Source organism: Euprymna scolopes, chromosome 39 (genome assembly GCF_053919585.1).
Source record: "Euprymna scolopes isolate OS-2025 chromosome 39, ASM5391958v1, whole genome shotgun sequence".
Classification (NCBI taxonomy): domain Eukaryota; kingdom Metazoa; phylum Mollusca; class Cephalopoda; order Sepiida; family Sepiolidae; genus Euprymna; species Euprymna scolopes.
Genome location: NC_136520.1, coordinates 1,258,886 through 1,330,974, shown reverse-complemented (window position 1 = coordinate 1,330,974; position 72,089 = coordinate 1,258,886). Strand labels below are relative to the sequence as shown.

Sequence of the window (72,089 nt, the reverse complement as noted above, 5' to 3'; positions counted from 1 at the left end):
CGTTCTGAACATCTAATATTACAATTTATTGATTGAGCACTAATCTTTTTAAAAATGTAATCTTTATATAACTCAAAACTAGAGACATTATGTAACAAAATCACACTCAAACAATAAAACAAAAGCCGATGAAAACCTAATAAAGATTTATAAAAAAGAAATGAAATTTGGTAAAGAAAAAGAAATTGGCACTGCTTGTTGATAAAGGTTAAGAAAAAACTATGTATAAAGAAGGTGATAATATAATCAATTACTTACAAGACTTTCCTCCCTCTCCAAGAAGAGTTCAGATGGATACCCGCTGGTTGATGGTTCCTAAAAAGGATTGGTGAAAGGAATTACTCTTACCGGCTTTGCTTTGCATGCTCTTGCAAAGTGGTTTTTCTTGTGGCAATTCTTGCATTCTTTTCCTCGGGCTGGACAAGTTGGCTCTTACTCCTTGTAGATGTTACAGGGTGTTCCTCAAGCTGATGTCATGTGATGGCTGGTCACGTGCATAAATTATTATGTCGTCTGATAGGATTTTCACTACTGAGATGTCTCTCAGAAGGTCTGATATAGCTTTTTGAAATAGTTCAGAGGCTGCATTCACGCCAAAACTTAGATGCTTGTAACGAAATAAACTTGCATGTGTGGCAAATGTCGTTATATATCTGCTGGACTCTTCCAGTTCTAGTTGATGATAAGCATTTGAAAGATCTAGTTTGCTGAAAACTGTACACCCATTTAAGTCTGCTATTAAGTCGTCTACGGTTGGCATTGGATGTTTTATCTGTTGAATAGCTTCATGATACCCACTGGTGGATGGTTCCTAAAAAGGATTGGTGAAAGGAATTACTCTTACCGGCTTTGCTTTGCATGCTCTTGCAAAGTGGTTTTTCTTGTGGCAATTCTTGCATTCTTTTCCTCGGGCTGGACAAGTCGGGTGTGTAGAAGAGTATCCATAATAGTGACACGTTTGCTCTCCGACATCTTTTTTTTTCCACCACGTGGTCGATTCTTCGAGGTGTCATGGTGACTGTTTTGCCACACAACAACTGTCTTTACTGACACATGTCAGAAATTCAAAGGGGAGATAAGACGTATGTCAGCACTTCAAAGGGAAGACAACTAAAAATAAATTCACTTTTTTAACGCACTACGGCCATCGTATTTTTCAAATGGAGGAAAGGTATACAACTCCGTTCTGAACATCTAATATTACAATTTATTGATTGAGCACTAATCTTTTTAAAAATGTAATCTTTATATAACTTAAAACTAGAGACATTATGTAACAAAATCACACTCAAACAACAAAACGAAAGCCGATGAAAACCTAATAAAGATTTATAAAAAAGAAATGAAATTTGGTAAAGAAAAAGAAATTGGCACTGTTTGTTGATAAAGGTTAAGAACAAACTATGTATAAAGAAGGTGATAATATAATCAATTACTTACAGGATTTTCTTCACTTTCCAATGAGAGTTCAGCTTGGTACCCGCTGGTCGATGGTTCCTAAAATACGTGGAAAAGAGGTAAAAAAAAAAAAACTTTTCAGGGGACACTCTATTCTCACTGAAAATGTGTCTGAAGAAAGTCAGTTTCCGTACAGAACAAAGGCATTTTTCTTTGTTCAGCTTGGGTCCTACTTTTTTTAGACGTTACAGGGTGTTCCTCAAGCTGATGTCATGTGATGGCTGGTCACGTGCATAAATTATTATGTCGTCTGATAGGCTTTTCACTCCTGGGATGTCTCTCAGAAGGTCTGATATAGCTTCTTGAAATAGTTCAGAGGCTGCATTCACGACAAAACTTTGACGCTTGTAACAAAATAAAGGTCTTGTTTGCTGAAAACTGTACACGCATTTCAGTCTGCTATTAAGTCGTCTACGGTTGGCATTGGATGTTTTATCTGTTGAATAGCTTCATTTGCCTTTCTCATGTCGATGCAGTTCTAAGAAAATTTGCTCATCGAACCTAAGTTTAAGCACATCTGCTGTAGATCTAGCAGAATGGAAACTATATTGCGTGTCACTAAGAAGGTTATTTTTTCTGAGATGGTTGATTACTTCTCTATTTAACACAAATTCCAGCAACTTACTCATGAGGCACAGGAGACTTATTGGCCTGTACTGTGAGGGAGATGAGCGATCACTTGAATTCTTAAATACAGGACAAACTGATGAGATTTTTCAGGGTACCGGGAAGCAATTCTCCTTAAGACAACGTTTAAACAGTTTTGTAAGGATGGGCGCTAGTTCTGGTTGAAGTCTTTTGAGTACTATAATTAGAATACCGTCAAGGCAGGTTGCTTTATTGGAATCAAGGTTTTTGATTAGCTTGGCAACATCACGTACAGATATTTGTATATCACACAGCATGTTTTCTGATACAGGAGGAAATATTGGAGGTTGGTAGCATTTGTCGCAAAGGTATGAATTAGCTGCAAAGTTCTTGGCAAAGAGTTTGGCTTTGTCTGATGCTGATAAGATTACCTCAGATCCATTTATGAGAGTTGGGAGTGAGCACACGCTTCTGTTCAGGATTCTGTTTGCTATTTGCCAAAACTGGTAGGAACCAAGCCGCTGCTCTGCTCCTTTGGACTTGATGGACTGAGCATACACTCTTTTATGTTCTTTATTACTTTTTACAGTGGTTGCTGGCAGTCCTGAAATCGGCTTTAGTCTCAGTACATCTATTACGTTGGAAGCAATGAAAAAAGTGATTTCAGTGCGCAATGGCAGCTGCATATTCTCGAGAAAACCACGGCTGACTGTTAGGTTTTTGCTGGAATTTTTTCGAGGATATGAAACGGTCTATACCTACAATTAACCATTCCGTCAGGTCTGATACTATAGAGAACACATCCTTTTTAAACATGGAACGCAGAGGTAAATATGATATAAATGTATGGAAACTATCCCAGTCAGCCATAGAGTATCGATATACTGTACGATGGAGAGGTACATCTGGGGACTTATTACATTTCGTTTTTATCTTAACTGATACAAATCAAAAACTCATCTAATTCTTTAAGAGAATAAAAATAATGGAAAATTTGTCAGCTGGTTTGAGTTCAAGCGTAAATTTACTTATTTAACTGATGAATGAAATGTGATCATTTTTCATTTATGGTGATCCATGTTGACTAATTTTGTTGATGACAGCTAACACATGTCAGAAATTCAAAAGGGGAGATAAGATGTATGTCGGCACTTCAAAGGGAAGACAACTAAAAATAAATTAACTTTTTTAACGCACTAGGGCCATCGTATTTTTCAACCGGAGGAAAGGTATACAACTCCGTTCTGAGCATCTAATATTACAATTTATTGATGGAGCACTAATCTTTTTAAAAATCTTTATATAACTCAAAACTAGAGACATTATGTAACAAAATCACACTCAAACAACAAAACAAAAGACGATGAAAACATAATAAAGAATCATTTATAAAAAAAAAATGAAATTTGGTAAAGAAAAAGAAATTATCACTTTTTGATAAAGGTTAAGAACAAACTATGTATGAAGAAGGTTATAATATCAATTACTTACAGGACATTCTTTCGTCGGAATAGGGGGATCACGTGGGTAATCACTGGTGGATGGTTCTTAAGAAATGTGGAAAAGAGGTAAAAAGCAAAAAACTTTTTATTACCAACTGTTACTTACATGACTTACTTCCTTGGAACTCATTGGTGGATGGTTCAAAACTTTTAGCGTAGAGTTGTCCCTTAGCACCTTTCTTCTGACTTTAGAGGATGTGCACCCTTGCAAAATTTGGGCTAGGAGCTCTCTGTCTTTATCTTCAAAATCGCACGTGGAGGCTAGAGTCCATAGTCGTGCATGGTATGAGTCTAAGCTTCCATCCAGGTTTTGTATGGCCCGTTGAAACTTGAAAATTTCGTATGACGTGTTCTTTTGCGGCATAAAATGATTTGTTAGTGACCTTTTTGTAGTTTCATATTCGCATGAAACTACAGAGCCGTCGTCCAAAATGTTGGTTGTGCCTATGCCATTTTGTTGGTCTGTGAAGTCATGGAATATATCGAAAACTTTGTCTCCTGCATAGTGGAGAAGTGTCGCTTTCTTTTTTTTATCATCGTGAATGTCCATAGCGACAAATAAATTCTCCAACCTGTCTATCCATTTTTTCCAATGAACGGCGGTTGTGGTTTGGTCCGCATGTACGCTAAAACTGGGAAAAACTGGTAAACCACTGCTGGCCATTTTTTTTTTTTTTTTGTATTAATTCCGAAAAAATTTTTTTGTATTAAATTCCGACAGGTTGTCACCGCAAACTTGTGTGCATTATGAGACCAATCCGACTGCTGCCGGGGAGTCATCCTCCTCGCTGTGCTTTGTAGTAGGTCTCACAACGACGATCCATGGAGGTGGCCCTGGATGAAGAGCAGTGTTGTGGTCTTTGCTGTCACACTCCTTGCATTTAACCTTAGCTCTGCAGAACCTGGATGTATGTGTTGTAGATGAGCAACATTTGAAGCAAATGCCATTTTCTCTTATGAAAGTTTCATGTTCTTTCAAGAATTTCTCTTGAAAGATGCAGCATTTTAACAATGGGTGGAAGGCCTTTTGCGGTGTCAATATTGCATGGGTATGTGCTCGTTCTTATTTTATCGACTCTCAAAGTTGGAAACTGTGGGAGACACTTCAGTTTTGTTCACAGATATTGTTCTGTGTTTGCGTTCTTGTGGGGGAGGCCCTGTCCACCGATGGGTTAATCCTGAAACTTGGATCATTTTTGATCCTAGCTTGCTGTGTGACAAAGTTCACAAACACTTTGAACGGAGGGAACATGACTTGGTGGCGCTCTTTGTACTTGGAGCCAACAGATAACCATCTATCTTGAAGCGAGTATGGCAATTTGGCACTGAAGTGATGGAGTCCTTGTGCAGTATCCAGAGAATTGAGTCCAGGAAGGTCTCCATCTTCCTTAGCCGACAGGAGTTCAGTAGCTAGATTGCCAAATTCTCTTAGTCTCACAGAATCACTGTTAGACAGCCCTGGAAAATCGTCCACTGATTTAAAGAGCGCATCCTCTATCATCTCAGGGACACCATAGCATTCTTCGAGTCGGTCCCATATTCTCCTAAGTTCCTTCTCTGGATGATTCGAGTGGGCTGATCTTAATCTTCTTGCATGTTCTCCTGACTCTTTACCGAGCCACTTTACAAGGAGGTCTATTTCCTCACTACATGTGAGACTGGGTTGTTTCACGGCACTTTGGAAAGACCGTTTCCAAGTTTGGTAGTCTTCAGGTCTGTCATTGAAGAGTAGCAGTCCAGTAGTAATCAATTCACGCCGGGTAAGGTACCTCACAAGGTTTGACATATATTGGGATTGATAAGCATCCCTTTTATCAGTGAAGTTCCAGTTGTCGGATGGTTTGGTGCCTTCCACATGTCAGGTGGGTGGGTGAAGGCTGATAACAGGGGTGATCGCATGGGTCCCTCTGAGCTCCTCAGTCTGAAAGGGAGATGATTGGTGGCAAGTTTATACTGGTCATATTTGTATTCTCGAAGTGGTTGGGGTCCAACAATTTACTCTTTAAACTGCTTTGCCTAGTCAGCTAGGTAGTCCTTGACTCTTGTGTTAGGGTCAGCAGGTGTACGGTCAAGGTTCAAATGGTGGCAGCTAGACTGCTCGATTAACTCATTGGCATCTTCCCTGAGAACCTCCTCCTAAAAGTCAATCAAAACTCTGAAGACAGGAAATCCCCAAAACAGGTTTATTGAAGGTATATACGGTAAAAAACTGAAATAATATAAAAAAAATAACATTAAGGTATTAAAATGTGTCTTTAAAAGGGGAAAAATAATGTTTCTTACCGGAGATGGCTTAAAACAGTGAAGGATAATGAGAGATAACAAACCGAGCCATGCAGCTAGAAATGCAACTGAGTTAGGGGGCAAAAACACCGGTCAATCTGCCGGTGTCGAGTCATGGGAAACTCTATAAGAAAAATGTCCGGCCAAGGGAGATAACTGTTTAAGGGACAAAACTGAGAGACATAACAATTGGGTTGACTTAATGAGGTAATGTTTTTGGAAATGTTGTTAAAGAGCAACCCAGTGCTTGATCATAGCAAAGAAACCCCATTTTGTTTGTGCACTCGGTATATACCCGTAATCCTAGTAATTAATTGCATTCCTTCCAAACCCCATTGTAGTGCGTTTGTCAGCATGTAAGCACATGCACGGTTTTTCAGTAGGAGGCTTACTAATAATTTGAATTGCTCTCGACGTGGCTATATTCCTAAGTTTGATATGATGTATTTAGTGATGTTATGACGTTTTTTTAGTAGGTTAAGAAATATAGTATTTATGATATGTTATTGTCCCCTAAGTTTACTATTAAAAATCCTACAAATGACAATATTATTGTTACGGCCTTCCATTCTTACCCTATTTTCTTTTGAATAAAATACATACCTACGCATACGTTCACATTATTACAGTATATTATGGCTCGAGCAATGTATGCGTTTACATTATTATCATATGTAACATAAATTATGTGTAAAAACATTAACTGCGCCTGGAATCTACAGCATGTCATTGATCAGAATTTCTGATTAGCAACATTTGCATTTGTTGCATGTAAGTGTGCAGTGGATTGGTTCTATATATGAAAATTGAATACACCACATTTGCATAAATGCACATATTATCGCTTGTGTATACCGATAAACAATTTATAATATGTCTTACAAAAAACACGAAAAAGGAAATTATCAGTGCAATAAAGACCCATGAGACGGACCATTTAACTTGTTTAGAATCTACAGTCGACTTATACACAGGTAATATCTAAAATGACACAATTTTTGGTCTTAAAATGCATATCGATTTATACACAAGATCGTCTTATACACAAGTATATATGGTATGTATAATGAGTAAGCAACATGAATGGAAACAATTTTTTAAATGCAAACAAGGCGACGGTGGAATCATGATATGGGCTGGGATTATTGATAATGTGCTTGTGGGTTCATTTAAAATGAAAGACGGAGTTAAAAGTAATTCCAAAAGTTACTGTCATTTTCTAAAGCAATATTTCTTTGAATGGCTTTCATAACACACCAAGTGATGCATCAAAGTTTAGTAAATCCTGATTGAAAGAAAATGGATTTGCTGAAGATTCTATTATGGACTGGCTTTCAAATTGCCGTGACTTGAATCTCATTAAGAACCTAGAGAGCTTCCTGAAGAGAGATATTTATTCTCATGAAAGGCAATTTAACAGTAACTGTGACCTCTTACAAGCAGTTAAAAGTTGCTGCAAAAACTTACCAATCACTAAAATTACAAATCTAACATCAAATGTTTATAATAGGCTGCTACAAGTTATTGAAAAGAAATGAGTACTTGTGCAATAAATTTTAAAAGGTTTTGTCATTTTTTTAAACAAAAATTTTTCTTTCATGTTTTTCCTGTAAGAAATGAAAGAATTTGTTTTAAAATCTTTTCATATTATGTTTTTATACACAAACAAGGCACAATGCCACTTTGATATAGAAGGCTACTATCTGGGACATAATTATTTGCAGAGATGTCTGTTTACATTACACTTGGACTTCTGCATGTTAGTACAGTCAGGGAAGCAAGAACCCGTAAGGGAATTCCAAAGAAGAAAGAAAATAATGTTTGTTTGTTTTTTTTTTGGGGGGGGGGGTATAATAAAAACGGATTAAAAGATGAAATATAAAATGAATGACATAATTTTTTGACTGAATCTTACATATCTCGTGGATCTTGATACATATTTTTGTCTTCTGTTTAAAAAGAATTTGGTAAATGAAAAAAGGTTTAACAGTCCAAGGGAGGTAATTCAGACGATTCTTCATCTCTCTTTTAAGTCCCAGATTCATAGTGAAAGTTTCTTTGATGGTTAAACTTTTCTACCACTCTTTGTATATTTTACTTTGGGACTTTCTGAATTAAAAGGTTAGATATCCTCGTGTATAGTTGACTGCACATCTGTTTGATCAGATTGTCCCATTAAATTATTGTGGCTGTCTGCTGCTCAAAGTCTCTGTCTCCTGCTCAAAGTCATGTTTAGTTGGTAGGCTGTTTGGAGCTCTAGATAAAGTGTCTGCTGTAATGAGATTTTTCCCAGCAGTATACGTAATCTCATAGGTGAATCTCATTAAGTGCATATGGAAATGCTGTATTCTTGGGGTCAGTTCATCAAGGCGTTTAGTTTTTAATAATGCTAATAATGGCTTGCGCTCTTTTTCAATTATGAACTTAAGCAGTCCAATCAAGAGGTTAGCAAAAAGTGACAGCAAGGCTTCTTTTTCAACCTGAGCATATCTTTGTTCAGTTTCAGTAAGTAATCTTGAGGCATAAAATACAGGTCTCCAGTTATTCCCTTGTTTCTAGAGCAGTTCTTTACCTAAAAACCATAGGAAGATGTATTAGCTGAAATTTTTGTTGGCTAAGATATAGTGGAGCAGTACCGGTAAAGAACTCAGATTTTTCTTTAGTGTGTTAAATGCAGTTTGCCAAGGCTCATCCCAAATCCATGCATCGTCTTTCTTTGGAAGATCTCGGAGTGGTTTTGTGAACTCTGCTAAATTTTCAGCAAATTTACCAACATGATTTGCCATTCCTAAAAGTCGTCACAGTTCAGACATATTTTGTGGTTTGGTCATGTTCATGATTGTTTAATCTTCTTTGGGTCTATTTGGATACCGTCTTCTGAAATGATTTGTCCAATAAATTTAATTTTGCTAACAGAAAATACACATTTATCATTCAACGTTATTCCTGCTGCCTCCGTTCACTCTAGCACCATTTCTAAACACTAGTCATGTTCCAGTTGGTTTCTTCCACTGACAAGAACATCATCTATATCACAGATGACTCCTGGTATTCCTGACAAATATATGTCATTTCATGGTGAAAATTTTCAGGGCCCGAACTTATTTCAAATGGTAAACGTTTGTAGCAATATCTTCCAAATGGTGTAATGGAAGTGATTAGGTTCTGAGAATCTTTATGCAACACAATTTGATGGAATCCACTGCTGCAGTCCAGTTTACTAAATACTTTGGCTCCATCAAGTTGAGTTAATAACTGGTCTGAAGAAGGTAGTGGGAAATGTTCATGCTTCATACTTTCATTAAGTTTAGTGAAGTCAACGCAAAGTCTCATTTTACCATCCTTCTTTGGAACTGCGACAATAGGAGTACACCAATCAGTAGGCATTTTGATCGGGCGGATGATATCTTCACTTTCTAATCTTTTAAGCTCATCCTGGACTTTTTGTTTCATAGGAAGTGCTAGTCATCTGGGAGTTGTAATTGAAAAAGGCTGAGCAGTCTCATCCAAATGTATTTTATAAACATGATCCAGTTTTCCTAGTCCTGTAAATACTTTTGGAAACTATTCTTTGTATTGGTGATCTCTACTTTCTATGGAGTTCATTTTGCTCAACAAGTTGCTAGTCCACCCAACAATGGTTCCATTAAATCATAACAATGTACAACTCTTGCTGTGAATTTTTTTCTCTATAACAGAGTTTAGCATCTATTTTTCCCATCACCTTTATTTTGTTCTGACCTGGTCCATATAGTCTTTTATCCATCCACTTTATTATAGGAGAATTTTTTCTAAAGATCCAGTCTGGTACTACGTGCCTGTGTCTAACCTGAAGTTGACTATTTTGCTGCAGATTGCAGTGGTGACTTTTATATTTGCTTATATTTGTTTTCCTTCTTCTTCACTGTTTTTAATATTTCCCAACGAGATCGACCCTAGGAAGTGATTTTCTTCCTCTGCAACTTCCTTTACCGATTTACTTCTATATTCAGATGCATAATGTCCTAGTTTTTTTTGTTTTTTTTTTACACTTGTTGCATTTTGCATGAATCACTGGGCAGAATTTTCCAGATCCTTTCAGGGGACACATGATTTACAGACCTTTTCATCCCTAAAATATAAGGCTACATTAACCAACCAAAAAATTTCAGGAAAACCAATGTTAATAATAAAATCTTCAGATTCATATAATACGATCATGGTGATGATAATGATGATGCAGGATAAAAGATTGTTGATTGTTATGAAACGCACCATCGTTTCTCAATGTTTTTTACCTGTGGATGTGTTTGCCGACCAGGAACTAATTTTATCAATTCATTTTATTTTGTTACAATTTTGAAATAAAAATTATAAAAATCACAAAAACTTAATCTTCTGTTTTATTTATTTACTCAAAATTTCTTAATGCATTTCTGATTTTTTATCACAATTTATATTTTTTGGCTTTTTTTTTTAAATTGACAGAATCTGAGCCTAACCCCAACCCTAACGAACAAAACAAATGTAGGAAATGTTAACTGATCTGTATGCAGAGGACAAGGAAAGAGAAAAATAAATACATTCAGTAAAACTCCGATGTCAAAAATAATTTTCGAACTTTTCAAATGTCAGTATGGCTTTGGGACTGAATTCTGGTGGAACTTACACAAACTCTGAAATAATTGTTTGTGTTCTTTGTTAACATGATAACTATTTGTATTTTATATATGAAACTTTTTAACATGATAACTATTTTTATTTTACATATGAAACTGGTTTACATTTTCTATGGATTATGGGAGATACAGTGAAATAATATTGAACATAATTTTGTACGTGATTAAATATATAAAATAATTGTTTGTGCGCTTGGTTAAAATGATAAGTATTTGTATTTTACATATGAAACTGGTTTACATTTTAACGATACAGTGAAATGATATTGAACATAATTTTGTATGTGATTAAATTTTTCCTGTTCAAATAGAAATGATAAAATAATACAAATTAAATAACCTTTTTTTTTACAACAAAAGTAAATATAAACTATGCAAGATAAATTAATTCGCATTAATATAAATGTAATATTATATTAACGTGTAGGGTAATGCCAGATAATCCTGATCGATTATTATTAGTAATATTGTTGAATGTTATGTAGAGGAAAATATTTAGAGACAATGTTTTCAAAGAAAGGAATGTTATAAACCAAAATATGTCAGGAAGTTTAGCTGACACTTAAAACAAATCCAGACAATTTGGATGAAGTGATTTTGATTCGTTGGTTACGTGGGTGGTGATGTAATGAGATAGAGAAAGAGTAACCCTTTCTCTCCAACGACGTCCAGCAAGTGATGTCACCAGATTTGTCTGCTCTGGGTCTCATTTAGTTGCTGGGGGCTAGGCTGTTTCTTTGACGAGGAGTCTGGTTGATGAGATGATCCAAGCAGACAGGTTGCTACTCTCCTCATGTTGCTTTTGAGAGAGTGCAGAATCCGTTCAGCCGTGGTCTCTCAAGTCAGCATCACTAGAAAGTAGAAATCATTTCAAGCCAAAAGAAGAAAAGAATAACAAGTCGATAACTTTTTTCTAATCTATATATATATATATAAAAGTGAAAGTGTCTGTGTGTGTGTGTGAGTGTGTGTGTGTGTGAGTGTGTCTGTGTACATTTCCCTATGCAATAACTCTGTCTATTTTAAGCTGACAGATTCGAAATTTGATATACAGGGTACTAATATCGAAAAATTGGCTAAAAACATTAATATCTTCACCTTCAAATAGGCACTTTTCTAGGGGGGGGGGCGTTTTTCTCGCCGATATTTTTTAAAGTCATCCTCTCCTTCCGATTGTCTAGCCTTAATTAAAACATAAGTAGCTTCCGATTTGTTGGTAGTTGTAACAGACATCAGGCATTTTTCCCATTATTTTCCTCCTTCGCAGTACGGGTTCGAGCCTGCCTTTTTTTTTTTTTTTTTGTCCAACATACACATCCAAACACCCGGACAACGCGAGACTAAAATGCTAGTCTATTTATATATCTATAAAAGTAAAAGTGTCTGTCTGTCTGTTTGTCTGTGTATCTGTGTGTGTACATTTCCCTACTCAATAACTCTCTCAGTTTTAAGTCTACAGACTTGAAATTTGATATACAGGGTACTGAGATTTGGGAAAATCAATGTGATCGGTTTTCGGCCAGAAAGTTTGCGATTAAGGGGTCAAAGTTCAAGGATTTGAGCTTTGAGAACTCTATCAAACTCCTCCGACATGGGTCTAAAGGTAAATTTTCAGATTAGGTCCACCTCCACCTCCACAATTTTCTTTTAAATGACGACTTTCATAAGTTTTCGACTATGCTGAATACGAATATCGCATTGAAATTTTGCAGAAATAAGTAGTTCTCGAGATATAAAAAGTTGTATTATGCATTGTGTTATTCGGCGGCCATTTTTGTTACGCGCGAGCGAGCGCGCTCCATAAACAACTCTACTGAGACTGCCGCCTACTGGAAACACATTTCTGGAATTGCCCCTCCCCCTACCACGTACCGGAAAAATCCACTGTTCTGAAAGTAATAATCCCCCCACCACCACCACTACCACAAAAAAAAAAAAAAAAAAATGGTGTCCGCAAAACTGGGGGGAAAAAAAACTAAAAAATTTTTTTGAAAACAAATAAATTTAATGACTTTTAAGGGGGTTCTTTTTCTAGTTATGAAGTTCTACTTTTCTGAAACTGAGAATACCCCCTCCCCCTCTCCCTGTTAAGTATGTGTTACCAAATAATATTTCAGTTTCGCAAGAAAATAAAAATTAAAAAGAGATAAATAAATAAAAGGATTCAACTGGCAAATAAGTAACAAACAACAATTTTTGAGTTAAAACAACATTGAATTTTTATAAAAAAAATAACGTGTGTGTGTGTGTTTTTTTTTGTTTTCGAATAAATAAATAATTTGAATGAAATACTGAAATTATAAATTCAATTAAAAAATGTTGGAATTAAAGCAACATTGGATTTTTATGAAAAAGAACGGGTTTGTATTATTGTACACATAGATCAAAAAAGATTGGAGATTTGATTGTCAAACAAGTGGACGCCACGATAATTCTCTCTGTCGCTCTCCTACTCTCTCTCTCTCTCTCTCTCTCTCTCTCTCTCTCTCTCTACCATAAGCAAGAACAACAGGAGAAATAAAAAAACGGACTGTTGCTTACACCAATGGTTGTTGTGTTTTTAATTCTTAAAAAGGGTTTATAATATAACATTTATATCTCGATAAGGACTTGTGTCTAAAATTTCAGTGTGATTATTTTCATATTCAGATTAGTTGAAAACACTCACCTTTAAAATTACCATTATTATTTTCGTGTATGCTGAAAACGAATATCACATGTAGATGATCGTTTCTCCATTCCTTAGGACCTGTCAGAGCGTTCACGAAATTCCGTTTGGAAATCCTCTCAATGCTCGCTCCAAAAAAAGAATAAACACGCTTTGGCGCCACTGGGTAAACAAATGTATTTCTCCACGACCAACAATCCACAAATTTCTCCTTGGCATTCGGGTCAAGATCAAAGTGCTGCATTTCAATTTCTTGTTTTCTGTCAGTGGAGGAGAAATCCTTCACGACTGAGGCAATTTTTATTTTTGTTCCTTTTCTCCACGTTAAAAAACGACCCTGGTGTCTAACTCTGACCCGTGGGGAGGCATTGTAAATAGGAACAATCCACAAATTTCTTTAAAATTGTGACTTAATTGGATTTTCGACTATGCTGAAGACGAAAATCTCATTTAAATTTTACAGAAAAAAGTAATTTGCGAGATAAAAAAGGCCTGTATTATAGAATTTCACATGGCCATGTGCACAAGAATATCTGACAAGGCTTGTTTACGCATGCATGCGTGCGTAAACAAGCCCGCGTAAATCAAATTCACACCCCAAAGATTTTTTGGCCTGAACAGTTACATCGCTTCATACAGAACACCACTAACACTTTTTCACATTTTCTTTTTATAAGAATTTCATTTTTTTTTTGTTCACTTCAAAAAAATCGCAGGACATTTTTTGCACATAATTTATCATAAAAAGTTCATTTTTTTGCACATTTTTATCATAAGAATTTCATTGTTGTTTTCTTTCATAAAAATAATTGGTGACAATGAGTTCTACCACAGAAACTTGTGACATGTGCTGTAACAAGTACTTTCTTACAATTTATGGGTTCATGTTACAAGAAGAAAAGAGTAGAAATTTCCTCGTGTTACCAAAAAGTGTAACATGCCCTAAATGTAAGCAACCTTGTTCATACAGGGAGGATAAATGTTTATGGCGATGCACCAATTATTGTATTGAGCCATATAGAAAAAAAAAAAAAAAAAAAGAAAGAAAATATTGCGGCTTCAGTATAAGCGATGCGAAAGGAACTTTTCTGGACCAAACACGCATGGAGTGCTGGAAGATTATTCTTTTTGTCATGGAAAATCTTGACATCTCTAGCTGTTCCGCTGTTGACTGGAGATCTTTCTGCTCTGAAGTTTGCGGTAACTGGCTGCAAAATCAAGACCCAATAGGAGGCCAAGATATTGAAGTTGAAATTAACGAAACCTTAATCGTGAGAAGCAAATACAACCGAGGTAGAACACTTAGTCAAATTTGGCTTTTTGGGGGCATCGAAAGAAAGTCCAAAAAGAGTTTCGTATTCGCTTTGACAAGCCCCAATGAACGAAGAAACGAGGAGACGCTTGGTCGGTTAATAAGAAAATTTGTTCTGCCAGGTTCAATTAGCGACTCCTGGAAAGCTTACAATAAACTCAGACAGAATTATACGCACCACATTGTTAATCATTCAAAAAATTTCGTCGATAAAGAAAACCCAAATATTCACACAGAATATTGAACGCCTGTGGCGAGACCTAAAAGAGTGGGTGAAAAGGCCTGGCATTCGAGCACAATATATGAATCAGTACTTGATACCTCTTTATCAGAAGTGAAAGTGATAAGTCGAAGTTACTACACAAGTTTTTCAGTCACGCTTCCAAAATGTATACACATGATTCAGAGGGTGCCGGGAAAACTCGTCTCGGGAAAACTCGTCTCCGGAAAACTCGTCTCGGGAAAACTCGTCCCCTTTCGCTAGGTAGGAAAACTGGCCCCTTATTGAATAAATATCGATTGAAAACACATTTTATGATCGTTCTTGAAGGAGATATTGTTTTTTAAAATAAACTATAGCCCCCCCCCTAATATTTTTAAAAAATATTTTTACTTGTTTAATTTTTTTTTTGTGTTTTTAATAAAAGCGTTTATTATGTTCATAAACGAGACCGCATATTTTTTTTTATATTAATATAAAAAGAATTTACTTATATACTGTTGTTTATAAAAGGGTAAAATCGATTTTTCTACCTCGCCGACTACGTTGTTTATTTAATTTATTTGGAATCGTTTATTTGGTAAAGAAAAAAAAAACAGAAAACAAACAAAAAACATGTCGGTCGAGTGTTACAGGAGAACGAGAAATAATGCCCGGTATATCACATCTTAGGGGGGTCTTGATAATCGCTAAAAAATAGAAAATTAAAGAAATTACTGAGGGAGATTTGGTTTTAAAAAGAAAACAATAAATTTTAATATTTTTTAAAATATAATTTAGAGAAAGAGGGGGGGGAGATAAAACCTATATCTCCCTTCGAAAAGCAACCAACAAAAAATGAAATTAAAAAGATTCTTGATAAACGATAGCGGAGTTTTCAATAAAATTGATTAATAAATTTATTTAGTGATTACTTTCTCTCTTAATGATTGATTTTAGAATTTTGAAGTAAAAATTTAAATAATTAAAAATGAGTTAACGAGAGATTGTTAGCACATTGCATCTCTCGCGCCAAAAAAAATATTTCGCTTTTAATTTATTAGTTAATTTTTGCAAAATTTGACAGGACGACAATAAATGTTGATAATTGATAAAATCATAATTTTAAATAACGCATGAGTGCATTTGGCATGACAGAAAACAAAAACATAATAACAAAAAACTATCATAATTAAAAAACAAAACCAAAAGTGTAACGAAGAATCGAATAATCGCTCCCTGTTTTTTAATTTTTGGGTTTTGTTTTTTTTATTGTTTTTATGACTCCAAAAAACATCGTTAAAATAAGAACAAAAAAAAATTGTAATTAACTTTGCATGAACATAATAAACGCTTTAAAATAAGTGAAACCACTAAGAACTTATCCAGTTAGGTAGAAAACGGACACTTGGAAAATCGATTTTATTTAAAAAAAAAAAACAAAAAAAACAAAAAAAACATTAAACAAGTAAAAATATTTTTTAAAAAAATATGGGGGGGGGCTATAGTTTATTTTAAAAAACAATATCTCCTTCAAGAACGATCATAAAATGTGTTTTCAATCGATATTTATTCAATAAGGGACCAGTTTTCCTACCTAGCGAAAGGGGACGAGTTTTCCCGAGACGAGTTTTCCGGAGACGAGTTTTCCCGAGACGAGTTTTCCCGAGACGAGTTTTCCGGAGACGAGTTTTCCCGAGACGAGTTTTCCCGAGACGAGTTTTCCGGAGACGAGTTTTCCGGAGACGAGTTTTCCGGAGACGAGTTTTCCGGAGACGAGTTTTCCCGAGACGAGTTTTCCGGAGACGAGTTTTCCCGAGACGAGTTTTCCGGAGACGAGTTTTCCCGAGACGAGTTTTCCCGAGACGAGTTTTCCCGAGACGAGTTTTCCGGAGACGAGTTTTCCCGAGACGAGTTTTCCGGAGACGAGTTTTCCCGAGACGAGTTTTCCGGAGACGAGTTTTCCCGAGACGAGTTTTCCCGAGACGAGTTTTCCGGAGACGAGTTTTCCGGAGACGAGTTTTCCCGAGACGAGTTTTCCGGAGACGAGTTTTCCGGAGACGAGTTTTCCGGAGACGAGTTTTCCCGAGACGAGTTTTCCCGAGACGAGTTTTCCCGAGACGAGTTTTCCGGAGACGAGTTTTCCGGAGACGAGTTTTCCGGAGACGAGTTTTCCCGAGACGAGTTTTCCGGAGACGAGTTTTCCCGAGACGAGTTTTCCCGAGACGAGTTTTCCCGAGACGAGTTTTCCGGAGACGAGTTTTCCCGAGACGAGTTTTCCGGAGACGAGTTTTCCGGAGACGAGTTTTCCGGAGACGAGTTTTCCCGAGACGAGTTTTCCCGAGACGAGTTTTCCCGAGACGAGTTTTCCGGAGACGAGTTTTCCGGAGACGAGTTTTCCGGAGACGAGTTTTCCGGAGACGAGTTTTCCGGAGACGAGTTTTCTGGAGACGAGTTTTCCGGAGACGAGTTTTCCCGAGACGAGTTTTCCCGAGATGAGTTTTCCCGAGACGAGTTTTCCGGAGACGAGTTTTCCCGAGACGAGTTTTCCCGAGACGAGTTTTCCCGAGACGAGTTTTCCCGAGACAAGTTTTCCCGAGACGAGTTTTCCCGAGACGAGTTTTCCGGAGACGAGTTTTCCCGAGACGAGTTTTCCCGAGACGAGTTTTCCGGAGACGAGTTTTCCCGAGACGAGTTTTCCGGAGACGAGTTTTCCCGAGACGAGTTTTCCCGAGACGAGTTTTCCCGAGACGAGTTTTCCCGAGACGAGTTTTCCCGAGACGAGTTTTCCCAAGACGAGTTTTCCGGAGACGAGTTTTCCGGAGACGAGTTTTCCCGAGACGAGTTTTCCCGAGACGAGTTTTCCGGAGACGAGTTTTCCCGAGACGAGTTTTCCCGAGACGAGTTTTCCCGAGACGAGTTTTCCGGAGACGAGTTTTCCCGAGACGAGTTTTCCGGAGACGAGTTTTCCCGAGACGAGTTTTCCCGAGACGAGTTTTCCCGAGACGAGTTTTCCCGAGACGAGTTTTCCCGAGACGAGTTTTCCCGAGACGAGTTTTCCGGAGACGAGTTTTCCCGAGACGAGTTTTCCCGAGACGAGTTTTCCCGAGACGAGTTTTCCCGAGACGAGTTTTCCGGAGACGAGTTTTCCCGAGACGAGTTTTCCCGAGACGAGTTTTCCCGAGACGAGTTTTCCGGAGACGAGTTTTCCGGAGACGAGTTTTCCGGAGACGAGTTTTCCCGAGACGAGTTTTCCGGAGACGAGTTTTCCGGAGACGAGTTTTCCCGAGACGAGTTTTCTGGAGACGAGTTTTCCGGAGACGAGTTTTCCCGAGACGAGTTTTCCGGAGACGAGTTTTCCGGAGACGAGTTTTCCGGAGACGAGTTTTCCGGAGACGAGTTTTCCGGAGACGAGTTTTCCGGAGACGAGTTTTCCCGAGACGAGTTTTCCCGAGACGAGTTTTCCGGAGACGAGTTTTCCCGAGACGAGTTTTCCCGAGACGAGTTTTCCGGAGACGAGTTTTCCGGAGACGAGTTTTCCGGAGACGAGTTTTCCGGAGACGAGTTTTCCCGAGACGAGTTTTCCCGAGACGAGTTTTCCCGAGACGAGTTTTCCCGAGACGAGTTTTCCCGAGACGAGTTTTCCCGAGACGAGTTTTCCGGAGACGAGTTTTCCCGAGACGAGTTTTCCCGAGACGAGTTTTCCCGAGACGAGTTTTCCCGAGACGAGTTTTCCCGAGACGAGTTTTCCCGAGACGAGTTTTCCCGAGACGAGTTTTCCCGAGACGAGTTTTCCCGAGACGAGTTTTCCCGAGACGAGTTTTCCCGAGACGAGTTTTCCGGAGACGAGTTTTCCCGAGACGAGTTTTCCCGAGACGAGTTTTCCCGAGACGAGTTTTCCGGAGACGAGTTTTCCCGAGACGAGTTTTCCCGAGACGAGTTTTCCCGGGACGAGTTTTCCTAAATTCGATTCAGAGAACCATGAGCAGTAAAGTAACGCATGGCGCTTTTCAGTGTTGATTTTCGTTTAAATTATTTATTTGTTTGGAAAAAAAAAAGTTCTATTTTATAAAAAAATCCAATGTTGCTTTAATTCCAAAATTTTATTAAATTTATATTTTCAATATTTCATTTAAATTATTTGTTTGGGGGAAAAAACCCCCACAAAACAGTTCAATTTCATAAAAATCCAATGTTGCTTTAATTCCAACATTTTCAATATTTCATTTAAATTATTTGTTGGAGGTGGGGGAACCTCGAAAAAAAAAAAACAACAAAAACACACACACACACACACAAACAAAAGTTTTTTTTTAAATAAAAATTCAATGTTGTTTTAACTCAAAAATTGTTGTTTGTTACTTATTTGCCAGTTGAATCCGTTTATTTATTTTTTTAATTTTTATTTTCTTGCAAAACTGAAATATTATTTGGTAACACATACTTAACAGCGAGAGGGGGAGGGGGTATTCTCAGTTTCAGAAAAGTAGAACTTCATAACTAGAAAAAGAACCCCCTTAAAAGTCATTAAATTTATTTGTTTTCAAAAAATGTTTAGTCCCCCCCCCTCCCCCAGTTTTGCGGACACCATTTTTTTGTGTGGTGGTGGTGGTGGTGGTGGTGGTGGTGGGGATTATTACTTTCAGAACAGTGGATTTTTCCGGTACGTGGTAGGGGGAGGGGCAATTCCAGAAATGTGTTTCCAGTAGGCGGCAGTCTCAGTAGAGTTGTTTATGGTTCGCGTAACAAAAATGGCCGCCGAAGAACACAATGCATAATACAACTTTTTATATCTCGAGAACTACTTATTTCTGCAAAATTTCAATGCGATATTCGTATTCAGCATAGTCGAAAACCTTTAAAAGTCGTCATTTAAAAGAAAATTGTGGAGGTGGACCTAATCTGAAAAAATACCAATAAATGTTAAGATGTCAAAGTTTTTTTTTTTAAATTGAACTCTGCGGTCCCTACCAAATTACTCAGACAATTTCTAGTCTAAACATTTGAAATTTTACATAAAGGGTATTCAGAGATAGGGCAAGCTCTTTAATCGGTTTGGGTCGAAAATTTTTAGTTACCAATATATAAATCTATGTATGTTTGCATGTCTGCCTGAAACTTTTGACAGAGGCGACGGATTTTTACAAGATAAGTATCATGTTCGACCTTTCAGACGAGAAATATCGAAACATTGGCTAAAAACATTAATATCTTCACCTTCAACTGGGCACTTTCCTACGGGGGGGGTCGCTTCTCCCCCCCCCGATATTTTCGAAAGTCATCCTCTCCTTTCGATTATCTAGCCTTAATTTAAAACTACGTCACTTCCGGTTAGGCGGTAGTCGTAACAGCAAAGACGTCAGGTTTTCCCCCATTCTTTTCCTCCTTTGCACTACGAGTTCGAGTTTGCCTTCCTACTACCACTTTTTTCTTTTTCTTTTTTTTTTTTTTTGCTCAACATACACCTCCAAACACAAGGCCGAAATGCTAGTAAGTAATAAACAAGAATTGTGTGACCGTAGCTCGGAGGCCAAGAAGGGATAGAAAGCTCACAAAACTTTCAATCTTTTAATTAAATGAGAATTTTCTAAGAATTTTAAAGCCATTCAACAGTTTAAAGGCTTTTGAAGAGTTACGAATAACTATTAGCAAACAATTAAAATTGCTTTGTTTTCAAAAAAGTAAACGAAATAAGTAAAGCCTAAAAACAGAAGATTTTATGAGAAATGATTATGCTTTTTATGATAACTGTAAATTGTAAGGGGAAAGTACAGAAAAGTTGGGTTTTTTTTTTTAAAGAAAATTTACGAATTATTTTTTGTCAACAGATGTTTAAAAAATAAACAGAAAAAAAATACCCCCATCATCCAATGATTAATTTAAAAATTACATTTTTTATACAAAAAAAAAAAATGTCGATTTAGTGTTTCAACATTTGAACAACGCTCGTCTTAGTCTGGTGATTGCCGACGAGTCGCAAAAGATTTTTAGGGGTCGCTCAGTTTCTGATACAACGTAAGTAGATATAGAAGTTTGTGGTGGTTTAACGATAAAACTTGTTATAACTTAGTGTATTAATGTTATTTTTAAGTAAAAATAATGTTTATGTTTGAATATAAATTCCAAAACTCATTTCACTCTAAATAATTTAGGTGACTGAAATAGGAATCTCATTAGTCACTGAGCAAATATACGTCAAATTCTATTTAAATTCTTTGATTTCCTGATTAGTAAAAACATGATCCACAATATTCGCTTTGCTGCTAATATCAATTTTTGAAGAATAATTAACAGGAAAGCCACCAAACATGGTTAATTTAAATAAAATTTTAATCACATAGTTACATTTTCAATGATTAAATTTTACTCATTTACAATTAGTGAAACATTTCTAATAGATCCATATTGTTCATTTCACAAATGTAAACAAATTGTTTACGTTAAGCGAGATACTGATCTTGACCGAAAGCAGTTCCTTTTAATAATTACATTTTTTGAGGATATTAGGTAAAAATATATATCACGACCAGTGGCGGCTTGTGCCTGAAATTAGTGGGGGTGCTGCCTCGAAAATTTTACATATTTTTTTAATATCGTGTAAAAGAAATTCGAATATATAAATAAATATTGGTAAATGTTTCGTTTAGGTCCACCTCCACAATTTTCTTAAAAATGACGACATTTAATGGTTTTCGACTATGCTGAATACGAAAATCGCATTGAAATGTTGCAGAGATAAGTAGTTATCAAGATAGAAAAAAATGCATTATGCACGGTAATTTTGGCGGCCATTTTTTTACGCGCATGCGCGCGCGCCCTAAGCAATCAGAATTTTACACGAAGGAAAAAAACCAAGATGGCCGCCAAAATTACCGTGCATAATGCATTTTTTTCTATCTTGATAACTACTTATCTCTGCAATATTTCAATGCCATTTTCGTATTCAGCATAGTCGAAAACCTTTAAATGTCGTCATTTTAAAGAAAATTGTGGAGGTGGACCTAAACGAAACATTTACCTAAATATTTAATCAAATAATAAACAAACATTCAAATAAATATTCAAATATATAACAAAGACAAATAATCAATCAGAAATGGATATTAAGCAAAAAAATTTTTATCAAAAATATTTTTTTAAATTATGTACACTTTACAGAATAATAATAATAATATATACATTTATTCCTTTTAAACTTTTTAGATTAAATAAAAGTTTGCGTTTTTTTTTTTTTTTTACAAACAAACGAAAAACATTTTTAAAAATAACTTATTTTTTTTATAAAAACAAAAAAGAAAAACTTTGAAATTTACTTGCCTCCCCACGAGGGTTAATTTAGGTCCTAAATTTTAGGAGTTTACTATTTGAAAATAGCGTTTTATTTAATAACAGTTTTATTTACAAAATTTAATTTTAAAAATGTATTTATAAAAACGTATTTGTAAATAAAATACAAAATAAATTTTTTTACATGTGAACAAACAAACAAAAATATTTCAAGATACAAAATTTTATTTTTTAACAACTTGCATTTTATATAGGCACCGCCAAAAATGGCCGAAAAATCAAGTTGTTTTTTAAAACGAAATCACATTTATTAAAATCCATTATTTTTGAGTAACTTTTTTTTTCCAGAAAGATAAAACCCTGAATTTTATCATATAGAAAACAGAATAATGTAAAACTTTTTCTACTATTTTTAATTAAATTTTAAATGTTAAAATTTCCCCAAAAGTTAACAATTGACATTTTTTTGTCTTGCACAAAAAACGTACATAAATATTTAAAAAAAAAAAAAAGAAAGGTTTTTGAAATAATTAATTTATTTATTTGTTGTCTAACTAAGATTTAGGATGATTTTCTATGAGAATATGCAAAAATATTATAATATAAATACCTGGATTTCAAATAATTCTACTTATTCATATAGGCAACCAGTTACTTCGCATCGATCTAGACAATGTTTACGTTTATATTCGATAAAAATCAAACTATGGAAGACCAAACAGGCCAAAAAAAACTTATTTTTCAGTGACGAAAATTTCAATGTATTATTAACGCTGAGGCTGGCCACTGAGTTTGGTTTTTAATGTGTATGTGTGTTGGGACTCAGGCTCCTCAAAATGAGGGGGGGGGGCAATTTAAAGCAGAATTAAAAATATTATTTCAGTGCGTTTGGTCCACCGTAGTCGAAAGGCGGCAAACTTTTTCAAACGGGATCAAAAAATGATACTATTTTTAACACAAAGGGCACAATATTTATCGATTTTTTTTTTGTATCGATTCTTCAAAGCATGCCCTGTTTAAGTCATGCATTATTCGGATCGCTAAAAAAAATTGTTAATTTATTTATCAAAGATTTTAAAATGGCTTTTTTCGTATAAATATTAAAAAAAAATTTTTTTTTTGTTTTGCTTAACTTAAATTAATAATTTTACTTAACATATTCACCGAATTTCACACTTCAAAACTCAAAAGCGGGATAATTAAACACAATCGAAGTTCTGATATTCAGACGTCAAAATAAGGTATGCAAACCATTTTTTTTTTTTAATCTATAATTCTGTCCCTTACAACAACACAATATGTTGTGTTCAGTTTCAGATGATTATTTTAAGCATATTTGTACCCCCTCAAAACAAGGGGGAGGGGGTTGTAAGCAAAAATATATATATAAATATCGTTTATGAAAAATAAGTACACTGTTATAAAGTTCATTCTTATCTTAATAATCGCTGAAAATTTCGTATTGATTGGATAATTACCTGATTTTTGGTAGATTTTTAAAAAGACGGTTCGTCAAAAAGTACTTACCTGCCCCCCACCCCCCCACCCCCAGTTTTGGTGGTGCCTAATATTATTGTACCTATTTACTATGCCTCCCCACAGGACAGAGTTAGACACCAGGGTCGTTTTTTAACGTGGAGAAAAGGTACAAAAATAAAAATTGTCTCAGTCGTGAAGGATTTCTCCTCCACCGAAGGAGAACAAGTAATAGAAGTGCAGCATCTGAAGAACAGATTAAAACTGCAAAAGTATTTATTTAACCTAGCAGGGACGCCCGGCATAGCCCGGTCATGAAGTACGCTTAAATATGATGTTTTTATTCTTGCAGATTTCGTATATATTATTATAGAGTTAATGTTCTATCGATTTTCATATATTATAAAGTTACGATTTAAAAAAAAAAAAAAAATACAGTCATATGACTTGGGGGCATCAGCTTGAATCGAAACCGAAACCAAAACTTTTAAATATATATATATATATATATATATATATGCATGTGTGCGTGTGTGTGTGTGTGTGTGTGTCTGTATCAGTTCTAAACTCATTTCGGTCTCAAGTTTTATAAAGAATTCTTCATAAGTTTTGGTTTCGATTATCAGAGAGGCGGTAGCACTCACTATATAGGGATGGCCCGTACACGCCTATATACGCCTACAAAACAAAACTATCCAAATCTCAACTAATATCAACTTATAAGTTTCAAAAAGCACATATTCTTACAGAGAAGCGTCTTACGAATCCAGCGAGTGTCAGAAGTCGGTTAAAATGTCAAAAGAGAGCAAAAAAAAAAAAAGGGTACAAAAATGGCCAATTGTTCTTCTTTCTTCTTTCTTCTTTCTTTTGAGACGATGTATCTTGGTGTACGAACGGTCTCTGACAACAGTTCAAGCATCAATCGACTGCTCTTTACACGGAGAAGTGCAGTGACCCATCGTTTTTTAGCTAACTCCATAATTAAATAAGATTACGTGTAATAACAAGTTTTAAACACTATATACCCAATGTAGACAGACCACTTCGAACACGGAACTTCTCTCAAAAGGGACAGCTCCAAATAATACACCGGATGCTCACAGACGTTCCAGTTTGCCAGTGGCCTATATTTCTTGGACGCTGAATATTTGAGGTGAACGGTAAGGTTTTTTCTTTAAACAGTAACCCACCAGCGTTAATGAAACCACAAAATCTTTATCTCAGTTGATCAAAATTGTTATAAGAGTAACCTATCAGCAAGTACGACGTCAAAAAACAATGTTATAAAAACAAATAATTCTTCAGATTTTGGACTGTAAAATATGTACAAAATGTCAATGCTGTGACCAGGATTCGAACCTAGGTTAGCACGGCCACAACGTGGGGTCCTAACCTCTAGACGATCACGGCTAACACTGACGTCTGTCGCTCTTGGCAGAAAGACACATGACTACTGTCAAACTATTGAAAAATAAGGAGGAAACTTGAAATTCTCATGCATGCGCAAAAATACACTATAGCAGCCATTGTTAAATGCAGCTGAATCTCTTCGCTCGCTAAGAAAAGTAGATCAGACCAGTTCTTCTAAGAACTCACCAAACGCCAAAGGAAATAAGTTAAATTAACTGCAAAAGAAACTGCAAGAAAGTCATCTTCTAAGAACTCACTGGAAGCTGACCAAAAAGAATCAAAATCCAAGCCCTAGCCACAAAAATAACTAGATATTGTGGCTACTATACACAATCTACTAATAAAAACAAGTAAGTTTTCTAAAATAAACTACAATAAATTAACCAAGTAACCTCACACTGTCACTGATTAGGACTTCATATAAAGATAACAACTACACTATTGGTGTATATACCGTTCCACACTTTAACTATTGGTGACGGGGCAGTATCTCAATTCTACGAGAGTTGTCTTGCTATAAGATAAGTGATATTATAGTAAGATACACATAAGTGTTATATATTTACATTTAATAAAAAATGCCAAAGTCAGCACGTAGTAAAAAAGCTCAGAGAAATATAGACTATGAAAAAAAAACAAAGTCAAGATATTATCTGAGCAAAAAGAATACTATCAGGAAAATGCTGAAATAATAAAAATTAAGTATCATGCAAATCCTGAGGCAAAGAAGGCTGCCTCACGTGCTGACTCAAAAGCACGGTATAACAGGGATCCCGAGGGGGAAAAAAGCTGCCTCATGCACAAACTATTATAAATATAAATATCAAAAACTGCCAAATCTTTGCCAAAACGCCAAAGAATGAACCAAGAAAAATTTAATAGTGAAGGTATGAACATTTTAGAACTTTATAATACTCTAACTGTTTTATCAGAGAGGCGGTAGCACTCTCTATGTAATATAGAACTGATGGAGGACCAAGAGGCAACTCCTAAGGCCCAAAACCCAAAGACCTAAAACCCAGCAGGAAGCGACCTGCTACTAATGGAGGCGGCAATGAGTCGCCTCCTAAAAAAGACAATACTATCATGAATGTAAGTTTAAAAATAAGACTGTAAGTAAAAATACTAATTAACAAGAATAAAAAAGCATTGGAAATGCAAAAGGATATAGGGATGGTATGCCAAAAAGTATACAAACAAGATAGCTATGAATGGCTAGGCACATGGAAATAGAATATATAGCCCTATAGCTTTTTACAACCGTAATGATGGCACGGAATGAAGATTGGAGAAAAGCTATAGGGCTATACTTTGGATGCAATTCTATTTCCATGTGCCTAGCCATTCATAGCTATCTTGTTTGTATACTTTTTGGCATACCATCCCTACATCCTTTTGCATTTCCAATGCTTTTTTATTCTTGTATATGAAGGAACTGAGTTCCTTCATATATAATCGAAACCGAAACCAAAACTTATGAAGAATTCTTTATAAAATTATTTATAAAAAATCAATTACTGGAGTGTCATTAGCTATAATCAAAATCAAAACCGAAACCAAAACTTATGAAGAATTCTTGGTAAAATTATTTATAAAAAGAATAGATGACTTGAGTTCCATCAGTTATAATCGAAACCAAAACACAAAGCAAAACGTATGAAGAATTCTTGGTAAAATTATTTATTACAAAAAATGAAAGTCCATAACAATTAACTGACTATCTCGGATGTTAACGTGACACATAAAATAAATAACACACACGCTATTCTATAAATATAAAGATAACTATTATCAAATTTGAAATTGGCTTTCAGATCTTTGCAAGGTTATCTCCCTTAGACTGGTTGAAAGTATAGTTAGAAAAGGTCCCGGTTGAGACAGAAAACGGATAGATTAAAAAAACATATTTTCATAAGTGACGCAATTAACAGTTGAAATATATTAAAATAATATATAACGGAAAAATTTGAAGTGTATAAAATTCCTCCTTTTCTTTTTCTTTTTCTTTTCTTTCTTTTCTTTTTTGTTTTCTTTAGTGTCCAAAACATTAGACGGAAAACCTTTTTTTTTAATTTTATTATTTGAATTTTAAGTTGTTCAGAAAAAAAACGAGATTTGAACGATATCTTGTAATGTATCTATATAATTCCAAATCCGGTTATAAAAAAGATGGGGTTTGTATGTGTACAGTCTGTACACATAGATTCGAAAAAGTTTCAAAAAACAAATATATAACAAATAAATGTTATCAAAGGCAAGATAAGTTACTTTTCTGCCAAACTGGATATATTTTTTGTGTTTTTATTCAATGTAACATATTTATTCAGTTCGAAAAACGTACAGTGTTTACCGATGTGATGTATTCGAAAATTCAAGATGGCGTCTCACATCCTCTTTAACGCCGTAAGTTTGGGAAAAGGTGTTACAATTAAAAAACTATACAAAATATTATTAAAAACCCGCCGAATATATGTCAACCTATGTCACGGTAACATATATAGAGCAAGTTTTTAACAGTATTTTATCCGGTTTTTTATTTATAACACCTTTTCCCAAACCTACCGTGTTAAAGAGAGAATCAGACGCCATCTTGAATGTTCCAATACATCGGTAAACACTGTATGGTTTTCGAGCTGAATAAACATGTTACATTGAATAAAAACAGGAAAAATATATTCAGTTTGGTAGAAAAGTAACTTATCTTGCCTTTGATAACATTTATTTGTTATATATTTGTTTTTTGACAACTTTTTCGAATCTATGTGTACAGTAATACAAACCCAAGAGATGAGTATCAGCTGGAGAGAACTTGACATGGTTATCTAAATGTGTCCCCTATTATCAGGTTTGAAACCGACGATGCTGATGACTTATCTCATCTAAACTTTCTCCCTCCCCCTCTCTCTCTCTCTCTCTCTCACACACACACACACGTGTGTGTGTGTGCGTATATATAACAAAAACGACAAAAAAGAGATGCATGTCGAGCAATAATTGACGAGTTTCGCGATAATTTATAATAAAGGTGAGAATATAAAAATATTTATCATCGAACCTGAAAGAGACTGGTTATGGTCAAAATAAATTATTGTCTATTTTAAGGACACGGGAAAAGAAAAGGAAAAAAATATTTACGGTAGATTTATTTTTCTGTTGATGTTTTATATAGATTGGAGCTCAGTCTAGCACCTACCATGAAAATAACGATATAGCAGAGAAAGACTAACAAGGGACAAAGAAAATTCATATACCTTTAATTTCTGTTAAATTGTAACAATATATACTAAACTTTAATAAAAATTCCCCAAATTCCAATTTATTTGAACTATTTAAAGATTTTCCATTTTACCTTGCGGTAAGTATAGTTCATGGGGGGAATATAAATTAAACACATGTGGCATAAATGTGAGTTCGACTCAATCGCTCTCTTAAAAGTCCTACTACAACTGACACATATGTAAACCGCCTCAAGAGGGGCGGGGTAGTGGCTTCAGCTTACACAATATAGAGGTGTGTTATCGTCATTATTATTTATAGACACAAACTCAAATCTTGTTTAAAATGAATTTTTCTTTTCTTGAGTCAATTCTATTTCAATTTTGAAAGCTCCTTTTCTCTCTCTGTTTACTTATTAAATATAGATTATTAAATTTTTAATAGAAACGTAGACGTTTGCCGATTTCGTTCTGGATCTGACCTTAGATCTAAAAAGAATGTATCTTGTTCGATGACAAACACGCTCAGAAGTAAATCGTTTTTAAAGAATGTACAACCGCTAGTGCGGAGAGAAGATAGTGCGTACAGTTGTTAGAGAATGGATCAAGAGAGAGAGAGAGAGAGAGAGAGAGAGAGAGAGAGAGAGAGAGAGAGAGAGAGAGGGAGGGAGGTGTGTAAATTAGATTGAGACACGTTGACTGGAAGCCAGGATCAGCTGATCGGATTGTGTGTGATCAGGTTAGCTGAATCGTGGAGATTTGATTGAGACTTAGAAGAGGACAGACGGCTATCACAGACGTCTCCTCCCCTTCACTGGGGGGGGCGCTGACGTGTGTAGAAACGAGACCAAGAGAAACTACACAAGCCAGAGATTCACTTTCCAGGTGTCTTGCAGAAGATTGAAAGTGAAATAAAAACTATAAAACAAATTCATTGTGTTGGAGTGAATGAGCCTTCATCCAAAACAGGTACCGTCTCCCCTCCAAGACACGAGATGTTCCAGATGGACCAACATCCAAGACGCAGAAGGTATGTTGAAAAATATGTGTACCATACACATACACACAACGGCATATGAACATATCATTTAATAGAAAGAACAGCTAGATGATCACACAACATTAACTCTGATTAGACAAACACACACACATAAATCCCGCTTATTAGAGATAACAACACAACACAGTGTTGGTTGGAGGATATGCAGCAGTCCTTTAAAATGGTATGCGTTGCAGATGTAGACAAATGTCAGGCAGCTCTTCTTAACAGAAGATACTCGGTCGACAAGTTTATTAAGAGTTTAATATCGAATAATGTATGGCTAACATGGGACGAATTGAAAAGATCGTTGGAAGATTTTTACGGGATTGTTGCAAATCCCAATGTGCGTATAGTTGAGTTAGCTTACGTAAAAGAATGGAAGAAATTAAGAACTGTATGCAGAGGATAGTACGTCTGAAGAAGAGTGTATGTATCAGAATTTCTGTGGAGAATGAAGTGATTAGTTAGCAAGTGCTGGGATTTTTTTTTTATAGATGGTCAAAAAGATCGAGAGGTAGAAATGATGGTGATAAAGTATGAACAGCAAGATCGAAAGGTAGCTTATCAGAAAACTTTATCCGAATTAAAGTTGAAGATCTGGCATGATGCAAGCCAGGAATATGAAGATAAGCCCATGAGGGTTTGTTCAACTGAAAGGCAGATTCAAGCTGAAGCTTTGGGTTCAATCAAACAAGGATAGGAAAAAAAGGAAAGAACAGAAGAGAAAACACGATTAGGCCATGTAAGAAAATGGTGATAGCCCTTTCGTATGACGCGTTACACGCAGAATAAGAATGTACTGTCAGTAATGAGCGAGCTAAATTCTAGTTCTATGAGGATAGCAGGTAGAGCGGATAGAGCTTTGATGGATATTGGAGTGGAGTTATCAGTCATAAGTAGCGGAAATTAAGAATCTTTTCGACAGGGACCTGAACAACAATAATGGGGTAATTTAAGGATTGCTAATGGGTCCTCAATAATGAGTAAATTCTAAACTTTTTACCAGACACTATTTCAGTAGAGCTATAAAAGATGAAGATCTCTATCCATAAATTTCTGGATACCCTAAGACAATTAAGTTTATAGATGTAGGAAGAAAGCTGAGGAAGTCATGGTTATGCTTATATTAGGGAATAGCTTATGCATTGTATGCATATTGATATGTATTGGTTTAGTGGCGAGACGAGGAATTGTTAGATGGGGAACTAATGAACGCCGTTCTATGGAAGAATATAGTTGCACGTCAATGTTGAAGAAGTCTGAGAGAATTAACACCTGATAATTTATACCCGGATCTAGAAGCGGGTAACAGCTCCATAGATGTGAGTACAGAGGATTCAGGTCAGAATAGAGAATTACACCTCACAAATATATATTAAGATTAATAAGTAAGGGTTAGGAACTATAGCTGATGCAACTAATTTTATTAAGTTATGGTTCTCATCATCCAATCTTTTTTTTTTAATCTTGGGTTCTTTCTCCTTTTGGTCAAACAATGAACGACATATGAGGCATATGGCTGTGGCTTTCTGTTTCATGCTTTAAATGGAGAATAAAATTATAAAATTACAAAGATTTCAACTTGAACAGAAGCACTCGCGGTATTGAGTGAATACCATTTACCTGATGACAGTTTTAAAAATTGAAGCGTGGTTACCGCAAATGATCGGAGGGTCGTGTATAGGGTTGTCTACCTGTATATGACCGGACATGCACAAAAATTTGGGGGCACATTTTAACAAACTCTGGAGAAGAATGAAGGCATGAACACAAATGAAAGACATATTAAGAAAAATTTTGCAGTTTACAGAATCATGCCAAACCTGAATTCGATTTAATCTTTATCGCCCACGGAAGAAAACTATGCTCTGTGTTTCATAGACTGTTACCTATTCCGGAAAAGAAATATTAAAAAAAAAAAAAAAAAATGAAAACTAGAGTCTATAAGCCATGTGACAAAGTTTGTTTTTTTTAACTTTAGGGATGGAAGTATATATTGGTAAGAAGGAATAGCAACCAAAAGATTAGGACTGGTTATACTGGTTTTATCATTTGTGCATACAATATCATTGTTAGGGATATATCCAGGTTTTAGATGCGATTTTCCAGTGTGTCATCTGGGTCTGACCATGTGATCCTAACACTAGCAGTCAGTGTTGACTTCCAGTATTTATTTAGCAGTTTTAACAGCTTATTATACCCATCTCTTGTTCTAGACCAGCCATACGTGCCTTGCTGTGTCACAGTTTGCAAGGAACTAATCCCACAGCTTCATGGGACAATATTTCTTTCAGAACATTATATGTCTATGATCAGTTTGGTGGGATGTCTCCTATTACCCCCACATTCAAAGATGACATGTGGGAAACTTCTATCCATTCTGTATACCAATCTCCATACATCATATGTTTTCATCACAAATTGAAGAAATCAGACACACTCTTCTGGAATTGCAATTCATGATTCCACAGTAGCATCCAGAGTTACCGATGAAATGTGGCCATTCCGTTGCACACTTTGCATTAGGTTTGTGTTTCGTGAATACTTACATCTAACTATGAACAAAATTGTTAAAGTCTGGTATCTGCGATCATATCATTAATACCATGACGTGTAGAGTGGGATGATGTGAATACTTCTCCACTTATAGTTTCCTAGGTATGAGTATTTTTCCTCCAGTGTTTTGACTCCTAAACTTAACACTGGTTCGGCGATGATCAATGCTATATCTTGCTTGACTCTCTTTTTGGATGCAAGGAATGAGGATTTGCAAGTGAACCATAGTTGGTGTTGTCTCTAAAACGAAGATAACGTATGTCATATGTTGCTGGGAGGTTGACATTAGGAAGTTCATAGGTAAACAGGCGGAAATCTTTAGGTAGACAGACATGTTATTTTCTACAAATATATTATTTACAACATCTCACATGACCCAACGGTGACTTTTGTGAAAATCATACACTTTATTTGTAGCTATTTACTATGCCTCCCCACGGGACAGAGTTAGACACCAGGGTCGTCTTTTATCGTGGAGAAAAGGTACAAAAATAAAAAATTGTCTCAGTCGTGAAGGACTGATCCTCCACCGAAAGAGAACAAGAAATGGAAGTGCAGCATCTGAAGAACAGATACTACACTTTGAGATATTAAATCTTTTATTCATGTTAAAAAATACAGTCAAAATCAACGATGAACAAAAAACTTAGGCACATGGCCAACTCAAAAGGGGGGATTTTGGGGGTCGTTGGTCATCCTTGTCACTCCAGAACTAGACAAAGTCAAAAGTTTCTCCCAGCTAGTATCTTCTTTCACCATAATACCGCATTCACCCTTTCATATTGGGGGACATCCTAGTAACTCCCAATTTTTAAAACATTTTTTATTGACGTGTAAAAACAAAAAAGATAACAATAAAATGGTACAATAATTCATTTTTGAGATACTACACTTTGATCTTGACCAAAAGGCCAAGTATTTGTAGCTGTTTTTTTTTTTTACTATGATTACTCATTCAGTGTTTAGTTGATGCTTGGCATTTATATAAGAAGCCTAATGTCTATACTCTGGTGTCAGTTACTACATTGATTATGTGTGTTTCAGATGGCCCTATGGTGTAGGCTTTCCAATCAAATAGGAAACTGAACATGGATAACTTGTTGAACCAAATAAGAATAGAATGAGTTCCAATTAATGTCTATATAAAATTAACTGTTTTATTCAATTCAGTTTGTGTTTGTGTGTTAACGAATTATGCAATCAACTATTGAAAACGATGTATAAAAAAAAAACTGAAAATATAGCATACAAGAAGAGAAGAACATTTTAGTGGCAGTCGATATAAAAACTGTGTGTGAATTATTCGTGTATTTTATCCATTCAACAAATTCATATAAATATGTATTTTTCTTTAATTCTCAGTTCTGTTGCATCAAGAATTATCTTTACAACTTTAGCATCTCAATATAAGCAAATCGGATCCTGAATTCTTCATAAAGAAATAATTATTCACCAAAATCAAGGCTGAAAACTTGAACGAAAGTTTTGTGTGCAACTTATGTCTTGAGCTTTATACACAACCCAAATCTCTTCCATGCCTTCACTGCTTCTGTCGTGAGTGCCTTCTCACATACATCAAATCCAGACAACCTGAAACTGCTTCGTTTTCTTCAGTCTTACATGATAACAGCTTTCCATGTCCTGTCTGCAAGAAAATGATTAAGCTTCGATGCAAACAACAACTCACTGTTGGGAGTCTTGGATCTGTCATTGATTCAAAATTTCCTGACAATTTTCATGCGGTTAGTCTGATGCAAAAACTGAACATCAAACCTTTGACGAAATATTGTGATGTGTGCATCAATGATGACATCAATGAAACAAGCAGCATTTGGTGTCAAGATTGTAACCAGGCATTGTGCCAGAAATGTGAAGATATTCATTGTTTGATGCCAATGACATCTAAACATAATTTGTCTTTATCTAGAGGAAGGAAAAGTTTCAAGTTTAGCAATTTTGAATATCCTTGCCCCAAACATGAAGATGAGCCATTAAAATCTTTCTGCGTGAATTGTGAAATATGTATATGCTACAAGTGCTATATGAATGACCACAAGACCTGTCCAAATACATTGCTATTAGAGGATGCTGTTCTTGAATATTCTTCTGAAGCTAAAATCATAACTGAGGATATCAGGAGTCAGATGAAAAGCATGGTGCTCCTCCGAGATAAGATTTCACAACAGGTAAGATTTATTTACTTATTGTTACAATAGTTTATATAGAAAGATTTTTTAAAATATATTTTTAACATTCCATATGTTGTTTGCTTAATACTCATTCTCTTTCGTATCTAAAAAAAATACTGTGTCCATAAAAAGAGGAGGGGGGGGCCCTTCCCCCAAACAGTTTCTTACTGATACAATTTCAATTTAGTCTAGTTTATGTTTCAATAAATTGTTAATTTAATTAAGATATTTTTATTAATTTTAATAATTTAATGATAATAAAATAAGTTTTGTGTATATATTTGAATAATTCAACATTTAATATTTTGACTTTATTTAATTCTTTAATTGACACTTACTGAATAATCTATAGTAAAGCTAAATAATGAACAAATGACTGATAAAATTTAAAATAAATCTATTATAGCTAAATTTATTATTTGTAATTATTAATTTACATCCAATTATATGTTTGATTTACTTTCAATTATTTACTTGCTGTATATACTTGTGTATAAGCCGAATTTCTGGGAGATGATTTTAAGGTTATTTTTTGGGTAGTCGACTTATACATAGGTAATGTTTTTGGAAATGTTAAAGAGTAACTCAGCACCCAATCATAACATAGAAAATGCCATTTTGTTTATGCACTTGGTATGTACCAGTAATATGTAGATGGTTATTTATCTCATTATTTTCGAATTTTATTTCTTTTTTCGATTTATAATTTCTGTTGATCTCAAGTAGAATCATCATGAAGTAAATTTGGGTGCTTCATAAGTGAAAATCTGGGATTTTCCGTGAAGCTATGGGCCTAGAAGTGCCAGTCGCGGTTATCGACATTGGAAAAAGTTTTTCTGACATAGCAGAGAACGGAAGATATTCTGTCCAGCGTGAACGGATCTAGTTTTTAATCAACTTTAGGGAAAAAATGAAATGCTCCCTAACCTGGCGTAAGGGACAGATGAGTGCAATGGCAGATATGGGCATTATGTTGTGAATCACTTAGGATAAGTAGAAGGTGAAAGTAAAATATACTAATAGAGCAGAGATATGCTCTCAACGTTTCTTTCGTGGGAAAAGCACTTCTCCCACGAGAACCCGCTACAAGTAGGAGACAAGGTCCTATTTCACCGTCCTCAATCAGCCACGGCCAAATCAACACACATGCAATGGATAGGAAGCTTCACTATCACCAAAACCAACAGCTTGATGTACCAAGTACAAGATGAGAGCGGCATCACAACCTGGGTACACCGGGCGCACATCCGACGAATAGCACCATGCCCGCCGCACCTGTCTATCACAAACCTCCCACCCCCACCCAGCATCACCGACGAACAGCATTCCACGAACGGCCCCACATGCAATCCGGACGAGAATCGGACGCCATCCTCACAAGCCAGCCAACCCAGGAGATTACCAGCCAGAACAACAAGAGGACAACTCCCTACACGCTTCAGAGACTTTATCATGTAAATATGATCGAGATCTGGGGGAGCATTGTTATATTCGCATATCTCTCCACATTTCCATGAATAAACCGGAAATCAGCAAGGCAATGACGGCAGCAACAATGGCGACCCTAAGACAAATCTGTTCACCGTTACAACGTAGTCAAACACAATAAATACACAGGACAATTTCAAATCCCATCTCTTTAGATACACACATCATTAAAATAACTCGCACCTTACTTCAACATAGAAAACCTCCAGAGAAAGTTGCACAGCAAAAGAAAAAACCTAAATAAAAAATCACAGACACTACCGTAAACGCAACTCAGATAGCATAAAAACGCAAATAATGATTCCACAAAACACCCCAACAATACGACACCAACTAGGTTACATTCACAACTTTCTCAGCTTTAAATCGATGTAACACATGCACACACACACCAAACAGATAATTCTCTTCAATTCATTAAAGCACAAAAAACAAACACAAATAAAAAATATGACGGCCATTTTGACGCCGGAGCCGATGTGCCTTTTACTACGTCCGCACGTGCTGTATAAATAAGCCGGCCGTCAGAGAAAAAGTCAGTCTTCCAGCAGATCGCTGGCCAGAGCAGGTCGCCTCGCTACCAGTAGAAGCGGACACAGCCGTTCCCCTCAACTTTCTAGCAGCAGCAGCAGCGGCAGCAGCAGTAGCCGTTCCCTTCAGCTCCATCCAGCAGCAGCAGCTCATCGACAGCCGTTCCCCTCAACTTTCTAGCAGCAGCAGCGGCAGCAGCAGTAGCCGTTCCCTTCAGCTCCATCCAGCAGCAGCAGCTCAGCGACAGCCGTTCCCCTCAACTTTCTAGCAGCAGCAGCGGCAGCAGCAATAGCCGTTCCCTTCAGCTCCATCCAGCAGTAGCAGCTGTCAGTTGATTAAAGGTGCCTAGTCACCATATCACCGCTTGTTCCCTTGAGGAATACCACCAGCGAACCCCGACTCATCCCAGCGACTCCTCAGCGGCAACAGCGGTGGCGATGTTCCAGTCCCGGACGTCATCCCGAGACCGTACCAGCATCTAGGCCCCTGTACCTGCCCGAACCTGATCAAGCCAGGACCCCAACCTCTCTAATCCCTATTCCGGCCTTCCTGACGCCCGGCTGACCGTTCCGGCCTTGATTGAGGATATATATACTTATTCACATTGACCCTCAATAAAGGTTTAAACCAAATTACTTCGTTTGTTCTCCTTGCTTCCATACGCTCGTGTTATTTTATAACAACTGGTGTCAGAGCGTTCAGCAAGATGAGTACAGACAGCTACGAGGGTTTCACGCGGTCGGAACTATTCACACTAATCAAAGAACAGAAGCATCTGCTATTCAACCTGAGGACAGGCTCAACACAACCATCGGAAGAGGCACTTCAGGAGATCCGAAATGACATAGATGCCATGACAACCGCCCTGAGATCAACAGCAATAACAACAGCTACGACCCCCCACACAAGCAGCGACTACAGTATGCTAATGCGCCAGCAAACAATTCGGGACGCCATGAGACAACAGAAGCCCTTCCGCCCTGGACAGGACGTAAACCAATTCATATCAGCGCTCACCAAAATATACGCAATACACATCTTACCGGAGGGAACAACATACCCAGGCCTGGAGGGCGAATTTGTCAAGGCCGCGAAAGACATGCTGGACCAGGGTATATTTCAGCAAATGCTGGATTCTGCACAAGATACATCCACCTTCAACAACCTGAAGGAGTATCTACTAACAACACACGGCAGCCAAATGACCACCTTCCAACATCTAAGCAAGGCCTGGGACTTAGAACGACATGACGGCGAAAAACTAACAGATTTTGCCGGTCGACTCGAAACCACACTCAGGGAAGCGGCCGTCCACATCAAGGCAAAACACAGAAAGGACAGAAACAATGAACTATCCGTTGACGGACTCATATCAATCATAGGCGCAATGCTTATGAGTGAAAAGGTGAAAGCATGGAACACAAACATCTACCCGCACCTCGTCAGAACAATGGACAACCACTATACGGCAACTGGTATAGCGGCTGAAGCACAGCGATACCTGGATCGCGGCATAAAATCCGATGTCATCAATTCCCAAGACTCCGCACTTCTCTCTCAAGAGCACCACTTGAGCCAAAGAAAACCTTACCATGTAACAAACATGCACACCCACTCTAGTGGACGCAAGCGCTCGAACTTGATAGACGCACACAAGAAAACCGATCAACGTCAACATCAGCAGCAAGAAGCTCGCAGGCAAACAGTAAGTTTCCCTGTATGCCAGAGATACCTCAGAGGCCTATCCTGCTTTAGGCAAAATTGCAGATACCGTCACCCACCCCGCACCCAAACACAAGCCCTTGTCGCAACAACAGGCAACAACATGCCGGAGACAGAGGACCAGGATTTTCACTTCGGTCAGGACGAGATGTGATGCCCCGCCCGACCCGCTCCAATATCAGCCATCACGTCTTCAACTTTCAAGAGCAATCTAACTATTCACCACTTGTCTACTCCACCTTTTACATTGGCGACACAAAGTTCTCAGACATCGCGATGCTCGACTCAGGATGCTCGACCTGCATCATACCAGCATCACAACTACCAGACGAAGCCAAGAAGCACATAAAACGCTCGGACGTCAAAGTGAGGGGCATCAATGGCAGCATTACCGCGCTTGGCCAACTAACATGCGACATTGTAATCGGCAACCAGAACACACCCGCATTCTGTGGCATAAACGCCCTAATAACGGCACAATCTACACCAATCCTGATCGGCCAAAACATCCTATGCCATGATACCCTCATCTCGTACACGGTCGACAACGAAAAAGCGAAAGTGGAGTTCAAACGCACACTTGCCCAAGGAGGCTCCACACACACAGCTAACATCGTACGGCAGACGTCGTCACCAAACAGTCCCACAGGCGACTCCCAGACCAAGGTCATCCAGGACTACCTAGCTATCGGACCCCATCCCGAACTCCACACCTTGGATGAAAAGCTTACATGGCTAAAACACAACACAGGACTCACACTACCAAACCATCCCAACCGTGATGAACTAGAGGCCACCACCAACCTATTAATCCGCTATGCCGACATCATCGGTACTGAGAATGGTGACAAGGGCACATTCATCCGTCCCATTCGGATACCAACCAACGGCCAATCACGCAGCCAAAAACAACATCCGATTGCTCAAGCCCTGGAAGAGGAGATCAATGCCGAGATTGGCCGCATGGCAAGCAAAGGCATCATTGAAGCCTGCAGCGACCCCAAAGGTTTCAACAGTCCAGTATTCGCCGTACATAAGAAAAATGGGTCAATTCGCGTTGTTGCAAACTTTAAAAGAACGCTAAACAAAGTGCTAGTCGACCTGGACCCCTACCCAATACCCAGGATGGATCACCTGCTCAACAAAATCGGCAAGGGCAACAGGTATTTTGCATCCCTTGATCTGCGTAGTGGATATTGGCAGATTGAAATAGATGAGCAGGACCGGCACAAAACAGCCTTCACATGGAAGGACAAATGCTACCAGTACACACGCCTGGCCTTTGGTCTCACTTCGGCCGGACAAATCTTTTCCCGTTGTGTAGCAGAGGCCTTAGCCACGGTCACATCACGCAGCAACATATCATCTTACATCGACGACAACCTGGTGCATGCTAAGACATTCAAGGAGTACATCATCGCGCTAGAACAACTGTTCATGGCCCTCCAAAAGTTTGGACTTAAGCTGAACCCAGACAAATGCTCCTTCCTCGCACCTGAGGCCAAATTTCTCGGCCTCATAATAAACAGCGAAGGGTTCAAGGCCGACCCCGAATATGTTCGTGCCATAGGAGAAATGAAACCCCCAACCTCAAGAAAGGAACTCCAAAGTCTCATCGGCCGCCTGGTTTGGATCAGACAATTCCTTGAGACGCGCCTTCATGAACAGATCAGATCAAGCATGTTTTCAAAACTCATGGCTCCTATACACGAGCTCAACAAGGTCAACAAGCCATTCCACTGGACCGAGAATGCAGACAGAGCATTCAGGAAGATCAAGGACCGATTATCCTCCCCGCCGGTTATCTCATTTCCAGACTTCTCCATGCCCTTCACGCTCACTACTGATGCCAGTGATGTCGCATGCGGAGCAATCCTGATGCAAGAGTCCAGCAACGGGAAGAAGAACATTGTCGGAGTCGCGTCCCACTCCTTCAATACAACAGAGCAAAACTGGTCCACAACGGAACGCGAGGCATATGCAGTGAAGTGGACGATACTGAAATTTGACTACTTTCTACGTAACCGTCCCTTCGTGGTGTTCACTGACCACAGATCTCTGACATACCTTGACCAACGAGAATTCAACAATGCAAAAATACGAAGATGGCAGGACGAGATATCGTGCTACAAATTCGTATTAGAATATGTGGAGGGCGAATCTAACGTTTGGGCTGATATGCTCAGCAGAGGCTGTGGACAGAAGAAGATCAAGACTCCCAGCGACCCCAATCCAGCAGGAAGGACATTCATACTGGATGGCTCAAGCTTATGCATCTACGTCCCATCATGGTGCATCAATGACATCAACAGTCTGAAACTTATTCCCAAGACGCACACACCACGGAACGCCCACACGCAAAGACGCATCAGCGACACATTTTTCGCATACCACACCTACTCCTCCATTCCTGCTGTACAAATCTGTGAACACCTGGATATTGCAACCGAACAACAGAAGGATGAGACCCTGGCCGGAATCATACACGCACTCCAAACATCATACCCGGACGGCCCACAAATTGACCCCGATGACCACCGAGCTAAGTTATTCAAGAGAAAGCTACATCAATTCTTCTTAGAACCAGGAACCAGGAACCACGGTCCTAATGATAAAAGACCACAAACATTCCCCTAGGCTGGTCGTACCATACAAGCTCAGACCCAAATACCTGCATCAAGCACACGACGCCAACAACCACTCAGGCATAACACGGATGCAGGAACTCCTCTCCAGTTACTGGTGGGAGTCCAAGAACAACGACATCAAGACTTATGCTGATTCCTGCATCACATGTGCAAAATGCAAGGGAAATTATGGCAGACGCACCCGCTGGCCTATGGGCCACTGCAAGTGGGGTAAGAGACCATTTGAACTCGTCTTTGTTGACTTTGTCACAATGCCCAACTCAAAGGGGAAAAGATATATACTTACAATACTGGACAGCTTCAGCCGGCATCTCACAGCTATACCATGTGCAAGAGACCGTGCCATCGACGCCGCCCGTGGTCTATACCAGTTCTTCCTCCGACACAGAGAAATCCCACGCATAGTGTCCTCCGACCGAGGCACACACTTCACAGGGGAAGTTTATCGATAGTTCTGCGAACAAATGGCCATCACCCACAAAGCTCAGGAAACATAGAGAGACAACATCGGACAATGAAGAACGCCATCTACATGCTGTGTGAAGACAGGAATTGCGAGTGGACAGATGTTCTCGAATCTGTTGTGTCTTCCATGAACGCCACAATCAACAAGGCCACCGGTGTCTCCCCGCATTTCACAGTCACGGGTCGCCACCCTAGCATCAGCTTGCCAACACCCCACAGAAAGGAAGCCAGGAGCGATGACCCAGGTGCATATGGCATGCAAATCAACGCCCTGCTAAGACAGGTTCATCACCGTGTCGCCCTGGCCAATGATGAAGCAGATCATAAAATGGAGAACCGCGAAAAGCACTTCTCCCACGAGAACCCGCTACAAGTAGGAGACAAGGTCCTACTTCACCGTCCTCAATCAGCCACGGCCAAATCAACACACATGCAATGGATAGGAAGCTTCACTATCACCAAAACCAACAGCTTGATGTACCAAGTACAAGATGAGAGCGGCATCACAACCTGGGTACACCGGGCACACATCCGACGAATAGCACCATGCCCGCCGCACCTGTCTATCACAAACCTCCCACCCCCACCCAGCATCACCGATGAACAGCATTCCACGAACGGCCCCACATGCAATCCGGACGAGAATCGGACGCCATCCTCACAAGCCAGCCAACCCAGGAGATTACTAGCCAGAACAACAAGAGGACAACTCCCTACACGCTTCAGAGACTTTATCATGTAAATATGATCGAGATCTGGGGGAGCATTGTTATATTCGCATATCTCTCCACATTTCCATGAATAAACCGGAAATCAGCAAGGCAATGACGGCAGCAACAATGGCGACCCTAAGACAAATCTGTTCGCCGTTACAACGTAGTCAAACACAATAAATACACAGGACAATTTCAAATCCCATCTCTTTAGATACACATATCATTAAAATAACTCGCACCTTACTTCAACATAGAAAACCTCCAGAGAAAGTTGCACAGCAAAAGAAAAAACCTAAATAAAAAATCACAGACACTACCGTAAACGCAACTCAGATAGCATAAAAACGCAAATAATGATTCCACAAAACACCCCAACAATACAACACCAACTAGGTTACATTCACAACTTTCTCAGCTTTAAATCGATGTAACACATGCACACACACACCAAACAGATAATTCTCTACAATTCATTAAAGCACAAAAAACAAACACAAATAAAAAATACGACGGCCATTTTGACGCCGGAGCCGATGTGCCTTTTACTACGTCCGCACGTGCTGTATAAATAAGCCGGCCGTCAGAGAAAAAGTCAGTCTTCCAGCAGATCGCTGGCCAGAGCAGGTCGCCTCGCTACCAGTAGAAGCGGACACAGCCGTTCCCCTCAACTTTCTAGCAGCAGCAGCAGCAGTAGCCGTTCCCTTCAGCTCCATCCAGCAGCAGCAGCTCATCGACAGCCGTTCCCCTCAACTTTCTAGCAGCAGCAGCGGCAGCAGCAGTAGCCGTTCCCTTCAGCTCCATCCATCAGCCCTAGCGGCAGCAGCGGCAGCAGCGGCAGCAGTGGCAGCAGCAGTAGCCGTTCCCTTCAGCTCCATCCATCAGCAGCAGCTCAGCGACAGCCGTTCCCTTCTAGCAGCATCAGCGGCAGCAGCAATAGCCGTTCCCTTCAGCTCCATCCAGCAGTAGCAGCAGCGACAGCCGTTCTCCTCAACTTTCTAGCAGCAGCAGCGGCAGTAGCAATAGCCGTTCCCTTCAGCTCCATCCAGCAGTAGCAGCGGCAGCTCAGCGACAGCAGTTGATTCAAAGTGCCTAGTCACCATATCACCGCTTGTTCCCTTGAGGAATACCACCAGCGAACCCCGACTCATCCCAGCGACTCCTCAGCGGCAACAGCGGTGGCGATGTTCCAGTCCCGGACGTCATCCCTAGACCGTACCAGCATCTAGGCCCCTGTACCTGCCCGAACCTGATCAGGCCAGGATCCCAACCTCTCTAATCCCTATTCCGGCCTTCCTGACGCCCGGCTGACCGTTCCGGCCTTGATTGAGGATATATATACTTATTCACATTGACCCTCAATAAAGGTTTAAACCAAATTACTTCGTTTGTTCTCCTTGCTTCCATACGCTCGTGTTATTTTATAACATAGGTTTTGAACTCTGTTAAGACAGGATAGGGTGCTTTGCATAACTCCTGCCCAAATGTTGCAATGTTATTCCATTTTAGGATGTATTTGACTCTTATAAAAATAGAGGATTGCCTCAGGGTTGAAATACTTTCTGGAGTTGTAAAATGACACAAGTTTTCCAGCAATTTTGGCAACATATTTGGTGTAAGTCTTCCATTTCAGGTCAGGAGTGAAGATCAGACCCAGAAGCTTGTCAAAGCATGGAGCGTTGTTTTGATATGAAATGGAAAACACCATCAAGAATTGAATTCTACATCTACTTTTTGCTGATAATTATGCAGAATGTAGAAACTATGCATAAAATTAATTAAATGTCATAATTAAATGAAACCAATCATTTAATATAAAAAAACCCAAAGAAATGAATAATTAAATTAACGCTCGTTTTTAAATAAATATGCAAATTAGTTGAACTTCATGTAATCGTTCGCATATCTAGGACCGAGAAATTTAAGACGTTTAATTTAATAATTTTTAAATAGAAAACGTAGGCTTTTAATATCAATGTCAAAGTGAGAAAAAAAAAAACCAACTTTATATATATATAAATAATAAAATCTAAGAATATCTTGTTTTGATATGAAATGGATATGGCCAAGAGGGGAAAAGAATGTTTGTTTGTGAAAAGATAGGAGCTTAGGCTTTGGATACATTAAAATTAACAACCTATGTTTTATATCATTACACCAAAATGCTCAAACTCAGAAGAGAGAGGCTCAAAGAGATTTTGGTTGTTGTTGACATTTGAAGTATTGCCATAGATGGTAGTCTCATTTGCATATATGTCGATGAATGAACTTAGATTGTGATTTGGGAGATCATTGATTAAAATAACGAAGGGAGTTGAGCCCGAGAGGCACGCCAGTGTTAATATATTAAAATAACGAAGGGAGTTGAGTCCGAGAGGCACGCCAGTGTTAATATATTAAAATAACGAAGGGAGTTGAGTCCGAGAGGCACGCCAGTGTTAATATATTAAAATAACGAAGGGAGTTGAGTCCGAGAGGCACGCCAGTGTTAATATATTAAAATAACGAAGGGAGTTGAGCCCGAGAGGCACGCCAGTGTTAATATATTAAAATAACGAAGGGAGTTGAGTCCGAGAGGCACGCCAGTGTTAATATATTAAAATAACGAAGGGAGTTGAGTCCGAGAGGCACGCCAGTGTTAATATATTAAAATAACGAAGGGAGTTGAGCCCGAGAGGCACGCCAGTGTTAATATATTAAAATAACGAAGGGAGTTGAGTCCGAGAGGCACGCCAGTGTTAATATATTAAAATAACGAAGGGAGTTGAGCCCGAGAGGCACGCCAGTGTTAATATATTAAAATAACGAAGGGAGTTGAGCCCTTGAGGCGCGCCAGTGTTGATATTTTAAGCTTTAGTTTTCTGTCTATCGATGATTACTCATCTATCAAAGAGAAAAGAGTTGATGGTTGAGAAGATAATTTCAGATATTCAATAGCTGGAAATCTTATGAAGTAAATCTTTATTTTAAACCCTATCAAATACCTTTGATATGTAAAAAGTTATTGCTCTTGATAGGAAACCCCAGTTGATAGATTCATATAACCTATGTGAAATTACAATCAGTACATCAGTTTTAGATCTCACAGGACAGAAACAGGAACTATACAGCTTGTTACTGAGTAGGTTGTTTTTGTTGAGGTGGTCGAGAATTTCTCTATTTAACATAAATTCAAGCAACTTACTCATGACACACAGAAGACTAATTGATCTATATTGAAATGCAAAAGGCCGATATCTAGTATTTTTAAATGTTGGGTAGACTAATGAAGTTTTCCAAGATGTTAGGAAGCATTTCTCCTTTAGGCATCAATTGAACAGCTTTGCAAGAATGGTTGCTACTCCCTGTTGTAACTTTTTTAGTACTATGACTGGAATATTGGCAGGACCAGTTGCTTTGCTGCCATCTCTTAAGAGTTAATACTTTTTAGTTTTTTATCCATAATCAATAATTTACGTGACTCACATATGATAATGCACAAGATAATCATATGTAGTTTTTGCTTTAGAGGAGAGGGCTGCACCGTAGCTCTTCAGGCTTTGGGCCAGTACACGTGTCCTGCTAGTTACATATATACTTAGAACACAAAAGATTTTAATAGAGTGTCTATTGGTACGGAAAAATAAAGAAAGTTCTTATATGATGTGAAAGCAATACTTCATGATGAAGAAATTGAGACACTGAATAAACCAGTCATTAAGTTGAAGAGACCTTATAAAGTTAAAAAGAAGTTTATTTTCAAGAGAAAGGTGTGGAGTTTGGAAGTTGAGTTTAGGGACCAAATGATTGAGCATACGGTGATTAGATCAACTTCAAGAGGTACAAAAAAACAGTGAAAAAACCAAGTATTTTGAACAGTGATAAACATGAAGTATTTTGGATATTTATTCAGATGGCAATAACAAATATGGATATTGATGGAATGAATTGAAGAGTGTATCACTGTCAATTAAAAGAAAGAGCTTCTCAATGAAGGTTAAAGAGATGGAGAGAAATGATATGAGAATGAAAGGATGCATGTGTAATGTGAGTTTTGAAGACATGATTTTATCTGATGCGACACAGTATATGAAGATGTATGCAGAACAGGAGACTTTGTTGGTTTGGTCATACTTAAGGAATGGATAAACGTTCATATTTAGTAGAATAGTTGAAGTAGCAGGGACATTTGAGAGAGGAAGGCTAAGGAAAACATACAGAAGAATGGATTTGAAAGTTAGTTTCTAAAAAGCTGTCTAACACATGTGAGTATTCAAGCTAATTTATAATCTAATTTTTATTATTTTATTTTTTCCTGATTTAGAGGAAGTCTGCCTATGATAACCACAGTAAAGTTGTCTCAGAGATCAAGAATATGACAAACCGTCTTATTAAAGCACCCCAGAACAATGAGACAGTGCTTTTTGAAGGACTTAACAAATTTCATAATAATGTAGACCACAAGATGGAAACATTGGAAAACGAGATTAACGACTTGTTGTCAACACTGTCAGAAACATATAGAGTATTTGACAATTCCTTCCAGGGCAAAAACCAACCACAGTTTATGAACTTAGTCACAGCAATCCGGAAAGAGATGCCTAAAAATGATAATGAGGTTGAAAATATCAATCTTTGGATGAACCAGAAAAAGCAAACTTTTCGATTGGACATGAATGCCAAAATGCACGAGTGCTTGAACCTGCTAGGATGCCTTCCCTTGGGAACCGTGACTCTTGAAACGGACACATTTTCCGCGGTTGAAAGACAAAGTGAGTTGACAGTGAAATACAGCCTACGTAAAGCATAATCATCAACTTCCATAGATCCAGTAAAGAGTGTGGATTCGGCTGCTGAAATGAACATTATAAAAAATCTATTGTTAAAATGGGGAAGTTTCTGTCGCAAAGCTCCAACTCATGTACAAAAGTTGACCAGTTCTGTTAGCCAGGGCAAGAAAGAATCACTTATACCAGACGATGTCTTTCTTCAGGCGATGCCCTTATTATACTCTGGAAGAGTAGAACTTTAAAGCGCTTTGCATGATTACAGCACACGTTTCCCTTTATTATATCTCGATCTTGTTCAACAATTTAAACTTTTATCTCCTGCTATTTGATCGAATGTTTCCGATTCACATTTTACCATATTTTATTATACAATTATTATACGTCTGAGCTGCAATCTCTGGTCCCCCCCCCTCGCCAATCTTTCATGATAAACACCCGTCTAGCTGAAACCACTGTCAAAGATTTTCCCCACTCCTTATCTGTGCCAAAATCAAAATGTAGATTCCATGAACAAAGCTTCTTTCTTAGAAGTGCACGACTGTGGAACTCTGTTCAGTTTGCCTGTTTCCCACCTGACTACAACCTGGATGTCTTCAAGTCCAATATAAACAAATTCCTGATGAATCTACCCCTTAAGTAAGACACTTTATCGAATCTCCAATACTGTACACGCAATAACCCTTACCCCCGAGTGGCTTCCGGGCCTTGATAAGTGTTGACTACCTTGTAAAAAAAAAAAAAAATACAACTACAGGGAACCTCCAGCTGCTTTACTTGCTAACAAGGATTTATTATTATTACTATGAGGAGAAATACTTCTTTTTTCATTAAGAAAACAAATCAATTTTCAAAAATAAACACAATGTAATTTTATACAATGTACTTTTCTTTCTGTTTTTCATTTTAAAGATGGATCTACACTAGAAAATTGTAGAACGCTCGTATTTTTATTAGGTGTTAAACACAAAAAATTGTCAGGAGATGAGGTACATAGTTTCCCCACAATATGTGTGTGTGTGTGTGTGTGTGTTTGTGTGTGTGTGTTTGCATGTGTGTTTGTGTGTGTGTGTGTGTGTTTGTGTGTGTGTGTGTTTGTGTGTGTATGTGTGTTTGTGTGTGTGTGTGTGTGTTTGTGTGTGTGTTTGTGTGTGTGTGTTTGTGTGTGTGTGTTTGTGTGTGTTTTTGTGTGTTTGTGTGTGTGTTTGTGTGTGTGTGTTTGTGTGTGTTTTTGTGTGTTTGTGTGTGTTTGTGTGTGTGTGTGTATGTGTGTTTGTGTGTGTATGTGTGTTTGTGTGTGTGTTTGTGTTTGTGTGTGTGTTTGTGTGTGTGTTTGTTTGTGTGTTTGTGTGTGTGTGTGTTTGTGTGTGTGTGTGTGTTTGTGTGTGTGTGTTTGTATGTTTGTATGTGTGTGTGTTTGTGTGTGTGTGTTTGTGTGTGTGTGTGTGTGTGTGTGTAACAACATGATATAATCCGATTTCACACAATAACATTTTATTTACAAACAATCGTTCTTGCCCATTTTGTAAATACATATATTTATAGTAAACAAAATTTACCTTTATTACCTCTTGTCTCACAGAATTTACTTTTCCTTTTGTTGTGACCATTTCTAGATGTCTATAGTCTGAACCACTATCACTATTATATTTTTTTTGTTTGTTTCACCTGTATGGATGATCTTTTTTTCACGAATCTGCGTTTAATATCAAAATGATTCTTCCCCTGTGACAGTAGTCACGGAAACAAGCATCCAAGAGCGACGTCGTATTGCCACACTGAAACTCGAAACCCGAAATTAAGACGCGGTCGAATTTGAACATATAAAAAGCCGGCATTTCTTTTGAAGAGATGTTTACTCGGAAACATTTATACTTACGGTTAATTCGCCTGTCAGTGAGAAAAGAAATGACATATTTTTTTACGAAAGTCAAAACGGAATGAGAAAAAGGATTGTCATGTGTGTGTGTGTGTGCTGAGAACGTTGCAAACTAAAGAAGGAAAAACTATTTTTTATTATTTTTGCATGAACAGGCAACAGTATTCGGCAGTTTAAAACTTTAATTTCAACACTTCGTTCCCATTACATTTGAAACATGTCTTCCCAAATGCAGGACATAAGTTTTATTTGGTTTATGTTACAACGCACATACACTCTCTTTGACTTTGTGCCGATAGTCTTCTCTTAGGTTTAAAATCAACCATGTTCACTTCCTCGGGTCCTAGAATTTTGGACTGCAGCAGCGTAGCTTTTCTGACAGCTTACATATGTCTATGCATATTGATATATCCTGCGGTGGGTGGCCGTAATAAAAGGATATTCAAGAAAGGTATTCCACAAGGAAAATAAATGAATAAAGAGGTTCTGAAGTAATAAAGAAATAGAGAAGTTTATTGAGAATATTTACAGAGACAGCATGTTACGTTTTTAAGTGTTCCCGCCCAAGGAAGGCTCTCCCAACCGGTGACCGGTGATTATGTTCTTTCGATAAAAAGTTCCGGCGGTGAATTGCCCATCTCGCCATAACACCTCCCCCTAAGACAATTTCTCCCAAGAGAATTTAGCTTAATATCGTTTGCTTTTTGGCTTGGGGCTCAGCCGGTTAACTTTTCTTTTCACCCTTGTACTTTTTCTCCTCAATATCGTTTGAGTGGGTGGAGTTGGTGGAGAAGCTGGAACTCTCAAATCTGGAGTAAGTTCTATTATGGGTTGGGGAATATTAAAAAAATCATACAAAACCTCTAGGGGCAGGTCATTTTCTTCTGCCTGTTTGTAGTCATCAGTGTGTCGAGGTCTTAGCTGATTTATATGCCTGCGACAGTCGAATTTATTACTTCTTACAGAATATAGCATGTGTCCAATTCTTTTCATGATAATCCCCTCCTCCCAAAAAATTTTTACACTCCTGTAATTCAGGAAGAATATTCTGTCACCAGGTTTGTAAAACGTTGTTGGAAAATTTTCTTTTGTTGTTGTTACTCTGAAAATTCTGTCAAATACAGATCTGATTTTCCGTGCAAACATCAGTTCGGCTGGTGACGAACCAGTATCAGTGTTTGGGTTCGGAGTTACTCTGTACACCGATAAAAATTGTTCAAGACTCTTCTCGTCAGTGTCCATGCCTTGGTTTTTCTTCAAGGCTCTTTTGAATGTATCGACGAACCTCTCTGCTAGGCCATTTGACCTTGGGTGGTAGATGTGCAATGGCTAGAGCCTTGCAGAATTCTTCAAATTCTTTGCTGGTAAATTGGGTGCTGTTGTCGCTGACAATAGTTTTAGGCACTCCAAAACGACTGACGAGAACTCTTAGTGCATCTATTGTACTCATCGAAGTAGGGTGTTTGTATTTAAACACTTCTGGCCATTTTGTGAAACTGTCGACGACCACTAAGAAATAATGTCCATTTAAAGGACCTGCATAACTGATATGTAACCGAGTCCACGGTGTATCAGTCTTTGGCCACGGTTGTATCTGCACAGGTGGTCCCTTTGCTGCTAGCTGACACCCTTGACACTCTCTTACGAGTTTTTCAATGTCCTGGTCCATCCTAGGCCAATACGTATATCCACGCATTAAAGCTTTCATTCTCGACATGCCTAGATGACCACGATGAAATTCTTTTTAAATTCTTCTCTGAAGCGTAGTCGGTATGACGACTCTGTCTGCGTACATCAAGGTTTGTGCACAAATGGAAAATGGTAAAATTTTAGGGTCTTTCTTTGATTTTCCATTTAGTTGCACCAACTTTTTCATTTTCACAATATAATCATCCTTTTCTGCTGCCTTATTTATTTCGTCTAGAGTCACTGGTAACTCTCTGATTGTGTTGCACAGTAATCCAGAGAGTTCTTTTTCCTCTGTCAATACAGCTATTACTGTGTCTTCCAAAGGTTCAGCACACTTTGAGATGAGCCTGGACAGTCCATCTGCATGTCCGATATTTTTGGATGAAATGTACTCCATTTTAAAGTTATAATTTAATAGAATTATGCTCCATCGTTGGAGTCTGTTTGCAGTGTGCGTAGGTATGCCTTTTTTAGAGCCAAAAATAGTCAATAAGGGTTTGTGGTCGGTTTGCAAAGTAAACATCCTTCCATGAATAAATCTATGGAATTTTTTAATGGCATAAATAATCGCCAAGCTTTCTTTTTCAATTTGAGAATAGTTTCTTTCAGCCGGCAAAAGTGATCTGGATGCATGAGCTATTGGCTTTGTTGATCCATCTCCAAGTTTATGGAGAAGAACTGCTCCTACTCCGTAGTCACTTGCATCTGATGCAACAATCAATTCTTTCTATGGATCAAAATGTGCTAGAGCTAAATCTGATAGCAGGCATTTCTTAATATCTTCAAACGCATTTTGGCATTCTTTTGCCCAAATCCACTTTTGTCCTTTTTTTAACAAATCATTCAATAGTGCTCTCAACTTATGCATGTTTGGAATATAAATAGTATAATATTGAGCCAAACCCCCCAAAAATTGTAACTGGGCAACATTATTGAGTGCTGGCATCCTCTCGATTGCTTCTGTTCTCTGAGGATCCGGTCTTCTGCCTTGGCTGTCGATAATTTGACCAAGATATTTTATCTGTTTTAAAAAGAATTCACATTTTTCGGCACTTAACTTGAAACCAAATTCCTCGATTCTTTGGAAAACTGCTCTGATGTGTTCCTTATGTTCCTGTACATTTTTACTTTTGACAAGGATGTCATCCAAATATGCGATTACAACATCTAAATCAGCAAGCATCGTATCCATTATTTGCTGAAATAGTGCTGGGGCCACTTTTAATCCAAAAGGAAGTCTTTTTAGTCGGAAAAGTCCTAGATGGGTATTGATACACAAATACTTAGAACATTCTTCACTGACTTTTACCTGAAGGTAAGCTTCCGATAAGTCGATTTTGGAGAAAATTCTACCTCCATTCAGCTTTGTAAAAATGTCTTCAGGAGATGGAAGTGGATAACTATGATCCATCAGACAGTCATTAAGGCATGTAGAAAAATCGGCACATACCCGAATCTTCTTATTTTTCTTTTTAACATACACAGTGGGGCTCGCCCACTCAGAATAGTCAACTTTTTCGACTACACCATTCCTCTGTAGTCTTTTTAGTTCAATTTCAATATCTTCTTTTGAAGAAAAAGGCACATTTCTTTTTGGTCTAAAAACAGGTTTCACATTCTGTTTTAATTCAAAATTTACTTCAGTTTTGGGGCACACTCCTAATCCCTCTGAAAAAACTTTGGGGAATTCACTTTTTAACACTGCCAGAAAATGGTCATTTTGTTTGGAATTTTTCTTTTCCAACGCTCTTACATTATTGCAAAATGAATTTATGGGTAGCTCCCATAAATCAAACAAACCAATCCAATCAATTCCAAAAAGGCGAGAATTTATTCCTGGAACAACTGAAAGGTTTGAGGAAAAAGTTTTCGATCCAAGAGAAACACTGCAATTAAATTCTCCCATGAATTTTAATCGCTCTCCGGAAACACCTTTTGCAATTTTTTGTGTTTTTCTCAGTTTTGGACCACCAATTCTCTTCCAGGTCACTTCGTCGATAATTGATATATCGCTACCTGTGTCTAAAAGTAGCTTCACTGAGTGACCATTTATTTGTGTGTGTGAACGAATTTCCGTTTCCCTCCTTGTTTTATTTCTTCTTTGGACAAGACCACATTTACTTTTGGCTTCCATTTCCGTAAGTAAGCCCGGCTTTAGGCAGGATTGAAACCGCTATCTTCAGACAATTCTCACCTAGAACCATAGAGGTTCAATGTCTCTATCCATTGCGCCACAGGCCCCGACCATGGAAGATCAGATAATAAATAAACGTGGACTTATAAGACCAAAAAATCCAACCTTGATCACCATTCGGGGCCCGTGGCGCAGTGGATAGAGATGTTGAATCTCTACAGTTCTAGGTGAGAATTGTCTGAAGATAGCGGTTTCAATCCTACCCAAAGCTGGCTAGAGGCTTACTTGGCCAAAACGTGGTGAGACGACAACAACTATGGATGGCATTAATTGCTGAGAATGCAGTTAGGAGATTTGGAGTTCCTATCCCATTGCAGTTACTACCTGACGAAGGCCAAAGGAATAGATGACCAAAACGTAGTGAAACAATAAAGAAAGATGAGGATAATAGTCCACAATAAATAAATTAATAATAAATTCAATAATGAATTCCAATTAAATAATATATAAAAAAAATGTTTACTTTTAACAAAATGGCCAAAAAATAAAGGCTTTTGGACAATGGAAATTTCTTATTTCAAAATTGGAACATTTGCACAAACCGAACCTTAGAAATGAATTAGGTCAATTCTTTTTAGCAATAGACAATGTTGTATACTTTTTCTACTCACAGCTTTTTATAGAAAAATAAACTTTTCCGAGCTGAGGTTGTTTTTTGTTTTTTAAATTTTTTTTTTGTCATTGAAAAACCTTAGTGGAGCCACTGTTTACTGTTTTTTTAAGAAAGTAGAAAATACGAATTTGGCCAGAAATTGGTTGTTTATCCAAAGGAGATCCTTGTGGGTTCTTTTTAGAATCCATACGTCGCCAATGTTGTGGTCCGGTTTAGGGGTCACAATATTAAGGTGAAAGAGTCCCGGTGTTCACTATGAGCGGTTAAACTGCATGTGTGCTCTTGATATTCGTTTCCCCATGGAAACAAAATGTGACACAAGGTTCTATTTAATGTAAGCGAGAACCAACTGCCCCCAAAAGGTAGTGCACAGAAATAAAATTGTGTTAGTATAGAAAAGTTTCCTCATCCATTGACTAATAACAATTTGACTAAAAATAAAATTGTGTTAGTATAGGAAAGTTTCCTCATCCATTGACTAATAACAATTTGACTAAAAATAAAATTGTGTTAGTATAGGAAAGTTTCCTCATCCATTGACTAATAACAATTTGACTAAAAATAAAATTGTGTTAGTATAGAAAAGTTTCCTCATCCATTGACTAATAACAATTTGACTAAAAATAAAATTGTGTTAGTATAGGAAAGTTTCCTCATCCATTGACTAATAACAATTTGACTAAAAATAAAATTGTGTTAGTATAGGAAAGTTTCCTCATCTATTGACTAATAACAATTTGACTAAAAATAAAATTGTGTTAGTATAGGAAAGTTTCCTCATCCATTGACTAATAACAATTTGACTAAAAATAAAATTGTGTTAGTATAGAAAAGTTTCCTCATCCATTGACTAATAACAATTTGACTAAAACTGAAATTGTCTAAATATAGAAAGGTTTCCCCGTCCATTGACCAAGAACAATTTCATTTTGGTGCAGTGTTAGAGCAGACATCGCACCTCAGCCACCCGGCCGCATGAAAAGAGTGTGTGCTCTTGGTATTTATTTGTTTCCCTATGAAAACAAAATGGGGATACAAGGTCGTACTTAATGTGGGTGTGAACCAGCTCCCCCAAAAGGGGCACTCTGGTAGCATGCAAAAATAAAATTGTCTTAGTATAGAAAGTTTTCCCCGTCCATTGACTAATAACAATTTGATTAAAAATGAAATTGTCTCACTAAAGAAAGGTTTCCCCGTCCATTTATTGACAAAGAACAATTTCCTCTAGGTGTATCAGAATTTTAGTCAACCCGCCATAACAAACGACTGTTTGAATAGACCCCCCCCAATGTATACAAGCTTATAACAAAATGAAAATGTAATTTCAAACCATAATTTTTATTTCAATAAAATGAGGAAATACCAAAATTTAATATCATTTCACCGAAAAAAACATACAATTTTTTTTTTCATCGGTTTTATTAAAAAAATAAAGTTCACAAAAAACAAAAAACGTAACTTGTGTGGATGTAATATATATATATATATATATATATATATATATATATATATATATATATATATATATATATATATATATATATCTAACTGTGAAAAAATCACTTACTTGTTTCAAATTATTAATATCTGATTGCTTCTAATGTTCCGGTATGAGAATGTAATTATGTTTATATATTATATTCCATGTATTTCTTAAATGAAAGGATTTTTCAACCAAGTATCGCTTCTCCAGGCAACAATTAAAATGCCCGTATGTAAAAAGAATTCTCAGTTTGATATGTACGGAAGTATGGAATGGTAAAACAAAACAAAACGTTTCAATGAAGCGCGTCAAGCGAAGCAAGCATGCCGGTTAAGAAGGATATTCAATTAGGTGCTTAATTAACTGTTAACGCGCCGACATTGACTGTGCATTTCTTCATGGAAGCTACTTGTTCCATGGTATGTTAAGCAATAAGCATTAATAGTATTTTCTGTTAAATTGTGTTCATTCTACGTGGCCATAAAGTGGGTGCTCATTATACGTTAAATTATTAGCGACGATAAGGTGCTACCGTACATACAAAATACACACATTTCATTCATGGATTTTGACCACTCACAGCTCCATGGATCAACAACATTTTTTTTTAATCTCTTAAAGAAATACATGAATTCTTGATTTAATATACTGAAATTCTTATTTAGAGACTGGAAATTATTTTTTTGGTATTATTATACAAACACCGTGACAGCGTTAGGGTTAGGGTTAGGGTTAGGGTTTAGGGTTAGGGTTAGGGTTAGGGTTAATTCGCTGTCACGGTGTTTGTATAAATTTACCATTTTTTTTAATATCGAAAAAAAAAAAAATTGGATAAAATAGGAAAAAATGTTGTCATCGGCCAATATTAAGTGAATTATGTAAACCTTAAATAAGCTTCCACACAAAAAACAAAAAACAAACAAAAAAAAAACGAGAAAATCAACGTGGTTTTTGAAATAACAAAGTTTTAAAATTTGAACATTACAGGTAAATTTCTAAAAAAACGCTTCTTTTTTTGTTTTAAATTTGAATATTTTATTTATTGATCTTTTATCTTCAATTTGTGATGTATAAAACTTTGGTGAGTCAATTAATTATATGAATTTTAATAGACATTTCAAAATGGGTGGATGAATTTCACAAAAAAACGTTTGTCTAAAATATTAAATTTGGTTTATTGGAAAGAGCATAAAATTTCACATTGACTCTGAAAATATCGTAAAAATTGAACCATTAGAAAAATTTTGATAGATTTTTAAAGTTTAAAAATTGAGAAAAATTTAACTTGTAAATTTCAATTGATTTCATCGATAACCTTTACGGAGATGGTCCCAACGTCTGCCTCGTTCTGAGCTCGGGGAGAGGCCGTCGGACGTAGGCGGTGTCGAGGCAGAAAATTACCCCTTCAATAAAGTGCCCAGTTGTTAACTTAGGGAGAAAAAAACCCGTTCCAATAAATAGAATTTTTATTTTTTTTATTTTAAACAGTTCAAATAATTAGAATTTTACAAAATAAACAGTTTAAATTTTTGATAATTCAACAGTTCAAATAATTGGAATTTTACAAAATAAACAGTTCAATTAATTAGAATTTAAAAATAAAAAAACAGTCCACATTAGAATAGTTCCACGTGGTTAGTTAACGCTGTAAAATTCTGTGATTTGTTTCACAATATTTGTAAAAGCATCTGTCTGTGACATATCGCTTATTTTAGGGTTAGGGTAATTTTCTGCCTCGACACCGCCTACGTCAGACGGCCTCTCCCCGAACTCAGAACGAGGCGGACGTCGGGACCATCTCCGTAAAGGATAACCGATTTCATTACGTAAAAAAATGCCGTCATTGAAGCCTCGCGTCGGCGGACGCGTCGCCCACGTCTATACTTTGTAAACACTGTTTTATAAATAATAAAAATAATATTTCTATTATTTTTTAAACAACTTTATTAGTTTTTTTAAAGTATATTCCATAAAGAAAATAAACAACCCACTTTAATAAGAGAAATTACGAGTTTTTAATATTTTATTCGCAGTTTCGTGTTAGGGGTGTCAAAAATTCACCCAAAATTCTGATACACCTACTGCGGCGCACCTCGGTCACTCGGCCGCAAGAGCAAAGTGAATTCTCTTCTGTACGACAACAGAAATGTCTGGCTTACATAGTACAAGACGAATTTATATTATCATGAAAATAGGAATATTAACTACTCCAGAGCATAAACATTAATCAGAAGGTGCTTTTCCAAGGAATTAATAATGAATCAGAACGATAGCAAAAATCGGAAGTCACAATAACTCACGGAACTTGGGAGTAACCAAATAAACAACACGGGTGAGTCAGCCACTGAGTCAGGTTGGAATTCTGTTTGTTCCACAGAAACAGTTATATCTGACTCCACACCTGACGTGCCTAACCTCTTGGGGACGAGGTCAATAAATACACAGGTATCAATTCAAGAAAGATGCTGTCTGTGAAGAAATTTTATTATCCACTTCTTCCTGTGGAAGTTAATTCTTCTTAATCAATTAGTCATTACTACTAACTCTGAAACTTAAGGAAGAAACCAAACAAAAGGAGAAAAATAGGAGAAATAGAATTTATTAAATAAGATATCTATAAAGGAAAAGTTCGTGACCTCTATGGGCTGCCAAAAATGTCCATCTGGCTTACAAGTGTTCTTGTAGTAGTAACCAAAAGGGGGAGAGAGTGAAGGGAAATAGAAGGAAAGAGAGATAGAGAAGGAGGAAGAAAGAAAGAAAAAAGGGGGGAGCACTTACTGGAAGCTTCTGGGCGCCCTCTTTCGAATGGAACATTTAGAAAGTTCGTTTGTTGGGGCTTTTACTTTCTGAGTTTGTGTTGTTTAAAAAGTTCTTTTTGTCAGTCCCTTTCCTGAAAATTCGTTTTCGTAGTCCATTTAGCAAGGGTTGAAATTTCTTGGAGGCAGAATAATTTTGAGTTTTCAAGTATCTTCGAAACTTCCCAGCGGCGAATTTTCTTTTCAAAACTTCAATTATCTTTATCTCGATAATTATATTCAGTTTTCAAGTGTCTTAGAAAACTTTCAGCGGCGAATTATCTTCTCAAACTTCAATTATCTTTATCTCGATAATTATATTCAGTTTTCAAGTGTCTTAGAAACTTTCAGCGGCAAATTTTCTTCTCAAACTTCAATTATCTTTATCTCGATAATTATATTCAGTTTTCAAGTGTCTAAGAAAACTTTCAGCGGCGAATTATCTTCTCAAACTTCAATTATCTTTATCTCGATAATTATATTCAGTTTTCAAGTGTCTTAGAAAATTTCAGCGGCGAATTATCTTCTCAAACTTCAATTATCTTTATCTCGATAATTATATTCAGTTTTTAAGTGTCTAAGAAAACTTTCAGCGGCGAATTATCTTCTCAAACTTCAATTATCTTTATCTCGATAATTATATTCTGTTTTCAAGTGTCTTAGAAAACTTTCAGCGGCGAATTTTCTTCTCTTGGTTCCTTTTTTTTCAACGACTTTAATGTCTCGTCAAGACAGAGTTGTACAACGCCTTAGTAATTTCCAGGCGTCCCTTTTTATCCGAGACCTTATGGGAATACTTTCGACACTTGTTGTCTCGACGACGCCTTGTCCACAACTGTCGACTTAACTCAAAAATATCACACACGTGCTTCCTTCAATTTAGCACGAAAACGTCTCATCCAATCAACGGGCATAAGGGAGTCAGGTGACATAAAAAAATGGGGAAGCTAGGGAAGAGGGTAGGAAAGGGGTTAAGAAGAAAGGAAGGAAGAACCGAGACAGGAGAAAGAAGGAAAGAAAAAGGAAAGAAAGATGGTGGAAGATAATTTCCACAGTCTGTCATCTATTGTCTTCTAAAACTTAAAGATTAAAATACGAAAAAAAAAAAAAAGAAAAGAAAAGAAAACGATAATAATAATTTGATTCAGTAAAAAGATTGGCCTTGTTTCGAAATGATTTATTGTAATCCATCCTCTCATTTTGTGCGAACCTGCTTTCCGGTCGCCATCTTGAATGAAAAACTTACACCTTTCAACCTCGTTCCATTTTAACACATCTTACAATCGTTTCTTTTTTAAATACGAATTGACAAACAAAAAGTAAGTATTACTTGAATTTATTTCATTTTGGCCATTCTTATATATATATATATATATATATATATATATATATATATATATAACAGAGGCGCGTGTTGCCTTTTATTTTTTATATTTATGTCATAAATTATCGAACGTTCCAATTTTACACGTAAACAAAGAATTTGTTCTTAAAAGATATCACACGTAAAGGAATTACAGGATGTCAATTAAATATCTAGTTTTTATATAAAAAGAAGATACTTCTAGGTGTGTCAGAATTTTGGGGGGAATTTTTGACACCCCCTGGCACAAAACTTCGAATAAAATATAAAAAAAAAAAAAACGGTGCAAGTCTATAAATGGTCCACAAGTAAACGAGTAGTTTCCAAGATATGAAGAATTTTACGTAAATTGAGCACCCACACGTTGACGCTCCTCCAACAAAAATTCGGCAAATGTGTATTTCGGCGGCGTAAATTCAAGTTTTACACTAGTAGTGGCCATAAAGTGGGTGATCATTATACGTTAAATTATTATAGAAAAGTGATCCTCCACTTTCTTTAAACTAAGATTTCATCATATCTTGGAAACTACTCGTTTGCTGGAATTTTAAACATTATTTTTGTTTTCAACATCCTCAAAAACTTATAAATGTCTTAATTTTCCAAGTTTTTATTTTTCTATAGCGTGGAAAATCGATTGTCTGCCCCTTGCTGATCTTATATTCCAAACATTCCCAATAGGTGTCGCTAGCAGTGTATCATTCAAAAGCAAGATGGGGTGAAGTTCTTCTTCGATAAAATGTCTCATAATATTTGATTTTCTTAAATAAAAAAACTACTTGATCGATTTACGTTATTTTTGGAATATGACATTTTTATGCACGTACGTACATTATAAAGATTTTTTTCAGATTTTTATAGTAAAAAAGATTACTTGTGAACCATTTATAGACTTGCACCAAAAAAACTCGTAATTTCTCTTTTTAGAGTGGGTTGTTTACTTTATGGAATATAAATATTCTGATACGTTACAACAGAACACCAACCACTCTAATTTGTTTTTTTAGGGGTAATCGAGGTCGCTGACAATACTCAAACCAGGGGCCAATTTACCGTTTGCATGGTATTAACCCCTGAACCCACAAACTACTTTCCGTCATTTTACAGCTTCCGTTTACGCTACGCGCGCGTGGCAGTATAAACGACGGCTTGCTTCAACTAGCAAACTGCCTTCTCACATGGCGTACCAATCTTCCGCGGAAAATTTAAAATTAGATGAAAAAAAAAATAAAGCAAGAAAAGAAAAGCACACCAAGTTGTGTGTGTAGGTGGGGTGGGGGGGGTGTAACTTAATTTTTCTTTTTTTTTTCCAGAACATAGAATTTTCTAATTTTCAAAAATATATTATAGCACTTTTTGGGTGCAAAATTTAAAATTAGCTGAAAAAGAAATAAAACAAGAAAAGGAAAGCACTCCAAGTTGGGAAGAGGGTAATTTAATTGTTTTGTTTTTTTCTTGGAACATAGAATTTTCAAAAAGTAATGCACCTACATTTACTGATTAGAACACCATTTAACATTTTTCAAAGATTTTACTGTTTACATTGGGGGTGCGCGCGCCCCAACACCACACCCACGCCCCCCAATGTAAACAGTAAAATCTTCGAAAAATGTTTAATGGTGTTCTAATCGGTAAATGTCAGTGCTTTACTTACAGAAAAACGGTTAACTAAACTGCAGAAGCACCTATTAAGCCACATAAGTTCTATAATTGAATCCCCCTCCCGCAAAAAAAAAGAACGAAAAACATAAAAATGTTTGGTGCTTATGTTTTTGTAAACCGCATTAAAAACTATGTGAGACGAAAAAAAAAAGGGTCCCCCAATTTGTTGTATTTTTCTTTAATTGTAAGTCATTAAAAAATGTCAGTCCATAATTTTTTCCACCCAAAAAGTGCTATAATGTACTTTTTGAAAATTTGAAAATTCTATGTTCCAGGAAAAGAAAACCCAATTAAATTACCTCCCTCCTCCCCAACTTGGAGCGCTTTCCTATTGTTTTATTTCTTTTTCAGCTAATTTAAAATTTTCCGCAGAAGATTGGTGAGAAGGCAGTTTGCTAGGTGAAGCAAGCCGTCGTTTATGCTGCCACGCGCGCATAGCGTAAACAGAAGCTGTAAAATGATGGAAAGTAGTTTGTGGGTTCAGGGGTTAATACCATGCAAACGTTAAATTTGCCCCCGGTTTGATTATCAGATTCATTGTCAGCGACCTTGATTACTCCTAAAATACAAATACCAAATTAGAGTCGGTGTTCTGTTGTAACGTATCTGAATATTTACCGAATATACTTCCAAAATAAACTATTAAAGTTGTTTAAAAAATAATGGAAATATTTTTTATTAAAAAAAAACTGTTTACAAAGTGCCTGCGCGCGTTCATGCAGCCATTTTTTTTTTACGTAATGAAATCAATTTAATTTTACGAGTCATATTTTTTCAATTTTTAAACTTTAAAAATCTATCAAAATTTTTCTAATTGTTCAATTTTTACGATATTTTCAGGTTCAATGTGAATTTTATGCTCTTTCTAATAAACGGAATATAATATTCTAGACAAGCGTTTCTTTTCAAATTTACTCCCCCCATTTTGAAATGTCTATTCAAATGAAAATAATTAATTTTCTCACCTCAAATTAATATATCACAAATTGAAGATAAAAGATCAATAAATAAAATAAGCTAATTTAAGACAAAAAAGATTAGTTATTTGCAAATTTACCTGTAAAGTCCAAAGTTTAAAACCTTTTTTTTAAAAAACCACGTTGAATTTTTTTTTAAGTGAAACCTTATAATCTTGTCATATTGTCCAGAAAATTTTGTACAATTACAACAATTTTTTTATATTTCATTCAATGTTTTTTTTTGTTTTTTTTAGATATTTAAAAAAAAAAAATCACGCCAAAGAAGAAATAAAATATATAAAATAAAAAACTCATATATTGCTTTGAGAGAAGAAAAAAAAATTCGAAAATTCGTGGAGTGTTTTTTTTTAAAGGCAAAATCTGATAAGTAAAATGTTATTTTTCATCTACGGTGATCCATATTTCACGCGCAAGGCTTGACGGCTCACGCATATATGTTGTTTTTATGTTTTGTATCCCTTTATCCATCCGTATTTCAAAACAAGAAGAAAGCAAGAAACACTGGCTTGCTAACACCGGTTAATGCTTATGTAATAGCAGTCTTTCCAAATGGTTGTTTAAAAAATTTTTTTTATTTAAAAAATACATGGAATATAAAATATAAATATGGACAAATTCTCATAAATGAAGAATAGAAGCATCCATTGATTAGTATTTTGTATAGGTAAGTGATTTTTTTTTAATTCATATATATTTATTATATTTAGATTATTTTTTTTTTTTACATGGTGCTCACCACTTATCAAGGCCCAGGAGCCACTCGGGGATAAGAGTTATTGTGTGTACAGTAATCAATGGGATAGTATCGTAGTAATAGTTAGTATTGGAGATTTGATAAGGTGTCATTACTTAAGGAGTTGGTTCATCAGGAATTTGTTTGTGTTGGACTTGAAGACATCCAAGTTGAAGTCAGGGGGGAAACAGGCAAGTGGCAGAGAGTTCCACAGGCGTGCACTTCTAAGAAAGAAGCTTTGTTCATGGAATCTACGTTTTGATTTAGGCACTGATAAAGAGTGGGGAAAATTATTGACAGTGATTTCAGCTAGTCGGGTGTTTTTCATGAAAGAACCAGAGAATGGAGCTCAGACAAGCACTTGCCATGGCAATAACGATAAAACAGAGACAAGCTCGAAACGTCTCTTCTGTGGGAGAGAGGTTGCAGGGAAGAGGAAAGGGCATCCCCCACGAAGCCATGAAGTCTATTTTGTACTCTGTCAAGGCAGGATAGGCTGTTTTTAGCAGCTCCTGCCCAGATGTGGCAGCAGTACTCCATCTTTGGACGTACTTGGCTTTGATATAGATAAAGAATTGCATATCTTGTATATTTTCCGATAAAACCTTTTATTATTTTTTAAAGTTTGGTCTTTGCTCCTTTTATTAAAAAAAATTAGGGTTTTATTTAAATTATTCATATTGTTATAAGCTTCGAAAGATAGAAAGTCTAATTAATCATTTCTTTTATAATGGCGACTTCTCACACTCCTACTTATGCACATATTAAACCGTGCTGAAATAATAACATTATTTAGAAAGCCATTCTTAACATGAGAGGGCAGGGTGTTTTGTAACTATTCTGTACTTTCATCTAACAATTCAATAAAAAAGATATGATAAAACTTTAATTTAACTTTAAAATACAATTTTAAAACAGTGTGGTTCAATAAGTGCACAATCACCAAAAATAAATTGCTTTTAGTACTTATGCATTTATGTACCTTGCCGAAATAATAACGTGATTATTTAGAAAGCCATTTTTAACATTAGGAGGGGGGTGCTTTTCTGTACTTTTACATGAGAATTTTATATATATATATATATATATATATATATATATATATATATATATATATATATATTAAACTTGAATTTATTATATACTAGCGGGGGGGGGGGGTACCCGGCGTTGCCCGAGTGTTTGGAGGTGTGTGTGCTCGGGCGGGGGGGGGGGTTATCAAAACATAAGAATAAGCGAAGTAAAAAAACAAAACAAAACAGAAAAACGACCGTTAAAACTTATCTGAAAAATAAAGCGGAGGTACCCGGGCGGCGGGGGGGAGTAATCAAAACACAAGAATAAGCGAAGTAAATATTTTTAAAAGTTAAAACTAATAAACATTGAAAAAAAACACAAAAAACTAACGTAAGGCAAACGAACGATGTTAAATGTAAAAATCGGAAAAACAAACAAGAAAACAGAAAAACGAACATTAAAACTTCTGTAAAGAATCTGAAAAATACCCCCCCCCCAAAAAAAAAACGTGAAAAATAGCTTAAATAAGCCTGTTTCAATATTGAAATCTAAAAAATCGGTGAGTACCCGGCGTTGCCCGGGTGTTTTTGGGTGTGTGTGGTCAGTCGGGTTGGGGGGTGTTAATGAAAATCTAAGAATAAGCGAAGTAAAAAAAACCCAGAAAAACGAACGTTACGTGAAAAATGGCTTAAATAACCCTGCTTCAATATTAAAATTTAAAAAATCGGAAAAAAAGACATTTCACACCACGATTCGAACCTAAAACGTTTAGATAATGACCCAGCGCTCTAACCAACTGACCTAACATGACGTACACAAAATTAGATAATTTTTTTTAATCTTTAAACTAAATCAGGTTACGACGTCTAATAACGCATGCGTAGAAGCAAATTTGTCATGAGAGGACGGTTTTTGCTGACCCCCCCTGTAGAAAAGTGCTGATTTTAGGGTGAAAAAATGAACGTTTTTGGCCAATTTTTCGATATTTGTCGGGCGAAGGATGGGGCTTTTATATGAGACCAAATTTGTGAATTTTTGTTTTGTCTGTCGAAAGTTTTTAGCAGACACACTAACATACACACATACATACATTTTCGCTTTTATATATAGAGATAATATATAGTAAAACTAGAACTTAACTTGAAAATACTATTTTGAAAATGGTAAAATAAGTGCATTCTTATAATAAATGTATTTTTCTTTTTGTTTTCGTTTTGTAAAAGCAATAACAAAAAAAATCATTATCCGTCTTTCTCAATTACTAATTAATTTGTTTTTCATTCGATAGGATTACAATTTAAATATAAACTTTAAATCAATCGAATGTATTCAAATCGAATTTCGATAATAATTCTGAGAAAAATAAGTTAAATGATTTACATGTCATAAGTGAGTTAGTGGTCGGTTTTCCTTTGAACGTAGATTCCATGATCAAAGCTTCTTTCTTAGAACTGCACGCCTGTGGAATTGTCTTCCGTTTTCCTGCTTTCCGGCTGACTACAATATGGCTGTCTTCAAGTCTAACGTAAATAAGTTCTTGATGAGCCGTTCCATATAAGTTATCAAATTTACCAAATTTTCATTACTAATGATTACTATATTGTCCAATTTCTACTGTACACTCTTTAACCCTTATCCTTGAGTGGCCTCTTGGCTTTGATAATGTGGTGATGCCTATGTAAAAAAAAAACAAAAAAAAACTTGCTAAACCTAGTGACTTTCCTGGTTTTGGTTTTATACCTTTTATCAAAAATGATTTTCTTATGTATCTTTTGAGAAAGGATGGAACAAGCATGAGCGACTCGAATCCGTTAAACTGATATCAGATAAAAACATTGCATTTATATAAAATATTTACTTACTAAACTGGACTTCCTGTTTTAGTTAAAAATAATCAAATTGGCATGAAAGAAAATCTGTAAGCTTTTCTACACATTTAAAAAAATATATTTTTTTGCATAAAATAATAAAATGCTACATGTTTATTTAAATTAAACGGAAGGACGGAGTAAGTATTTTGCCCAATGTTGCCCGAGTGTTTGGAGGTGTGTGTTGAGCAATATAAAAAAAGTGGTAGTATGCAGGCAGGCTCGAACCCATATGGAGAAGGAGGAAAAGAAAGTGAAAAAAAAATGTGACGTGTTTGCTGTCGCATCCATCACCAAACTGGAAGTGACATAGGTTTAAATTAAGGCTAGTGGTGACTTTCAAAAATATCGGCAAAAAAAGCGACCCCTTCCTGTAGACAAGTGCAAGGTGAAGGAATTAATGTTTTTAGCTAATTTTTCGATATTTGTCGTCCATAGGGTCGATCTTCAAAAATGATACCAATCTTGTGAAAAATATGTTGCCTCTGTCAAAAGTTTTAGGCAGACTACATACATACATACATACATACATTTAAACAGGCAGGTGAGGTTTATATTATAGATTTCTTTTGTCTACAAAAAATCCATTCCTTATTTTTAAATACAAATATGCTTAAATTAATCAGCCAAAACTAAGCTAAATGTGGCGCCAAGATAGTTTACATTTTCAAATACAAATATCAAACTTCCAAGGCAGCCAAAGTAGTAGTCAAAGATCAACAAATATTTATCGGATGTGGAATTACAAAAACAAATTTATTATATTTTCATATTTCTTCACATGAAATTTATACAAAGTAATTATTTTCACTTAAATTCAAATGCATTAAAAATATATTCAAGTTAAAATGTAGTCATTCAATTCTAACAGATCAAATATGCAGTCCATACTGTAAAACCTGTGTTGGATAACAGGGTTCTGTATAACTTGAAGGTGTGTATGGCGAATTTATATAAAACAGATGTATAAACGAGGTTACCAAAGTGTGTATATGTTATATAGTGTCATGAAATTAAACTGGTTTCTTGTCAGGATTCAACTGTCATTATAATCTCCACTTCATTTAGTCCAGATCTCCAAACTTAACTCACCGCCATCTTGACATCAGGTCTTTCATTACGTCATTTTGGTGTGTAGATTTTGATATGCAAATTTCTGCATATCAAACTACATCCCCCTGATCCTCAAAGATCACATCAGCTGCTCAGTCTCCTGCTAATCTCTACCCTAGCCAATCGGTCCCCTGCTTGTTTCTACCCTAGCCAATCGGTCCCCTGCTTGTTTCTACCCTAGCCAATCGGTCCCCTGCTAGTCTCTACCCTAGCCAATCGGTCCCCCTGCTAGTCTCTTCCCTAACCAATCGGTCCCCTGCTAGACACACAGCTATCCCTCACTAACCAGCTAAGCACACCGAATTTTTTTTATTTAAAAACGACTTTTAAAAAAATCTGATTCGAATTGTACTTTGATTAAAATAGCTCTTGTTTAAGAGCAACAACTTTTTTCTTTTCAAATACAACCGAATTTCAGAGTCAGGCACTAGAATTGGCATTCAAACTTCTGTAAAACAACGAATTTTCAAAGTTCGACTAGCATGTGCATATAAAAAATTCTCCATAGCTCGACAAATTATCACCAAGTCTAAGCTTTGAATATATATTTAACTTCTCCATAGTATTAAATTTCGCAAAGTGCAGCTTTTTAATATGTATATATATTATCGATAGAATGATGAATTTTCACTTTGACTTTCAAATGTGCATTTAACATTTAAACAAATAATCTTATGTTAACAAAATATCGTTTAACTTTTGCCCGAAGTATATTGAAATATTTAAAGCATGTTACATTTAAATGTTATTAAACATTTTATATTTTTTTATGAAAATAACTACCAGTTAAGTGTTTAAATAAACATACATGTATTTTAAATTATCCATAGCATGGCGAATTTTCTCGTTGACTTCTGAATGTGACTCGAACATTTAACCAAATTGTCTTCCAATACATTCACTTCACAAGTCACAATGACAATTAAAAGAGAAAATCCAACGAATCCTACTGGAAGTTTTTAAAATTTGATGCCAAATCTCTAGACACTTAATTTTTAAAATGTCAATGTGAATCATTTCAATCTTTCTCCTTGACACCTCCAAACCTCAACACAACCCATTCTATCTTTCTCTTTTTTCAATGCTGTCAACTTTAAAATTTCGGCGTGTATCATGTAATTCCCATTCTATCGACACTTTCAATTTTCAAAAATTTTTGCCAGAATAACTTGCAATCTAATCAAACTGGACTCTTGTCAGCATTCAATAGTCGTTATAATCTCCAATCTGTTCAGGTCGGTTCTCTAAACTTGACCTACTGCCATCTTAACTTCAGGTGTTTTATTACATTATTTTTGTGTGTAGATTTTGATATGCAAACTACTTCATATCAAACTACATATACTCGTCTCTGTTATGTTTGTTGCGTGTGTGTGTGTGTACATTTTTAACGCATGTAATAAAGAGACATGCATACCTTCAACAGCAGTTCAACAAATGGGGCATATCACGTTTTATCAACAAACATTTTCCTTAAAAACAAAGGGACGGAACATCTCTCTGAGGAATTATGTCTTGCCAAACAGGAAAATATTACCTTCATTCATTGGGAGATCTTGGTTGAAGAACTGGCTAAAGCTGAAAGGAGCATTCCTTCCAAAGAAACAACCAAAAGTCTCCAGTTATATTTTTGGACAGCTTTTATTCCGAATGTTTCCCTGTTGGAAGATTGCACACAGATCCTTATCCTACATTTTTGCTATTTCCTTGCGCCCGATATCTTCCACAGCTGAACGATTCTCATCCAACTGAGAACTGGCCTGTCCCTTCTTTCTCTAACTCTGTCTTTTTTAACCCCTATCTTTGCACGTATATATTCAAACTAGTCCTTGCTATGACGTTATTCAACTCATATCTTTTAACATGTGATGTTTAATTACGTTTTTCTATCTTATTTTAAAAGCTACATTCTTTCATTGATTGTTTTAAAATTAACCTAAATATTTTACTAAACATTTTTTCAAAATGTTAAAAACTTTTTTATGATAATAGTTGATTTTCTAAATCGACTATCATCAAGGCAACTCGATGTCACCCCAGCATAATCTAACACCTTTTTCTCATGTACTTCAGCAGGCAATAAGCTAAAATAATAAAAACTATTATTATTATTATAACTTCTTCTCGGAGATAATAAAGTATCTGTGTTTTTAATATTATCTAAATTTGTTTATCGTAAACTATAAAAATGGGGATTATGAAAAAGCCATTTATTTAATGTATTTGACTCGTTAATAAAATAATGAAAGAAATATGATTTTTTACACTAAAGATAAATTCTTTGTGCAATTTTTAATATTATCTCAGTTTTTTTTCTGTATATCATATAAAAGATTGAGATTATGGAAAAATATATTGTTTCCCACTAATGAAAGATTTATTATTTAAAATAGAAATTCATTTTATTACTTGTTCCGTATGTAAAATGTAATCATATTTTAATATTTAGGAAAATTTTGGGGACATAAAAAGGAGTATAAATAAAGACTTAAATGTTTGATGTTTACTTACAACGATGAAGCACATCTCTCATTTAACCCCTTCAAAAATAAGTGTCTATATCTGATGGCCATTTACAAATGTTTTCTGTGCAAAAATATAGGAAATTCATCATTGTTGCAGAGTTTTTTGGGGTTTTTTACACAGTGATCACCACTTATCAATTGCAGAGTTTTAATGCTTGAAGAGTTGTCTCCCTTTGACGGTTCCAGATTGTGCTTATTTTCAGTGATATAAGGGCTTAGAGAACTTATCTCTTTTGTGTGTTTAGTTATGGCGTGTGCTTTGGGCGTTGGGTAACTCGGAGTTGTTTCCCTTTGATTATATATAAAAACACATGTATGTAACGTGTTCCTCACTCTTTGTTGTAAACATGTGAATAAACAAGATATGTCTTTTTACGTTTGTGTATAAAGGCTAAGAAAATGTTACATTGTTAATTAATTTGTTTTCTTTTGCCATTGTTGATATAACTTCCAGTATGAAGTTATTTCAGGAAGAAATGTACATTTTCTTTATTTATTTCATAATTAATAAAGGTTATTAATTGACCCAACAAAAACATGTATGACAAAAATTTATTATCTTGGAATGTATCTTTATTTTTTTATATTTGCAGAATCTCTAACAATCAAAATAAATGCACAAACAAACTCGTTATTGGATTTGAATATGCGTTCATTACTTTGGTATCTTGAATATGACAATGACTTAAGAAAAAAATGTTTAAAAAATATATTGATGTAAATTCAATAAAGTTTTAAGCTTGCAAGGAGGGAATTTTTTGTTAAATGTAATGTATTAACTTTATTTTTATCAACTCGCATATGTTAATAATATATTGATTACAAATTTTATTGTCAAGTGTATATGTATTTTTCCCCAAAAGTATCTGCAAGTTGGTTAAATTATACTAAATTATTTATGCAACCAACATTTTTAGACATTACATCAGTTGAAAACCTAAACAAGCATTCTACTAATAGTGAAAATGAAAATTATGGAGCCGCGAGAAGGTCAGTTTTGATGAATAATCTAATAAAATACTTTTCAATAATCTTTATTTTGACCAAATTTTGAGAATCCATTTGATGTGTTTGTTTCGGAAATGTGGCAAAATATGGGAGAAAAAAATTATACTAAAAATTTCTCAAATATTTCGACTTTAAGAACAGATGTAAAATCTGATTCTGGAAAGAAGTCATATTCTTGTGAAATATGTCAATATTCGTTTTCAAGTAAATCTAATATGGTGAAGCATAAGCGAACCCACACTATAAAAAAAACACATTCTTGTGAAATATGTGGTTCTTCTTTTACAAAGAAATCAAATATGTTGAGGCATATGCCAACACATACAGGAGAGAAACAATATTCTTGTGAAGTATGTGGCTCTTGTTTTACACAGAAAACAGATATGGTTAGACATAAACGAACACATTTACCAGATAATCCATATTCCTGTGAAATATGCGGCCGTTCGTCTGCAAGTAAACCTGATATGGTGAAGCACAAGCGAACCCATACTGGAGAGAAACCACATTCTTGTGAAATATGCGGTTCATTGTTTTCAGAGAAATCCAATATGCTGAAACACATGCGAACACATACTGGTGAAAAACCATATTCTTGTGAAGTATGTGGTTCCTCTTTTACACAGAAGCATACCATGTTGGAACACATGCGAACACATACAGGAGAGAAACCATATTCTTGTGATCTTTGTGGTTCCTCATTTACGAAAAAACACCATTTGTTGCAGCATCTAAAAACACATTCTAGAAAGAAACAATATTCCTGTGAAATATGTGGCTGTTATTTTTCACGAAAAGACTATATGTTCAAACATATGCGAACACATACTGGAGAGAAACCCTATTCTTGTGAAGTATGTGGCTCTTCTTTTACACAGAAACCACATATGTTGCAACACATGAGGACTCATACTGGAGAAAAACCATATCCTTGTGAAGTATGTGGTTCATCTTTTACACAGAAATCACATCTATTGTGCCATATGCGAACACATACAGGAGAAAAGCCATATTCTTGTGAAGTATGTGGCTCTTCATTTATACAGAAAAACCATTTGTTGCACCATACACAAACACATACATAACATGTCTTATGTACAACATGAAAAAAATGGAATCTCTGTCATTCCAGTAATTAAAGGAGCAACTGGACGCATGAGAATGAATTTAAAAAATTACCTAATCCTCCACCTGATAAACTAAATGCAAGAGAGATTCAAATAATTGTACTTAAAGGTACGGTCAAACTTTAAAATATTTCACAGTTAGAATATATGAGCAGGTGACTGTTTGGCATCCAGTAGGATACACTCTCCTCAAGTTGACCGAACTGATAAGAAAATTGAAAAAAAAGAAATACAACCATATTCTTGTAAAATATGTGTGTTGGATATTAAACCACACAACGGCCAGTGATCTAGTTAAAATAGTTTATATTAAGAATTATTGTTTAGAGAAATAAAATTGGTCGCTGGAATGTAAAAATAAGTTTTAACTAAAATGTTTACAAAAATTAGATTAGCTAAATATAAACAAAATATAGCAGATTGACCTTGAGCAGTTGAGTACGAGACCATAGATCATGCTTTAATGAGATGTGTCGTCGAATCACTTATGTCACCAGAACTCACGAATGAGATGTCCTTTTGAAGATGATGTACCAGAACTGACTGGTCAAAAGATTAGAGTTGAGAGTCTTGGAGTTGTTGGCAAACTGTGCCAACGTGCATTGGTATGAGCTCCGAAACTGGGAAGCGAGGCTAGACAAAGACAAGTATGTAGACATGTAAAGCAGGCTCTGGAAACAAAGAAATCTGAAATAAATTTCTATGTATAAAATATAAATTTTTGTCCTGTGGTTCAAAATCAGCATGTAAAGAAAAGTTTCAGGTATGTGTCATTGATCTATTGTGTTCATATAATGTACATCGCACAGCAGCCCAACAGTTAAAGACAGAGGACCTTGACAAAAGGTATGAAACTTCTCATAGATTTTACACAGCTATGTAATATAAACACTTGATAACTCGCTATATAACCTATACTTTTTGGTACTCTGGCTGTATGTTACAGGAAAAATGGCTGTGCCTTTACATGTTAATAAGAACATTATATACGTGAAAATGAGATTAGAATAAGCCGAGGCTCGAACCTTGTAAGCAAGGTTAAGAAATAGAATGTTAGAAAACGGAATGTTAAAAAGGTCTATTGTTAAATTCTATTATAAAATAGTTAGATATTGTTTATATTGTAAAAAGAATTGATTGTTCATTCTTTTATGAAATTTAATATTGAAAATGTCAGCTAAAAAGAATGAGCAATACAAATTAAAAATATATTGTTAAAAATAGGTTAGGAGAGGATTCTTTGTTGGAGAAGTGTGAATTGGTCATGTTTTGGGAAACATACTTCTGACGTCATAGCAAAAGGGGGCTTCTCAATATAGGAGCTAGAGAGAGATCAGGGCAGAAGAGCTGGCAGAGCATGTCTGTTAGTCAGCAGAAATCAGGAGAGTCAGTCAGTTTGCAGTCAGTGGTCTGCTGCCCTTTTGGAAGCGAAAGGTAGAAGATTAAACTATGTGTAATGAAAATTGAGTCACGGAGATGAGCTGCATGTGCGAACTCGAAATCCGAGCGATGGGAGACAAGAAGGTGACGAATCAGCAGGTTCGATTGCGCATTAATTTGCATAAATGAGATAATATAAGGCCGGGAGTTAAGATGTTTGGGAGAGTCGAGCCATTGAGTTCTCGAGAACCGGATGGAACCTGGTTAGAGTGGAGAGTGCCGCTGAGAATCGAATCAAGGCTTTTTTTTTCGATTAGACTATGTAGATCCCAAATGTGAATCATTGGCGTCATTAGTATTCAACCGATCCAATGAATAAAGTATCATCTTTGTGTTTTTGTAAAACTGTTGTCATGTGTTATCTTTCAACACTCAAAAGGTAATGTGTTAAACATCTTAGAATTAACATTTTGTAACCCTTCCA

General features: G+C 36.4%; 1 protein-coding gene and 1 long non-coding RNA gene across 2 annotated transcripts; both read left to right on the top strand.

The window, feature by feature from the left end:
- Positions 1-29,621: 29,621 nt before the first annotated feature.
- Positions 29,622-46,199, top strand: LOC145263570 (E3 ubiquitin-protein ligase TRIM45-like). The gene is made up of 3 exons (XM_080120416.1): positions 29,622-29,738; positions 33,118-33,840; positions 45,714-46,199. Exons 1-3 carry the CDS (start codon positions 29,622-29,624, stop codon positions 46,197-46,199), a joined length of 1,326 nt encoding a protein of 441 aa, XP_079976542.1.
- Positions 46,200-57,810: 11,611 nt separating this feature from the next.
- On the top strand, positions 57,811-68,771 carry LOC145263604 (uncharacterized). The gene is made up of 2 exons (XR_013864581.1): positions 57,811-58,148; positions 68,684-68,771. It is a non-coding gene; the product is annotated as an uncharacterized LOC145263604 (long non-coding RNA).
- Positions 68,772-72,089: the final 3,318 nt, after the last annotated feature.

Excerpts from the sequence above, each read along its gene's own strand:
- LOC145263570 (XM_080120416.1), top strand. The coding sequence starts at position 29,622 with ATGGTGATAAAGTATGAACAGCAAGATCGAAAGGTAGCTTATCAGAAA. Across the intron at positions 29,739-33,117 it reads ATGAAGATAAGCCCATGAGG|GCTGAAAACTTGAACGAAAG; the intron begins GTTTGTTCAACT and ends ACCAAAATCAAG. Across the intron at positions 33,841-45,713 it reads GAGATAAGATTTCACAACAG|AGGAAGTCTGCCTATGATAA; the intron begins GTAAGATTTATT and ends TTCCTGATTTAG.